This window comes from Rhineura floridana, chromosome 4, assembly GCF_030035675.1.
Source record: "Rhineura floridana isolate rRhiFlo1 chromosome 4, rRhiFlo1.hap2, whole genome shotgun sequence".
NCBI classification, from domain to species: Eukaryota; Metazoa; Chordata; class Lepidosauria; order Squamata; family Rhineuridae; genus Rhineura; species Rhineura floridana.
In genome coordinates, this window is record NC_084483.1 from 42,174,796 (window position 1) to 42,246,884 (window position 72,089).

The window sequence follows — 72,089 nt, forward strand, 5'->3', positions numbered from 1 at the left end:
TGTCCACTGGCTCTGCTGCCTGATGACATTACTGAATGTCAACAGTGAAGTCAACAACTCACAGCCGTTAAAATCAGTGAGGATCCCCCCCACTAACGTCAGCAGTCTGTGGATTGCATCCAGTAACTATTGTTTCTATTCCAGGGTGATAAACGATGCTTTATAGATGTTTGCCAGTAAAACGAAACAAATCACCTTTATACAACACCCAAGACACAGTCAAACTAAGCCATCTCATTTGGAATAAGCTTCATCTACTCTGAACAAACGTGCAGTCCATAAAGAGGCAAAAGTTACAATTAACTTCATAAAAAATCTTTTCCCCCATATATTTGCTTTGATAAAAACTCCCTTAAGTTAACATCTGTTCAGTGCTTAATGGCTACTGAAATGGGAACAGAAGTACTACAGCCCATGTCCAACAAATACAGATCATTCTCTTCCTCTCCCAGTGGGTGAACAGAATGTTGTTGCAAAGGATAAGGGGTAGACAAGAACATTTGCTGTTAAGCTGGGCATCCCATCTGCCCACTCTTACTTTAATTACATAGGATGCCTTTCCATTTCCTGAGGAAATTCACCCCCTCTTCCCCACCCCCCAATTTCACTTTCTGTATAAATTGCTTGGGCTCATTTTTTTATTTACTGGGCTTTGGGGTCTCGTACTGTGACCATATATGTGAACAATGTAATATGAAAGTGTACTTTACCCGCTATCCTACTGAAGGATGGTCTTTATCAGATGTATCATCACGCAGAGTGATTGCTTTGATTCCAGCCTCCTTGTGCCACAGGTTGGGAAGGCAAATGTGCTCTTCCATACCTGCACCATCTGGCTGAGCCCTACGGAACTTTTTAACAACACTGCCGTCCCCTTAATAAGATAAAACTAACTATTAGGTGTAATCCAATAGAGAGGAAGTAATGCGTATGAGACAAGCAGTGGGCAGTACAACTGTGCACTTCACAATAGCACCATTGTATTCTTTGCAATTAAGTGCCTCAGTATGAAAGACTCTGGCACAATCAACAGGTCATATGTGTAATTTGCTTCGAATAACAGTGTTAATACTTAGCTTTTGTTCTTCTCTAACAACTACTGTAAGGAACTAGCCCTCTTCAGACAGCATTCTTTAAATGCATGAGGGAAACTATGGGCATGCTCTGATCAGCCTTCAGCTGCTGGAAGGCAATCTCCTGAAGTAGAGAGCCTCCTGTACTCATGGATACTCCCCACACATTTAAGAACCCTGATTTTCCAGGCTTCTAAAATGTACAGGGAGTCTGTCCAGTCTAAGATCAGCCAATCAGATCCTACTGATGAGAGATGAGATGAGCAGCTGTAACACCTCTCCTCCATGTGGTACATCCCACCTCAACTCTGTATCTTTTAGGAGGACGATGTAGACATAGCTCTTTCACCAGGCTTTTGGAGGTGAAGAGGTGCAATCTGTCTGGGGTACGTTTTCTATTGCATCCTCTGCTATTTTACTTTATTTTAGCCATTGTCCATTTTGTACTGATGTTTGAATTATCTTTAGAATATATGTTGATGTGTTTTAATATGCTGTACACTATCCCGTGACCATACAGTGAAGAGTGATATTTGAAATACTTTACTCAGGGGTGGAGAATTGTAGCCCTCCAGATGTTGCAAGACTACAATTCCCATCATTCCTAGCCATTGGCCATGCTGGCAGGGACTGATGGGAATTGCACACCAACAGCATCTGGAGGACCAAATGTTTTCCAACCCTGACCTAAATATTTAGAAGCTGCTGCACAATCTAGCACATAGCACAACTGTTGCTTTTTTATCAATGCTTTGATGTGCAATGGTCATTGAAATGAAAGAGAGGAGCACTAGGGTTCACCTTCATGTATTTTGTACACGATCTCCTAAACTTTCTTCTTTAATATTACTACACATTTTTAGCACTAAAACAGCTAAACTAATATAACCTCTTTCACATGTTAGAAGTTATATTAGTTTAGCTGTTTTTTTAGTGCTAAAAATGTGTAGTCATATTAAAGAAGAAAGCTTATGAGATCATGTTCAAAGTACATGAAAGTGAATCCCAGTGCTCCAGAGCCAGTGTGGTGGTTAGAGTGTTGGACTATGACCTGGGAGACCAGGGTTCAAATCCACACACAGCCATGAAGCTCACTGGGTGACCATGGGCCAGTCACTGTTTCTCAGCCTCAGAGGAAGGCAATGGTAAAACCACCTCTGAATATCCTATTCACAGGGTCGCCATAAGTCGGGATCGACTTGAAGGCAGTCCATTTCCATTTTTCACATGTTAAGCCCTGCTTTAAGCATCATTTGGACCAATTCCTACATGGCTATTACTTGAGGCTGAATGTATGAATTGTCTCCATGTTTGGGCGATATATATTGATTTGTAGTATTTAGGTCTTTAATGACTTATTCACACATGAATTCACTACTTGATCCTGCATTTAGTCATCTAGTGACAAACATGCATACATGAAACAGCCCTTAGCATCCGTTTACCTGAAACTACCAATGATTATTAATGATATTTGAATACCACCAATCCTTCCAAGGAGCTCTGGAGCAACCAATGTGGGATATCCTGTATTTTATCCACACAAACCCCCTGTGAGATAGGTTAGCATATAGTGACTGGCCCAAGATTACCCAATGAGCTTCCAGCAAAGCATAAATCTGAACCCATGTCTTTCTACTCCAGGTGTAGGGAAGCTGTAGACTTCTAGATGTTGTTGGACTAAAAATTCCCATCATACATGACAATTGGTCCTGCTAGCTGGGGCTGATGGAAGCTAGTGTCCAACATGTTTCCCATCCCTGCCCTAGTCCAACTCCTGACAGTATATTAATCATCCCAGAAAACTATTATTAAATGTCAGTTCTATTGGGGGGGGGAGCAAAACAGACTGAATGTTGTTTTTATGTGTTACTATCACATTACTTGAAGATGAAGAAAGCAGAAGTCAAGTTTTTTACAGTCTCTTCTCTTCTTGACAAAGGCCTAAACAAACCAATAGGCTTTAATAGCAGAAGGACAGGGGAACTCTTCCATACTTGCATCATCTAAGATGCTCCACTGAAGCCTCCCAAGCAATGTCAGCATGAGAGCTTTGAATGCTTACATTTTCTGTTGAATCTGATTGATCAGTAAGATCTTTAATAAACTTCACAAAGTTGTGTCTCTAAATTTTAATCCTCACTCAAATGTAGAAATGGACATTTCCACTTTGTCTATTTCAGGTTCTAGGTTCTGGGCTTTTGTTTTTTTTACTTTAGGTGTATTTGTTTTAGGCATTTGAATGCCTGTGTCCCTGCTGCCTTCAGCTTTGCTCATATTCAGAGATAGGCTCTCCTTGATCAACTTATTGTTATCACTGTGGTTATCTGTCTTTTGCATTTGCCCTCTCAATGTTTTGTTAGATGGCTGCGTGATCATAGAATCTCTGAAATACTTGTGAATCTGAAACATCTCTCTTAAATGATCCAGAAATATTATCATGGGGGGGAATCACCTTACCTTCTGTATGAACATAACATTCTCAGTAAAAAAATGTATTTGTGTGTTGCCAATTATTTCAACTTGCATTACTACTATTACTACTACTACCAATAACAATAATAACAACAAACAATAACAATAATAACAACAATAATAAATTGTCTGTTGTCATTGTACAACACTTCCTCCATGGAGTATTGTTTTCCCCATCTTTTATCCTCACAATAAGGAGTTAACTTAGGCTGAGAGACAGCAATTTTATTTATTTATCAATATTAGTATACCGAACTATAGCAAAAAGACATCTTCTTGATTGGCTATGTAAGCCTGGTGGAACAGAAAGGTTTCAGAAGGTGTTTAAAAGTTACAGCCTGCTGAATCTCTGTTGGCAGAGCATTCCAGAGAATGGGGCCAATGTCACTGAAGGCTCAATTTTGTGCCGATGTTAAATGAGCCTCACCAACTCAGGGGACACCAAAGCTGCTCCTGCAGATGATCTCACTGATTGAGCTGGGATACAAGGGTTCAGGTGGTCCCTAAGATACCCTGGACCTAAGTTGTTCAGGGCTTTGTAAATTAATACAAGTACCTTGAACCTGGCTTGGTAGCAGATGGGCAGCCAGTGCAGACATTTTAAGAGTAGTGTCACATGTTGTTGGCCTGCCATGTGCTCCCATCAGCAATCTGGCTGCCACATTTTGCATTAGCTGGAGCTTCTGAACCAGGGCCAAGGGCAGACCCACATAGAGCACACTGTAGTAATCCAGCCTCGAGGTTACCAACGTATAGACTACAAAGATCAGTACAGGAACAGCCATAGCTGACAAACTAGACAAAGCTAGTAAAAGGCCTAGCCACAGAGGATACTTGGGCCTTTAGTGACAAAAATGAATCCAAGACTACCCTAGGCTACAGACCTGGTGCTTCAGAGGGACTGTGACCCCATCCAGAAGAGATAACTTGCCTATCTCTTGGACATGGAAACAGTACCGCCCCTAGGCATCTGCTTGGAGCAGAAAGATGCTAAAGTGCAGAGGAGGGTTTTTTTAAGAGCATAGAAAAAACATGACAGAATTGATCTGGCAGAAAACATCTCAATCATATGGCGTCTTAGCAGGGTTGGCCCTACCATTAGATGGAGTGGGATGTTATGATTTGATGTTGGAAGAACAGAAATGTGTTTAACACACAAACACATGGAAAAGCTCAAAAATAACTTCAGTTTTTATGCAAACGTTGAGATTTAATTAACATGGTTTATTTCATAATCACAATGTTATCATCTGCTTTGTGCAAAAAATAACTTAAAGCAACAATTAATAAAGAAAAGAAAAACCCTCATAATTATAGGGCAGAGGACAAAAATCTTTTGTCTATTTTACACAAGGGACAAAGCACTATATGGAAAAATATTGTATATCACTGTATCATTCCAGAATTGAATGAACAAAGTCCATTTCTCAATAAATTTGTCGTATTGATTACTATGTGTCGTGCCCGGGTTGGGACTCAAGAACAGAATCACTTGATGAAAGCAAATCAGTTTTTATTAGAGTATCAAACATTCCCTGTCCCTTATCAAGGGGGCTTTCGGGCCCAGATTCTTTCGCTCCGCCTCAAACTGCCCACATCTACGCCCCTTCCCTCCTCTTTTCTTTGGCACCTTTTTAATTGTCTTCGGGTGCGGGGCGATGGGGGGGCGGCTGCCTCCTCCCCTTCTGATTTGGAAAGGATGGCAGGGAGTGGGGGGGTTGGCCCAACACTTCAGGCGATTTCTCTCTGCCCTTCTCTGCAACCGAAGGGCCTTGGTCTCCCTCCTCCTCCCCCTCTGTCTGTAACTGCCTCACATTCCTAGGGGGGGAGTGCGTGGGAAACGAGTCTGTTGCCTGTTCAAGGTTTTTCCCCTCTATCTGGGAAGCCTCCTCCTCCCCTCCAGATGACTCAGCCCAACTGCCCCCCTCTCCTAGTTCATTCTCAGAAGCATCAGAATCCCAACCATACATCCTGACACTATGTTGTGCTTTTCTTTTGTATGTCAGTTTGGTCATTGATGCTATTTCCCACATTTTGCCTAGCCATTCTATTATATTATTTTTCATATTTTGAGCAATACAAATTTTAGCATCAGTTAGCAAATTTGCTACCAATTGATTATCTATATTTCTTATTTCCAATTGTATCATACAAAGGAGAATTGTTTTGGCATTTGTAGATAACGTATACCCAGTCATGTCTTGTACTGCATTCAATACTGTAATCCATTTTTTATTTACATTTGTAAAATCTTTTGGAGTTGTACTAATACAACTCTGTGTACTACGCTAGCCTTCTGGTGTCAGATGCAGCAGAGAAGGCTGCACCATCACCAGTGTTGAAGTAAGATCCAACTACTTGTCCAGTTGACTCCTGTATATGGAATTGGAAGGTGATGGTGGGTTCCATCTTGTCCTTTGCTTCAGACAGCAAAATGTCTTGAGCCAGCCCTGTGCCTTAGTGGACCCAGAATAAATGGCAGTGGGTTCCAGTTAGACCTGCATATTCAGAAGGCATCATTTACCATGAGCTCTGCAACCTTCACATTTTCCACAAGACATATGGCTATCATAGACCCCATTGTGCACTTCAAGTCAATCTTGCTAAACAACAATTGCCAATAAATTACTGTGGTGTGGTGTGTGAGGAGAGACCAGACATACAAATCCTTGAGTGAGTTACCATAAAGTAGGTAATGGTTACAGAGACTATAGCCGTTAAAACTGTGGAAACGAAAGTCTCTTAAATTCAGGCAAAAGAGGCTATCTTTTAACATATATAAATGAGCAATCCAGTGTGTTTCCTTAGCACTGATCAAGACTATTGTATCATTTTGCCATTTTAAATTCACAGATTTGTACACATCCTGTGAGTATCTGACATACTAATTACCCTCTAAAACTGAGTGGATTGATTTTTAAGTGATTTAGCAGCGGGCTACAACTACTCTGTATTTTCTATTTTTAAAAAAAATATCAAGCTCCCTGCCACTTAAACCAAGCCTGCTTTGTTTTGATTCTTATGAAACAGGCATAAATAGATCTGATACTGAATGATTAACAACCACTTCATTTTTGATCCATCCAACATGTGGTGCTTTTATTAGGTTTGGGTAGCTGAGGGAAATCAAACCTAACTTTACCCTCTACTCAGTCTCAAAAATCTAAAAAGCTAAGTTCAAGCAGCCATTAAAGGATCATGTCTAATTTAAGGAGAGCATTTCATGTTATTTTTTCTCAATCTATAAAGGTCCTTCTTCACAAATTACTTCACCCCCACATAGCTACACTTCTAGCAAGTGTATAACCACCCAAATACATGTGTGTGGACACTGGATGCTCCTTATACAGAGTCAGATCACTGTTCTATTTAGTTCAGTATTCATTACATTGACTGGCAGACAGGAGCCTTTCCCATTCTTATCAGGAGATGTTGGGGATTGAACCTGGGTCCTCTTGCATGCGAAGCAAGTGCTCTCCCACTGAGATATGGCCCTTCTATCTGTGATCAACACAAATGATGGTGTACATTAGGGGTCGGGAACTTCAGACCGACAGTCTAAATGTCTGGCCCTTGGAACTCTCTGTTTGGCTCTCAGAACTCTCCGCAGACCACACCCCTCGACCACACTTCTTTGTACTCCAAGTGTTTCTGCCTGGTCAGAATATGACCTTGAACTCTGATAATACCTCTTGTAAGTATGTGTAGAACTAGCCTACCATACAAAGGTATGCGAGAGGGACCACAACAGGGTGCTGGTTGTTGCACTGTGTGTATTTGTGTGCGCTTAATTTCGCTTAAAGCATCACCACAGCAGCAGAGTAACAGCAGATGTTGAAATGCAAGTGTGCTAGCATGTGCGTGCGTTTACCTAAGAAAGCAGGCTTTTACCCTGCATCAGCATCACTGAGACTTGAGACTTAGTAAAATAAGAAAAGCTACTTTATTTATAGAAATACATTGTAGAGAGAAAAGCAAACCTAGTTCTAACTAACTAAGTTGGAGGCATAACGCCCAGGTGTAGGGGTTAGCCTCATGGCTTGCAGAGAGCAGAGACAAAGGAATGTCTCCTCTTTCCCGGACAGTTAGAGAACAAAGGAGTGGAAAGGGCGGAAGGAGGAGGGGCAGGTAAGTTTCCCTAAAGACGTAACAGTCTAGCGACAGAAGGAAGTCAGTCAGAGCATCACAGGTAAAGGTAAACAAGCCTATCCATCTGGAGGACCCTAGCTCTATCTCCCTCCTGGAACACAAACAAAAGAACAAAACAGGAGTTGCTCTTGCCCCACTTCCAACACTGGTTGCCCCTAAATTGTCCCCTGGTTCAAATAACCTGGATAACCTAGGTTGAAAATGCTGCTGCTGAATGCCAGGTCAGTGAATGGTAGAACAACGGCTATCCAGGACTTGATCCTGGATGAGCATGCCAACCTGGTTTATATCAGAGTCCTGGTTGGATGAAGCTGATGGGGGGGAATCTCTCTCAGCTTTGCCCACCAGGGTTTTCTATAGAGCAGCAAGTAAGACTTGGGGCATGGGAAGGCAGAATTGCAGTGGTCTATCATGATTCATTTTCCTTACCAGGTGTCCTATACCACAGATTACTGGGTTCAAGTGTGTATATATATGAAGCTGGATGACCGGGACAGAATAGGGATTCTGTTGGTGTCCCACTCACCCCGCTGGTCAACAGTCTCCCTTCCTGAGCTACCCGGGGTGGCCTCGGAGATGGTGTTGCAGTCTCCTTGGCTGGTTGTGCTGGGGGACTTCACCATCCATGCTGAATTGTCCTGTCGGGAGTGTCTCAGGACTTCATGTCCACCATGACAACCATGGGTCTGTCCCAAGGGGTATCTGGCTGCATTCATGCTGCTGGACCTCATTTTCCGTACTGGATGGGATGATGGTGATCCTGGAGCGGAGGAGCTTTCTACAGTTCTGTTGTCATGGACAGTTCACTACCTAGTGAGGTTCAGATTCTCTGGGAGTCTGAGCCTCTGCAGGGGTGGACCTATTGACTGATGGATCCGGAGGGTTTCCTGAGGGCTCTTGGGGATTTTCCTGTTGCCTTGGCAGCTGATTCTGTTAAAGCCCTAGTTGATCTCTGGAATGAGGAAATGGCTAGGGCAGTGTACATGATCACTCCTGAGCATCCCTTCTTGCAAAATGGAGCCAAACCAGCCCCCTTGTATTCTAAGAAGCTGGTGATGATGAAAAAAGTGAGATGGTGGATAGGTTCTTGGAGTGAGTCTGACCAAACGTGGGCCAGAGCCTATCTGAAGGCCTACTCTGTGGCAGTGTGGGCAGCAAAAATATTTTTTTTTCTCTGTCACCATTGCATCTGCAAAGAGCCATCCAGGGGACCTGTTTTAATGGGTTAGGTCTCTTACAACCTGGCCCCTGAGAACAGAATTCAGACCATTTGACAGCCTGGTATGAACAATTTGCCCAGCACTTTGCAGATAAAATTGTTTGGATTCATTCTGACTTGAATGCTATAGTTGATACATGCTCAGTGGATATAACTTGGACCCTGGTTGTCCAATGTTAATGGATATTTTTCAGTTTGTACAGCCCGAGGATGTGGACAGGATCCTTGGAGAGGATCCTTATCCTCCTGGCTCATTAAAAAGGCCTGGGGTGGGGGAAACTGGCCAGGTGCATAAGGAGAGTGGTTAATGCCTCATTACAGCAGGGCAGCATCCCAACATGCCTAAAAGGGGTAGTTGTAAGACCCCTACTGAAAAAGCCCTCTCTGAAAACAGGGTAATTATCAGCCAGTCTCCAATATTCCATTTCTGGGCAAGGTACTGGAGCGTGTGGTAGCGTCTTAGCTCCAGGGGTTTCTGGATGAGACACATTATCTAGATCCATTCTATCTAGTTTCAGGCCTGGTTATGGGACAGAGACAGCTTTCGTTGCCTTCGTGGACAATTTACACCAGGTACTGGACAGGGGAGTGTGTCCCTGTTGGTTTTGCTAGATCTCTCAGTGGCTTTTGATACCATTGACCATGGTATCATTCTAGACCACTTGGCTGGGATGGGACTTGGAGATATTATTTTACAGTGGCTCTGTGTCTTTCTGGAGGAGTGAGCCCAGAAGGTGGGGGATTCCTGTTTGACTCCTTGGCCATTGGTCTGTGCCCCCTCAGTGTTCTATCCTGTCCCCATGCTATTGAACATATACATGAAAGCGCAGGGAGAGATTGTCCAGAGTTTTGGGATCCAGTGCCACCAGTATGCTTATGACACCCAACTCTGTTTCTCCTTTCCACCTAAATCCAAGGAAGCTGTTTTGGTTCTACACCAGTGCCTGTTGTCAGTAATGGATCAGATGAGGGGAAAGGCAGGGGTGCTCCTGATCAACTGAAAGGCAGATCAGGGAATAACAATTCAGCCTTTGCTGGATGAGGTTACCCTCATTCTGAAGACACAGGTTCACAATTTTGGTGTACTCCTAGACTCAGCCCTGAGCCTGGGTGCTCAGGTTTCAGCAGCAGCTAGGAGTGCCCTTGGCATAGTTAAAACTAGTTCACCAACTGTGCCTGTTCCTGGAGATGTCTGATCTGGCCATGGTGACACATTTATTTATTTATTATTTGATTTACATCCCGCTCTTCCTCCCAGCCCAGGGCAGCACATACCTTAGTTACATCCCATTTAGACTACTGGAACATGCTCTACATGGGGCTGCCTTTGAAGAATGTTCAGAAACTTCAGATTGTTAATTGGGGCTGATTACAAGGCGCATGTAACCTTGTTACAACATCTCCACTGGCTACTGGTTTGTTTCAGAGCACAAAGTGCTGCTTATGATTTATAAAGCCCTACATGGCTTGGGTCCAGGCTAGCTAAAGGACCGTATATTCACATATGAGCTTGTCCAAGCTCTAAGATTTTCAGGGGAGTTCCTACCGCCCTCACAAGCACATCTGGTGGGAACATGGGAGAAGGCCTTCTTGGTGGCTGTCCCAAGGCTCTGGAACTCTCTTATTTGGGAGGTTAGACTGGCTCCCTCCTTGCTATCCTTCTGCCAGCAATTTAACACTTTTCTATTCCAACAGGCTTTTGGTAACTGACTGCAAGGACTTTTAACAGTGTGCTGTTCTACTTATGTATTGTCAAAGGAATTGTGTTGTGAGGATAATGTATAGATCCAGCAATTGTCCCTTTCAATCCCTCATTTATTGCCTCTTTTGAGGGTCTGAAAGTACACAGCTATAGAGCTATATTATTTAGATTACTTTATTTATTCATTAATTTATTCATTTATTATACAGCCACAAGAGTGGCTGTATACTATAGCCAGCATGGATTTTTCACATTCCACAATGTTAAATTGAAAATACCCCCCATGTCATTCTGATGCTTCCCATAAGCTCATTTCAAAACAAAATCTTACAAAACTTATAATCCTGAACTCGGAAACGCTTGCTTAACAACCCTCTCAATTTTTATGGCGATACACAAAACAGTCAGAAAGAATTGAGAGTTCAAAGTCTAAAGAGAGAGAGAAAAAACCCAGACGCCTTTTGGATTTTCTCTCTCTGAGTTCTCATAATCTGTTGAAATTCATTAAAAATCAGCCATGTTCACAGAGTACCTGTAATCCTGTTACTGATGTTGCCCCATACTCTGACCTTCATCTTCTGCAGTTTAAAAATTTCAAAAATGCCTAGCTGATTTTTAGTTAAATTAAGAAATTTCAACTGGAACCCTATGATAGTGTCGGGCATGCACAGTAAGAACCAACTGTCAGTGTTCTAAAAGCCAGACTCACAGCTGCTGGGCTTGCCTAATCAGGGGGCCACACCCACGCCTGACCTTTATTTCACTTGAGACAGTCATGGCTTCCCCCAAAGAATCCTGGAAAGTGTAGTTTGTGAAGGGTGCTGAGAGGAGATTCCTATTCCACTGACAGAGCTCCAGTGGACAGACTGGTTTAACAGTCAGCCACTCTGATTGAAGCTCTGTGAGGGGGACAGGGCATCTCCTAGCAACTCTCAGCACCCTTCACTAACTACACTTCCCAGGATTCTTTGAGAGAAGCCATACTATCCACAGTGAAATAAAGGCCTGGTGTGGATGTGGCCAGGGACAGCTTTAGTTTAAATTTGGGTGGGAGGCTACATGTACCTGAATAAAAAGGTGGGGGAAACGCTGAAAAGCAATGATACTGTTCACAATGTTTTCCTTTTGGAAAAGAAAGGGCTTCCCCTCTGCTCAGTGCCCACTGACCCACCCAATCTCCTACCCTCCCTCTCCTCCTACCCTCCCTGCCCCTCTCCCAGGTCAGTGTTGGACTATGTCCTGGGAGACATTTGAATGCCCACACAGCCATGAAGCTCACAGGGTGACCTTGGGCCAGTCACTGCCTCTCAGCCTCAGAGGGAGGCAATAGTAAAACCACATCTGAATACTGTTTACCATGAAAAGCCTATTCATAGGATCGCCATAAGATGGGGTCGACTGGAAGGCAGTCCATTTCCAAACATGATTGCACAGAAATAAATCCCACTGAACTAAAAAAGTATGCAACTGTCCAAACCCACCCTCCCTTCTCCTCCCACCTATCCCCTCCCTCTTGCCCCTCCCCCAATGCTCTCATTCCCCCTCCCCTCTTCCTCCCCATGGTCAGTTTTACCTATCTTAAGCAATAATCATGCAAATGATCAGACCTGCCCTTCCCCTCTCCTCTCCCTTCCTCCTACCCTTCCCTCTTCCTTCTTCCTCCTTCTCTGCCCACTCCAGCCATCACTCCCTCCCTCCCGGTCAGTTTTACTTATCCTAAGCATGATTGCACAGAAGTAAATCCCACTGAGCTCAATAAACATGCAAATGATCAAACCTGCTTTTCTCCTCCCCTTCCCTTCCTGCCTGCTCCCATCCCAGTCCTCTGCTATGACTTTCCATCCCCCTCCTCCTCCTCCCTTTCCCATCCCCTGTGGTCAGTTTCACCTATCCTAAGCATGATTTCAGGGGATTAAATCCCACTGAACTCAATAAGCATGCAAATGATCAATCCATTCTCAGCAATCCATTTCTTACCTCCTGGACTAAAAAGCAGAGAAATTCACTAATAGGCAAAAAACCTTGTGGTTTAAGAATGTACCTATAGCCCACAGATATTTCTATCAAACTTTAAAAAGCAGGGAAACTGGGCAGCTATAGTGAATGCACCAGGAGAGCAGGAGACCTGACCTCCTCTCTGAGATACTGTACTGCCCTACAAATTTGTCAAAATGCAAACACAATTTGGGTTGGTCTTTCACAGTCCAATCCACTTCCTGTGTAGCTTGGAAGAATTTGGTAGCATGTGCCTGTGAGCATATGGTGTGTGTATCATGTTTGGAAAGTTCTGTGGATTTGATAGGAGATGCCTCAAGTTGAACATGTTTTCTGAACATAGGAGGCTGCTTTATACTGAATCAGAGTAGTGGCTCATCTAGCCCAGTATTACTGCCTCTGACTGGCAGCCGCTCAGGCCAAGGGCTTTTGCTAGCTTTGTCATCTGAGATCCTCTGAACTGTCAGGGATTGAATTTAGGACCTCAGCACATGAAACACACATCCTCTGCTACTGAGATATGAGCTCTCTGTCTGGAGGCTCCTAGCTTACTGAAAGTGTTGAGGTAGTAGACGGACTCTGAAAGAGGTGGTTGGGCTATGTATCTGGAGTTGCCTTCGCATATGTGTGTTTGTGGTGATATTGGGGTATCCGGCAATAATGCTTCATTAATATAGCAGATTTCAAATGACTTATCGAGGACCATTAAGTGAGCCTGGAACTGGGGATTCTGCAGCCAGCTTTTATCTGGATGTTTGGTGCTTTTGTGAACTGACGTTAAATCAAACTGTCAAACTTACAAATCAAAGCCTCAGATCTAGGGGCCTAGGGGGAGTGCTGGCATTCAGACTATTTATTTGCAATAATAGCTCCAGGAAGTCACTTGGTTATAATGGTTGTCTTTTTTGCAGTCCATGGTATGCCCAAAGCTCTCCTCCAACACCACATTTCAAATGAATTGATTTTTCTCTTATCAGTTTTTTCCACTGTCCAACTCTCACATCCATACATACAGATTGGGAATACCATGGCCTGAATGATCCTGACTTTAGTGTTCAGTGATACATCTTTGCATTTGAGGACCTTTTCTAGTTCTCTCATAGCTGCCCTCCCAAATCCTAGGCTTCTTCTGATTCCTTGACTATTGTCTCCAGTTTGGTTAATGACTGTGCCAAGGTATTGATAGTCCTTGACAAGTTCAATGTCCTCATTGTCAACTTTAAAGTTACATAAATCTTCTGTTGTCATTTAGTCTTCTTGACATTCAGCTGTAGTCCTGCTTTTGTGCTTTCCTCCTTAGCTTTTATTATCATCATGATCTGTGGGTGGGTAGGAGACAACAAGGGAGGAGGTGGAGAGCGAGACAGGGTGGAGTGGAGAAAACAATTGTTTAAAAAAATGGAGTGGAGGGAAAAAGGAGTCGGAGGGCAAGAACATGGATAAAGGAGGAGAAGGAGGCAGCAGCAGCAGAATGGAGATAAAGAACTGTGGAGGTGAAAGATGACAACATGTTTTGGCACTCAAAGTGGCCTCCACCACCCTCTCTGGCTACTGTGCCGCATTTGGAGTATTGTAACTTTTTTGCATCTCAGGCGAAAATGTTTGCTTGGGTGAGTGTCCCTTAGTTGGTGGCAGGGCAGAGTCTGGGAGGTGGTTAAGTGAGAGAGATTATGCTTGCTGGCTGAGTGGTGGGGTTGCACTTGGTTTGACATGCAAAGATCTGAGTAGTGGCCTCTGCCTCCCTCCCCACCTCCCTTACCAGCAGAGAAACCATCACTGCTATCTTATGGATAAAAAGAATTATTCTACTACTTCTGTATGTGTGTGTTTATTTTTAATGTTGTTTTAGGCTACTTAGATGCGCAGCAGCCAAGGCCAGCACCTTGTAGGTGTTTTTTTAAAAAAGTAACTGAAATGTAATTGTAATGATTACTTTTGAGAAAAAGTAATCCGTTACTTTCAGAGCAATTGTAACGGTAATTACTACTTTTGGGACCATGTAATTGTAACTGTAATTTATTACTTTTTAAAAGTAATCTTCCCAGCTCTGGAGCTGCCTGAATCAGCTCTCAGGCACTGTGCTTTTAGGTTCAGTTCTGCATTATAAGCAGCACTCCATTGCATGGCTTTTCCCTGCATAAACAATTTTGTCTGAAAGTTGCTTTGTTTATGCAACTGCTGTGTGAGCTCTTCATGATCAACTGCACAAGTAGAATGACTTCTGCTTGCGCAGTGGGACCTCTCTCCTCGTGTGCATCCCACACCATCCCCAGATCTGATTTAGAGAGATGGGGTAACCCCCAGAACAGATTTAGGAGACATGTGGGAGGGGAAAGAACATTCCTTTGCGCAAAATGGAATCCTTGCACTGACATAACGGTCACTTAATTTCTACACACACATGCACCCGGCACATAGAGGTCAAGGAGAATGGTTTAAACCTCTTCCCTGACATCCATTTTTCTTTATGCAGGCAGGGTTTTTTTCCGTATGGAGGAGCCGTCAATTATATGAGCCCCCTTCTGTAATCTGAAGCACTACAGACCAGGCACAGGTCTACCACTAGCCTTTGCTTATTAGGCTGCTGATGTGGTGCACTCTCTTTTGCTAGAGTTTTGGGGATATGCACTCACTGGAGACCACAGCATGTGAAGTAAGCCAATGTGCTTATGGTTGTTAAAGCCCAAAGAGACAGTGCCTGCTACCAACACCAGGTACTGGCTTCCATTTCCTTTGAGTTCAGTTCCACTTTATAAAGCCATGACAGAACAAGGTAAACTGAGTTGTACTGAGGGGCAGGAGGGCACTTTTTCTTCCCAGTGGAACCCAGACTCTTTTTCTCCCTTTAGGGACAGATTGGGCTGAACCAAAAAAGGGCACCTTCTCTCAGCATCATGTGTTGTTTATAAACAGGAAGAGCCAATGACACAAAGCAATGTTTATGCACTGCCACTTGGCCCCAGCCCTGCCACCATAAAAGAGAGAAGCAGTACTGAGGTGGATTCTCATGAAAGGAAGGCCCAGCTGCTCTCCTCTTTGCTCTATATACAGAGACAATTTCTTCCTAAATAAAATCTATGTTCCGCAAGGGACACATACTAATAGTACTACCTGGATTGGATTTTGGGCATAAATATTTATTGCAGTTTAATCTTTTCCTCTGAGGATATCACTCATAAAACCAGAGATGAAGAAAAGCCAAAGTGACAGGAGACAGATGAATGCTAACATATTTGAACTTTAAAACAGGAGAAGGCAGTTTTGATATTAACAAAGTCTCTGCCTTTGTCATGTTCAGTATATTGAACAGTTATTTTAACTGACTTGATGTGTTATAGTATCATAAGCCACCAGAAAACACGTAGGGGTGAAATAAAAGGGGGTTTTTTGTTTCAGTTTTTTAAATTTTCAGCACAAGCTGATCTTCAAACAAACCAAATAGTTTGATTCACATGTTTGGCTAATATTGATCTAGAAAAGAAGCAGCCACTCCCTGAATTTTCAGCTCTGTTTTAGCTGTGCTAAGACTGGTGGGTCAGGGGAAATGGAGGCCAAGTACTTTTCCTTTGCTCTCCTGCATTAAGCACGGGGTTGGACTAGATGGCCTTATAGGCCCCTTCCAATGCTTCAATTCTGTGATTCTGTTCAGTCACAGGGGGGAAAGAGCCAGATGTAACATTTCAAAAGCAGTTGTTGCCAAACAGCACCAACTGTCTTCTATTTTGTGCGTCCCGTCAAGAGCACGCTGGTTCAAAAGGTTTCATTTTGTTTGGAACAGGAGCCTGAAGAGATCTAGCAAAAATGTGTGAGGTTTCTTACCATACCCTCAATGAAATGGATAAAGGAGCATCTTTCTCCTCCCCCCCCCAAAAAAAAACCACACTGGTGTTGAGTCTCCTGAAATTGGTTTCTTTCATTCCTAAAATATTCAGAGCAACACTGTATCACCTACTGATTCGCTGTGATGAGCCCAGAGACTGAATGTCCATTACAAGCCCTGAGAGTTTAAACTCCACTTAAAGCCTTGACCAGCCTTCACCAACCTGCTGTCCTCCAGCTGTACTACAACCCCCATCAGCCCCAACCAGCACAGCCATAATCCAAATGAGAGTTGTAGTCCAAAACAGCTGGAAGGGGCCAGATTGGCGAAGGTTGGTCTAAACTGTCCTCCCTTGTTAAACAGGAAAATACCATTGTGTTTTTTTTATGCACCTGAACACAAAATCACAATTTCAGATTGACCTTTTCTTTTGTGAGTCTTTGTAAATACAGGCTACAACTATCTTAGAAAAAGGGGGTCAAAGACCAGAATGCTGAAGTATTTTATAGAAAACTGGTTTTATTGCGAGATTTTTTTCAAAGAAGCCCAAACTGGTTTTATTGCAGAATATTTTTCAAAGAAGCCCAACGCGTTTCAGCCTGTAATCACAGGCCTTCATCAGGGGCTATAATATATTAAAACAGTGGGGACAAATGTCATTTCATAACTGTACACTGTATAGGCATGTATTTACATGTTTTTTAAAAAAATTAAACACAATTTTCTTAAAAAGTTTGTTTGAAACAATTTTTCTAAAAACAACAACCAAAACCCATACTTACATAATGAACTTTTACAATGGTTAACCAAACAATTTTGGTCCTCTATTGTACTGATAACAATCCTCTTATACAATGCTAGGAGGGATCGCCTGTACATATATATCTGCATGCATGAAAAAATATCACCAATCCCATGTTTAGGAGGAGATAAATTATTTGACCTTTTCTTAATGGAAATACTAGCCTCAACCCCTCATTAAGGAGGGGATAAATTATTTGACCTTTTTCTTGATGGAAACATTAGCACCTGGATAGAAGTGTCTCCTTAAGGGGCCAATGTAAATTCTGAAAGTTTTATATTAAGGGAAGAAGTTCAAAATCTTCATTTAAGCTACTAGGTGTCATCGTTTTTAACTCCAGTATCCAGAATAACAAAAAAAATTGTCCAGGGAGAATCCGAGGATTCCGGTATTTTATACCTTACCTAAAATTCATAAAGGGACCCCCCCCTCAGCCATCTGATTGTTTCAGGATGCAGATCCATCTTAGAGCCCCTATCACAATTTGTGGATCACTTCTTAAAACCCTTCATACTTTCTATTCCCTCCTACATCAGAGACTCTACTGATTTTATAAACAAGACACACTCCATGTGTATAGAACCCACAGACATCCTGGCCACCATGGATGTCAGGTCTCTATATACAAGCATACCTCCAGAGCAGGCCCTTGAAATCATCCGTACTACTTTAGACAGACGTACTGCTGCCCACCCTCCCACACATTTTCTTTGTGATTTGGCTGATATAGTGATGTGCTAGAATTACTTCAGATTCGACCACCTATATTATTGGCAGATTAAGGGAGTTGCCATGGGATGTCCCATGGCTCCTGACATAGCTAATCTATTTATGGAGTCCTTTGAAAAAGATATTAACGTGACACCCGGGATTTTCTCCACACACCTGATAGGATGGTGGAGGTACATAGATGACGTCTTTTGCATCTGGAGGGGTCCGTCTGACATTTTGAAAAGCTTTTTTGAATGGGTTAATAACAAAAATGTGCACATTCAATTTGATTTCCAATACAGTATGGATAAGATTAACTTTTTGGATCTACTAATTAAGAAAGAAGGAAATCGCTTATGCGTAACAATATATAAAAAACCCACGGACAAGAATACCTATCTTAAATATGATAGCTCCCATCCAAAATCCCTCAGACAAAATTTACCTCACGGGCAATTTTTAAGAATTAGATGAAACTGTTCCTTAGAAACAGATTTTTTGACACAATCTCTAACTCTGAAAAATCAATTACTAAAGAGAGGATATCCATCCTCGATAGCTGAAAACAACTTTAAGAAAGCTGATCGCAGAGAACGTGGCGACCTTTTGCAGAAGGAGACACAAAAAACATCTGTCCGGATAAATTGCAATTTAACGTTCGATCACATCACCAATAGATTACAAAGTAGTATAAAAAAATACTGGCACATAGTACAACACGTCCCCGGCTGCCAAGAGCCACCTTTGATCTCCTATAAAAGGACTAAAAATCTAAAAGACATCTTAGTCATAAGAACATAAGAACATAAGAAGAGCCTGCTGGATCAGGCCAGTGGCCCATCTAGTCCAGCATCCTGTTCTCACAGTGGCCAACCAGGTGCCTGGGGGAAGCCCGCAAGCAGGACCCGAGTGCAAGAACACTCTCCCCTCCTGAGGCTTCCGGCAACTGGTTTTCAGAAGCATGCTGCCTCTGACTAGGGTGGCAGAGCACAGCCATCATGGCTAGTAGCCATTGATAGCCCTGTCCTCCATGAATTTGTCTAATCTTCTTTTAAAGCCGTCCAAGCTGGTGGCCATTACTGCATCTTGTGGGAGCAAATTCCATAGTTTAACTATGCGCTGAGTAAAGAAGTACTTCCTTTTGTCTGTCCTGAATCTTCCAACATTCAGCTTCTTTGAATGTCCACGAGTTCTAGTATTATGAGAGAGGGAGAAGAACTTTTCTCTATCCACTTTCTCAGTGCCATGCATAATTTTATACACTTCTATCATGTCTCCTCTGACCCGCCTTTTCTCTAAACTAAAAAGCCCCAAATGCTGCAACCTTTCCTCGTAAGGGAGTCGCTCCATCCCCTTGATCATTCTGGTTGCCCTCTTCTGAACCTTTTCCAACTCTAGAATATCCTTTTTGAGATGAGGCGACCAGAGCTGTACACAGTATTCCAAATGCGGCCGCACCATAGATTTATACAACGGCATTATGATATCGGCTGTTTTATTTTCAATACCTTTCCTAATTATTGCTAGCATGGAATTTGCCTTTTTCACAGCTGCCGCACACTGGGTCGACATTTTCATCATGCTGTCCACTACAACCCCGAGGTCTCTCTCCTGGTCGGTCACCGCCAGTTCAGACCCCATGAGCGTATATGTGAAATTCAGATTTTTTGCTCCAATATGCATAATTTTACACTTGTTTATATTGAATTGCATTTGCCATTTTTCCGCCCATTCACTCAGTTTGGAGAGATCTTTTTGGAGCTCTTCGCAATCCCTTTTTGTTTTAACAACCCTGAACAATTTAGTGTCGTCAGCAAACTTGGCCACTTCACTGCTCACTCCTAATTCTAGGTCATTAATGAACAAGTTGAAAAGTACAGGTCCCAATACCGATCCTTGAGGGACTCCACTTTCTACAGCCCTCCATTGGGAGAACTGTCCGTTTATTCCTACTCTTTGCTTTCTGCTTCTTAACCAATTCCTTATCCACAAGAGGACCTCTCCTCTTATTCCATGACTGCTAAGCTTCCTCAGAAGTCTTTGGTGAGGTACCTTGTCAAACGCTTTTTGAAAGTCTAAGTACACTATGTCCACTGGATCACCTCTATCTATATGCTTGTTGACACTCTCAAAGAATTCTAATAGGTTACTGAGACAGGACTTTCCCTTGCAGAAGCCATGCTGGCTCTGCTTCAGCAAGGCTTGTTCTTCTATGTGCTTGGTTAATCTAGCTTTAATAATACTTTCTACCAGTTTTCCAGGGACAGAAGTTAAGCTAACTGGCCTGTAATTTCCGGGATCCCCTCTGGATCCCTTTTTGAAGATTGGTGTTACATTTGCCACTTTCCAGTCCTCAGGCACGGAGGAGGACCCGAGGGACAAGTTACATATTTTAGTTAGCAGATCAGCAATTTCACCTTTGAGTTCTTTGAGAACTCTCGGGTGGATGCCATCCGGGCCCGGTGATTTGTCAGTTTTTATATTGTCCATTAAGCTTAGAACTTCCTCTCTCGTTACCACTATTTGTCTTAGTTCCTCAGAATCCCTTCCTGCAAATGTTAGTTCAGGTTCAGGGATCTGCCCTATATCTTCCACTGTGAAGACAGATGCGAAGAATTCATTTAGCTTCTCTGCAATCTCCTTATCGTTCTTTAGTACACCTTTGACTCCCTTATCATCCAAGGGTCCAATTGTCTCCCTAGATGGTCTCCTGCTTTGAATGTATTTATAGAATTTTTTGTTGTTGGTTTTTATGTTCTTAGCTATGAGAACTATGTTCTTAGTCAGGAGTGATTTCAGCGGTAACCCGCATTCCAACATAAATGTCCTTCCAGGCACCAACCCACCAAAAGGACATTATCCATGTGGACGATGCATCTTTTGTAAATATACTCAGAAAACAACAGAATTTATCAATTCGGTCAACAACAAAAAATATACTCTGTGCCACTTCTCCACTTGCAATACTGCAAGGGATGTTTATGTCATACAGTGTAGCTGCTCGAAAATGTATGTGGGACAGACATCTAGGATAATCAAAAATGCATAGGGGAACATTTAAGTAACCTAAGGAACAACAGAACAGGGGCCCCTCTAGTTGGACATTTTAACCAGTGCTCACATTCCATAAAGGATTTAAAATTTTGGACCAAAATTGTTCGGTTAACCATTGTAAAAGTTCATTATGTAAGTATGGATTTTGGTTGTTTCAAACAAACGTTTTAAAAAAATTGTGTTTAATTTTTTTTAAAAAACATGTAAATACATGCCTATACAGTGTATAGTTATGAAATGACATTTGTCCCCACTGTTTTAATATATTATAGCCCCTGATGAAGGCCTGTGATTACAGGCTGAAACGCATTGGGCTTCTTTGAAAATAAAACCAGTTTGGGCTTCTTTGAAAAAAAATCTCGCAATAAAACCAGTTTTCTATAAAATACTTCAGCATTCTGGTCTTTGACACCCTTTTTCTACATATCGAATTGGATGCTCTGTTGGCATCAGCCCAACATGCTCACCACTCTTTATCTGCTGTACAACTATCTTAGAACTTGTACATTAGATTAACCTGCAGTGCACAAGTTCGCTGTGTTTGTGGATTGGTCTTGTTTGCTATAAATTTCTGCAGCTTTTCTTGATATCAGATTTTTTTTAAAAAATGCAATGAATATAACAATATTGTTATTGATGACACTTTTAATCTGAACTGCTGAAATGTGTATTCACTTTAACTTCTGTGTCATTGAGGTGATGATGGCAGCCATAAACATTCATTGTTGGATTCTTAACCTGACTCCCCCTTGTATTTTTTTTTTTAAATATCTGTGAATTTAGTAAACAACTGTGAATTTGGTTAGTCTGTTGCCTCAGGCAGGCAAAGAGTATCTCGCCACCAGCACACTGAAAAACTGACCAAAGTGTGTGGAGGGAAAATAAGTTGGTTAACTTCAAACAGGCTAACTGTAAGTACAAGACCTGAGCAGACAGTAGCACTCAATGCTCAAAGATAAAAAAGATTCAGTTTTCAACTTTTAAAATTATACCACACAGCTGGGCTGGAAAAAACTCAACTGCACAAGCCTCATTTAATTGCTGGGTGTGTGTGAAGAGACTTTAATCTCCTCTCCTTGAACAGACATTAGCCCTAAGGCAAGATGCCTACTTGGTAGGCAATTAACTGGTTCATTTACTTCTGAGTTTAAAAAAATTGCAGGCTATCATTACAAAAAACAATAACATTATGTTTTGGCAATGTAAAAGGTCAAAATGGGAAAAGCAGAAGAAAAAAAGTGCTAATTACAATGGACTGTAACCAGCTGCCAGTTCGTTGAAATGACAGTCAAACTGGCACCCTGATAGTCCCTACCCCAATAGTCTCCTGATATGTCCAGATGAGCTTCCAAGGGTGAGGCACTTTACCCAATTACATTTTTGGAGCTCTCGGCTGGATGTCTGTTCTGCCAACCACAGAAACCTTGAAGTCCAAGTGATTACTGAAAAGGAACTTCCTCTGATAAATGCAACTTGATTAAGTGCAATCCTAACCATGTCTGCTCAGAATAAAGTGATGTTGAATTCAATGAGGCTTACTCCCAGGCAGGGATGGGAGAATCTGTCGATTTCATTTTCTCCCATTTCCTCATTTTTCCAATCTCAAATTCAGTTTCCCACATCAGTTTGCAATTAAAACAAAGTCCTCATGAAAAGTCATCAGCATTTTAGAGTGAATTTCTCCTTTTATACATTTTTGTAAGCAACATTGCCTAATATCAACATTTTTGCAAAGCTGTTTTCCCTAATAATAATCCATTATGCATACTTTACCCTCGCACATTCATTTTTTTTACACATTACTTGGCTGGAGAACTGCACTGCAAAATTCAGAGAAGTGCAAATTTCAAAGAAGCATTTCTGTTTGCATGTTTTGGGAAATGTGAATTAAATAGGTTTGCCTTTAAATGTGAACGGATCCAAATTTCTCTTCCATCCAAGCCACAGGTAAGTGGGAGTTTGGAAGGGCCACCATCCCCCCAAACACTGAGAACAGTGGAACAACAAGAGGGCCCCACTGAAAAATGGTGTATGCGGTCTTGATGCCACCTCTCTATCTCCATGTGATAGAATTTAATGTATATTATTATTAATAATAATAATAATAATATTTAATTTGTTTGTCGCCTATCTGGCAAATAGCCACTCTAGGCGACGTACATTAAAATAAGATAAAATACAATAATATCAGATGCAGTCACATTAATAACAATAGATAAAAATACTGGACAGTCATCAATACATATAAAAACAATTATATTAGCAGCATACGATAGATGACAAAATCATGGAGATTTACCCCTCCCAAGGACCTCAAAGGCCTGTTGAAATAGCCACGTCTTCAGGGCCTTGCGGAATACCTCTAGGGAAGGGACATGTCGAAGATCACATGGGAGGGAGTTCCAGAGAGTGGGGGCCACCACAGAAAAGGCTCTCTCCCTAGTACCCACCAACCTAACTGTTTTGGTTGGCGGGATTGAGAGAAGGCCTTGTGTGGCTGATCTAGTTGGGTGGCATAGGTGGTGGCGGTGGAGGCGCTCTTTCAGGGAAGCTGGGCCGAAACCGTATAGGGTTTTAAAGGTTAATACCAACACCTTGAATCGGGCCCGGAAAACAACCGGCAGCCAGTGTAGATCAAATAATACTGGCATAATGTGGTCCCGGCGGCGGCTGTTGGTAAGTAAGTGCGCCGCTGCATTCTGTACAAGTTGTAATTTCCGGGTCGTTTTCAAGGGTAACCCCACGTAGAGCGCATTACAGTAGTCCAATCGAGAGGTGACCAGGGCATGTACCATGAGCGGGAGCTGTTGAACAGGGAGGTAGGGTTGCAGCCTACGTATAAGGTGTAATTGATACCAAGCTGCCCGACTCACAGCCAAAATCTGAGCCTCCATGGACAGCCTGGAATCAAGAACAACCCCGAGGCTGCGGACCTGGTCCTGTAGGGGCAACTTCACCCCATCAAACACCAGGTCAACATCTCCTAACCCTCCCTTGTCTCCCACAAGTAGTACCTCGGTCTTATCAGGGTTCAACTTCAACCTGTTCCTGCCCATCCATCCACTCATGGATTCCAGGCACTTGGACATGGTCTCCACAGCCCTCTCCAGTGAAGATTTAAATGAGAGATAGAGCTGAGTGTCATCCGCATATTGGTGACACTGCAGCCCAAATCTCCTGATGATCTCTCCCAGCGGCTTTACATAGATGTTAAATAGCATGGGAGAGAGGATAGAGCCCTGTGGCACACCACAATTGAGAGGCCAAGGGTCTGAAACCTCATCACCCAATGCTACCTGTTGGCACCTATCAGAGAGAAAGGAGTGGAACCACCGTAAAACCGTGCCTCCCAATCCCAAACTCTCCAGGCGATCTAAAAGGATACCATGGTCTACGGTATCGAAAGCCGCTGAGAGATCCAGGAGGACAAGGAAGGTGAATTCTCCCCTATCCAGTGCCCTCCTCATATCATCGACCAGAGCGACCAAGGCTGTTTCAGTTCCATGTCCAGTCCTGAAACCCAATTGGTATGGATCTAGATAATCCGTTTCATCCAAGTGTGTCTGCAACTGAAAAAAAGCACAGATGTACTTATGCATAATGGAGATCAGTACCACATGCACAAGACACTATTTTAAATGAAGCCCCTCCCTCCCGTTCCTTCTTTGATACTTAATTTTCATGTACCAGAATCCCTGCTCCATCCACAAAGCATGCACTGAAATATTTTATTATTGCAATTCCCTTAATTACTAAAATAATGCACAGAAGGTAGAAGAAATTGACAAACCCCCAAATGTCAAGACAGCACTGAGCAAAAGAACGAATACCTATTTAGAAAAGTGGCAAATGATCAGTCCCTGATGTTACTGCTAGGTCCCCGATTCGGCCTATCCACTTATCTGTAATCTGTCCAGCAGAGTCGTCCTACATACTGCCTTGCCATCAGTGTTGTGACTCCAAGCCTGTGGAATTCCTTCCCAACTGACATGAGACAGGCATCTTCTTTGCTGAACGTTGAGCACATGACTAAGACTTTCTTGTTCCAGCAGGCATTTTAAGGTAGTGTTTGGCTGGCACTTCCCAATAACAAGCCAATCTGTATGCTGTTTGAAAGCCTAAGCATCGATTATTCCTTGGTTCTTCTCCCAGTGAGTATATATCTGTTTCACCCTAGAAACAAATTTTGCATTCGGCATTTCAACTGTTTCTCATGCATCCCATGGAATCACACTTCATGGCATTTTTTCCTTTGGCATTTCTCCATCTGGAAGGCAAAGAAAAACAGAATTTTAGCTGAATAAGAGCAATAGTAATGAACTGCCATTTGACACCATCTCCAGGAAGCATCAGAGAAAGCAGAAGCCACAGGCCTATACAAGCTTGGGGGGGGGGAAGGAAACTTTAAAATGATACCATTGCAAAAGAATAATCGGGTAAGTGAAATGAACTCTTACAGGGATCACCCTCCTCCTTTCCGCCTTCCTGCATATTTCTTACATGAGTTTAATCATTAATATGCAAAGCATTTTTTTTCTAAATGGCAAAGTGAATGGAATATAATTGTAAGGCAGAAATACATTTGCTACATACTAATTTACTTCAATTACTTTCTTCCAAAGAGCAGTGCTTTTTATTTGCATGAGGGAAACGAAGGAGTTGGTCCTATCAAAAGAGCTCCAAAAAGGTGGATAATGATTAAGCACCCTTACCTCAAATATAAACAGGAATATTGTGTTTTGTAGATTACATTTGCTTTCTTTTTATTTTCTATTTTCCTAATTATTAAGAGACTGATGGCAACATCAATACCACAAATAATGGGGTGACTGCATTAGTTTCAGTGAATGATTGCCACTTTTTACTTTTGCATGATTATGGAAACCATTATCATTTGCTTTCATAGTTCCTTTCTCAAAGTAGATGTGACTCAGCAGGAAAGAATGAGTTGCTAATGCTTTCCCATATAAAAATCCTGTACATTGTGCCAATCAAGAACACTAAAAATGAATTCATAATGGTTGGTAATATTCAGAGCTATAATATTGGGTGCCATTATTGAGCCTTAAATAAGCTTTCTGGAGGCTTTAAAAACCATTGCCTTTCAGTCATGCAGCTGCTGATGCAGAAGCTTCCCACAATACGAATATTCATGAAAGGCTCAGCTTATAAACATTGCAACATTTTGAAAAGTGCTTCCATAGCCTATGGTCTCTATTGAAATTAATCACACCCATACTTCTTAATAATCATCTGTTCTGGATGAACTCCATTCTAGGGTTCAAATCTGAACGGGAGAAGAAAACCCATACTGGAAAATTGGTTCTGAGGTCTGCCCCACCTACCTTCTGATTTAACAACAACTATCATCATCTAGGAGAAAGCCAGTGTGGTGTAGTGGTTAGGGTGTTGAACTATGACATTCAAATCCCCACATAGCCATGAAGCTCACTAGGTGACCTTGGGCCGGTCACTGCCTCTCAGCCTTGTGAAAACCCTCTTCATAGGGTCGCCATAAGTCGGAATCTACTTGAAGGCTGTACATTTACATTTACATTTTACATCTTCATCTAAATCTAAAATTTCTCAGCAGCCTTGAACATGACCAGGAGGTAAGCTTTCCTCTAGGGGGGAGAACCTCAGGTCTGGGGGCCAAATGCAGCCATCCAGACCTCTCTATCTGGCCCTCTGAACTTTCCACAGGCCACACCCCTCACTGGCTCTGCTTCATACCTCAAATGTTTTTGCCTGGCTGTAAAGTGACCTTAAACTGTAATAATGTATTTTCTTTGAGTGGGGGATACAGAGTGGTCAGTGTGTTTAGAAACTGACCTACTGTACAAAGGTAAAAAATACATTCAGTGCTCCACCCACCTTTGACTCTGGCCCACCACTGGCATGGGAAGGTTCCCCACCCCTGCTCTAAGCGAAGGCATGAAGGATCCTCTGCCTCCCATAATCTCATAAATGGTACATAATTAGATGTGAAGGAGATTCTTTGGGAATGATGGGTTGTAGCCATTGACTTCCATTCATGCTACAGGATCATTTTATACACACACACATGTGCACCTGCAGCTTCCTAATCTGCTCTGGACGGGGGGGGGGACCAGAGCAGATTTAGGGGAGTGTGGGGTCTGTAAGGGGGAGAAGAGGAAAATGAAGGCCTCTTGTGTGATTAGATGTCCACTTGATGAAGGTCAGTCCTATTGTATAGCTATTTAAGACAGACAGAGTTCTGAGGCAACTGGGAGTATTCTTAGGTGAACATATTTCTTGCTTGGTCTCAGGTAGTTTTGGGGGGATGATGCATGGAACATGTATCGTGAAGAAGGTATTCGCTCTGCTCCAGCTCTCAAGAGACCAGCAGAAAGGTGAAATTTCCAAGGAATGATCAGAAGACAAAAGGAAACAAAATAGGAGACAGGATTGTGGGGTTTGTAGTTCTTCTGCCTATGATGAAGTTGTCCAGATAAAAGCTAGCCTACACAGACTCTAGCCTGGTTTCCAGCAATGAGGCCTCTAATATAGCATGGGGGACAAAGCTCAGCCTGTGCTACCTCCCAACAATATAATTGATCTAAAACTGTGTGTGCTGTTTTAACTATACAAGTCAACATGGAAACACCATTTTTTTTCTTGACTGAAATTGATTCTGTTCCCATAACAGTCGTGTTCTTTTTAAAAACGAATTCTCCACCACTAGGATGGAAGATCTGTCAATTTTGGTTACTCATTTTTCCAATCTTAAATTCAATTCTCCACATTTCGGGAGACATTTATGATTTAAAAAATCCTTATGAAAATCATTTAGCACTTAGTGCTTATTTCTCCTAAAAACACATTTTGTCTGTAGTTTTAACTAATGTACACATTTTTGCAAGCAATTTCTCCTAACATACTGCATTGTGGTATGTTATTTTCACTAATATATGCATTTTATGCACACTTTCCCCTTTTTGTAAACATTGTTTGGAAAACTGCATTGCAAAATTCAGATAAGTGTGAATTTTGAAGGATGGCTGCATTTCAGTTTGCATATTGTTTCAGAAAGTGTGAATTTAATAGATTTGGCTTTAAATGCAAAGTGAATTGAATTTCTCCCCTATCCCTACCCACCACCCAACAAACGATGATCACATGAAAAATTTAAAAGAGGAAATAAAAATGGGTGGCTGTGAGGACGAGTGTGCTAGTTTCACCCCTATTATTGTTCTAATAGCCTTCCATGAGATGGAGAGTGATGCATGGGGAGCCTCCATGAGTACAGGGTGCTCCCTGCTTCAGAAATTCACTCTCCAACTTCTCCGACTTCCGGGAAGGGTGACTTAGCCTGTGCCTGCTTTTGAGACGGGCTCCTGCCTCAAAAGAAGCTTATTCAGATATATCAGTCAGATTTTTTCTTTTTTTTGACTGATTAAACTTCTCCCGGGTAGGGAGAAACGAAGAGATTAACCTCAAAGCCTATTTTTGTTGGGACGACCAGATCTCATTAATTTATGGGACGAGGTCCAGCCGACGAAGGTGGGACGGATTTTTAACAACAAGCTCTATCTGGAAAAGCGAACGTTCATCTTATCTTCTAAGAGAGAACGCACTAACAGGCAAGCACCCTTCTTTCTATATTTTTCTTTTACTTGACTTAAATTGTTGCTGTTTAAAAGAGATTTGCCAGATTGATCGGTTTTTGACATCTCACTGGGGAGCCATAACTTCTCTCTGCTACTCACTAATTAATAGCTTATCTCTGTTTTTGTTGCAAAAAGCTGTCCTGGATTTGCATTCTAAAGATATACACTGAAGAGGGATTTCTATTCCAGATTTTTATTTTGAAGAATATTATATTGCCTGAGACTACTCTCTTTTTGGTCTATTTTATTTTGACGAATCTGTTTTCTGACGACCGCCATTAATTGTTTCGATCCTGGGAACTGCATTTTGTTTACTTAAACATGGAGAGATAAGGCTGTCTGCTCTGTTTATACTGTGATGTCACCAAGTTTGGAGTATTAACCCAATTGTTGCTGAAATAAGAAGTGGTTTTCCTATATTTTTCTTTTAAAATGGCAATTAAGAAAGTGGCTGAGAAGCTGGAAATAACTATGTTTCAGAAAATAATGGATGAGATTGAGATAACGAAACAAAACCTGCGACAGGGTTGTAAGGAGCTGAAAATTGAATTGAGTAAAATGAAGCAGGAGATTAAAGATATAGGGGTCCCTGTGAGAGAGGTGACCCTGGAAGGGGTCCCTGTGAGAGAGGAGACCCCGGAGATTGGAACAAACGTGGAACAGGAAAAAGATTTGGAGTCTATGGACTTTAGAAACAAAATTTATTGTTTGGAGACACAGGAGATTAAAGACATAGGGGTTCTTGTGAGAGAGGAGACCCTGGAGACTGGAACAGGGGTCCCTGTGAGAGAGGAGACCCTGGAGACTGGAACAGGGGTCCCTGTGAGAGAGGAGATCCCGGAGATTGGAACAAACGTGGAACAGGAACAAGACTTGGAGTCTATGGACTTTAGAAATAAAATCTATTGTTTGGAACTCAATGTTATCTCTGAAGAAATTAATGAAGATTCTAGAGATAAAGTTATCAATGGCATGGATAATCTTCTGGACTGGAATGATGTGATGGAGCCCAATATAGAGAAAATCTATGGAATTAACTGCAGCCATGTGACAATGGAAAAACTTTCAAGAGATGACCCAGTGTATTTTGAAAAAAAGAACAGAGATATGATTTTACAGCAGTATTTCAGCAACCTATTCAGAATGGATGGCAAGAAAATATTTGGGATAGAGGTAATTCCCATCAGACTCTTACTATATGACTATGGCTTTGACAGCAAGATTATTATGGAATACTGATAATGGAAGATTGGATACTGAAATTACTGGACTTAACAAGACTACTGAAGATGGAAGATGGAAAATGGAACTAATAGGGATAATAGAACAATGGCTACTGAAATTACTGAACTTAACAGATTCTGATGTGATGGATTAATTGAAATGTTTATTTTGACTATGGTTATGACAATAAGATTATCATAATTAGTAATGAGATGGATTAATCGATATGCTTATCTGGAAAAAAAATTGATAGATATATTTCTTAAAGAATTGAAACCTCTCTTTGACTTTTTGTGGAAAGAATAAAGTAATGTTTATGAGATTTGATGATTAAGTAAGATAACTACTGGAGGAAAGTGATTTTATAATATGACTTAAGAGACAGGATTGTTATATATTATAGACTTATAACTGATTTGATCTTTGACAAATGGGAAGTCAATATTTTACTCTTTATTTTTTATTTTTGTTTTTTTTTTCTTTTTTTCTTTTTGTTTAACTATTTTTGATTTTGTTTTTTGTCTTTGAATGTTTTATGATTTTGTCTTGTATGTTTTATGAAAATCTGAATAAAAATTATTGAAAAAAAAAAAAAAAAAAAGAAATTCACTCTCCAACTCATGGAGGACAATCAGAATGGCAACCACAGATGGAGCTAACATGCTCATCCCATGGTCTTCACTCTCACATTTTGACATGTACAGGGAACACCTGAAGAGGGCTAAAGCCGTAAGTCACTTATGGCTAATGCAGACCTAAATGTTGTCTGCAACGAACTTTGGACTTGAATTTTTGGACCATCGTGGGGGGGGTAAGAGAGAGAGACTGGGTTTCCATGTTTTTTGGGACCATTGCCAGTTTTGCAGACATCATCTTTTTCTAGAAGAGCCCCTGTGACATGACTGTATATGATAATGTAATGTTATACAGGGGCATTAGGGGGTATGGTAAACCCCAACATAGTCAGTCAGTTTTCATAGTCTGAAATTATGTATATGATTCCTCAACAGATACCGCTTGTTTCATCCATATACCTCATAACATAATTATAACTGAAACAGCCTTGGTCGCCCTGGTGGATGATATGAGGAGGGCATTGGATAGAGGAGAATATACCTTCCTCGTCCTCCTCGATCTCTCAGCAGCCTTCGATACCGTTGACCACGGTATCCTCAGAGCTTGGAAGATTACTTTTAAAAAGTAGTAAATTACAGTTACAATTACTTGGCCAAAAAAGTAGTAATTACAGTTACAATTGCTCTGAAAGTAACTGATTACTTTACTTTTTCTCAAAAGTAATCACTACAATTACATTTCAGTTACTTTTTTAAAAAAATGCCTACAAGGTGCTGGCCTTGGCTGCTTCACATCTAAGTAGCCTAAAACAATATTAAAACTAAACACACACACAGGGGGTAGTAGAAGGGTTCGAATCCCCACATAGCCATTAAGCTCACTGGGTGACCTTGGGCCAGTCACTGCCTCTCATGAAAACCCTATTCATAGGGTCACCATAAGTCGGAATCAACTTGAAGGCAGTACATTTATTTTTTTATTTTGAAGAAGATGATTATGATAATGCATCATTTCAAATTAAGAAGCATTCCATGCCAAGCTTGGAAAACCAAGGAGGAGGTATAAAATGTAGGCAAAAATACTTTTGACAAAATGCCATTTATCCTTTATATCTATATCTATAATTAACAATACAGCTGAATGATGTATGTAAAGTATTTTTTCTCTTTCCCTTTTTTATTAGTATTTTAGTACTACTGCTAAAGTTCTGATGAAAGAATAAAGCATTCATTAGCCACATTCAAATGGTTAGAAATCACATAAATTCCACTGAAGTTGGAGTTTTTGCCATAGAAAAGGCAAAAAATACATACCCTATGATAGCCCAATAGACAATCAGAACTAATATAAAACCCTATTGCTTCTCATTTGCAAATGTTGCAAGATCTAAGGTAACTCTAGATCATGTGAGTTCAGGTGATGTATGTTATGTAAATTTGTATAGATATTAGCAGACATTGTCAACAGTCTGAGATGTGTGTGTGCCAATGTGTGTGTTTACCTAAGTGGCAGGCTTTTACCCTGCACTGAGATCAGAGACTTAAGACTTAGTAAAATAAGAAAAGCTATTTTATTTATAGAAATACATAGTAGATAGGAAAGGCATACCTAGTTCTAACTAACTTGGAGGCGCAACACTCAGGTTTGGGAGTTGCCCTCCTGGCTCAGGAGGGAGAGAGCAGAGACAAAGGTGTCTCCTCTCTCTTGGATTACTTTATTGCTTAACTGCATTCTGTGTTTGCCTCTGTAATTTTCACTTTTTTTTACCCACTGTTTGAATGTCTTTTGGGAATGCCTACTGATTATTTGTTATCATTTTGCGCTGATTACCTTCAGCTATTATCTCACCAAATTTGCATACACATGACAGATTTAAAGCACATTTCCACCACCACCCCAAAAAAGAATCCTGGGAACTGTAGTTTGTTATGGGTGCTGGGAATTGTAGCTCTGTGAGGAGTAAACTACAGTCCCCAAGATTCTTGGGAAAAAGCCATGTGCTTACATGTATGGTGTCTACTGGAAGACCCTTACGGATTGATTCTATACTCCCAGAAGTAAATCCTATTTACTGCTATGGGAATTACTTCCAAGTAAGTATGCTTGGAATTGCAGCTTTTAGGTCATGCTTAATAGCCACCTTGTATCAAACTGAACAGTTTCCAATCAGATTTAAATACTAACCACTTAAACTGGTCAGAGTGTCATTCCCTCTATTTCTGAAGCTCAGGCTGGAAGTGTTGTTGCTTATGTAGCCATGGTATCACCATCCATACCACACATAATAAGGAGTATTAGTGGGCAAGAGGGAACCCCAAGTGTTGCAGTATACAAAAAAGTGAGAGAGAAAACAGAAAGGGGATGACTCCCAAAACAGCCCAAATGAGTACTGAGCATGCTCTGTTATGAAATGCTCAGTGGCTGTGTGAGTGAGTGAGTGAGTGAGTGAGTGAGTGAGTGAGAGAGAGAGAGAGAGAGAGAGAGAGAGAGAGAGAGAGAGATCTCAGCTAACAGAAAATTATAGAATAGTAGAGTTGGAAGGAACTAAGGTCACCGAGTCCACACCCCTGCTCAATGCAGGAATCCAAGTTAAAGCACACCTGACAGGCCAATCCCCCCCACAGAACTCCAGTCACAGAATTGTCTGAGAAGAGGGGCTGACTGTTAAACCACTCTGGACATTGGAGCTCTGTCAGGAGAATAGGAGTCTCCTAATAACACTCAGCACCCGTCACAAACTACACTTGCCAGGATTCTTTGGGGGAAGTCATGACTGTTTAAAGTGGCATAAATGTCTGGCGTGGGTGTGGCCAGAAGATCATCCAGCAAGTTTATGGCTGTGGTAAGATATGAACTCAGAACGTCCCAGCTGCACCCAGCATGGAACTACACTTTCAGCAGCAAATACCAGAAAACCAACTAAATGTGTGCTGTCAATGTGCAAAGCATTTGCTGGGGTGCATTTGGGTAGGTGAAGCAGGAGATAGATGGAAGGGGCTGTTTTCCATGCCTGCCACTTTACCAGTGCAATGCCCCATGTTTTACCTTATTGACCTCCATCAGCTAGGGAAAAGTGGCCAGGGAAGGGGTTGCAGATAAAAAGTTTCAGCAGCAAATTACCCCCTCTCATCACTTCTCCCTAACAAAATGCCCCCCACATCAGTAGCAGACACCAGCAGGAAAGATCTTTTTTGAGTTGTAATTCAGCTCTCATTCTGTTAATTTCCAAACTACACCAGTTGCCATTTTGACCTACATGCATAGGGAGAAAGACAGTGTAAAGGGTGTGCACAAGGGGGAGGGGATGACAAAGGATTTAGGACTTAAAGATTTAATATTCCATGAGTAGAAAAAAATACCCTATGCAAATGTCTATATTATTGCAGAAAAGTTCAGTTCTACATATGTTTGCCATCTTTTCCTCAAGCACAACTGTTTTTGAGATAACAGTCTTATTCTCTCTTGCCCTTCACCAAAAAGCCATGTTAGTTGTCCAGTATGTGAAATGATTGCAAGCAGGTGCAGCCCAAGACATTTTGCTACTTGAAGCAGAAGAGCAAATGGTGCCCTTCCCCCAAGTCAAGGTCATAGTACCATAGCTTGAAAAGTTATGTTGGCATTTGAGGCAGAAAATCTCACAAGTACCTCTTCCTGACAGTAAATATACAACAACCAAAAATTAAAATAGCTAATAATTTGTTGCATGGTGCCCCAAATTAGTTGCTTGGGGTAGTCATCTCTTGCTGCCTAGTGAGAGTCGCTCTATGAGAGGCACAAAACTGAAGCAAAACACACAAACAGAAGTATGAGACTGCACCTACCTCCTATGCTCTTGCCAGTTCCCAATTTTCACCCTCTCTGGAGGGGTGCTGGTAAATGAGCAGCTTGAGTTTGAAGTTGAGGAGATCTTAGATTCCAGGATCAGACGCCACAAGCTGCAGTACTTGATTCACTGGAAAGGCTATGGGGTGGCTGACAGATCATGGGAAGATGCAGCTGATGTGCATGCTCCAGAATTGGTAAAACTTTTCCATCAACATTTTCCCCACTGTCCCAAGCCAGACAAGGGGAGGGGGGCACAGCCTGGGAGGGGGGATGGTGTCGGAAGGCAGAGCTGGGGTCCCAATCCCGGGGAGCTGGATCCCAGAGAGTTGGGAGAAGAGTATTCGGATGGATGGCAGAGGGAAGGGGGAGGAACTTCCCCCCTTTGGAGCGAAGACGAAACAGAGGAACTGCCAGTGATAAGGTCGCTTAGCAACGGGGAGCCTGAGCCCTCCCTGGACATTCTCACGCCTCCCCCTCTTTCAGGCTCAGAGCAAGAGGGGGAAGAGGGAGGGCTGCTCACAGCCGAAAAGCGGGGAGGCAGTTTACCATCAGCCCCTCCCCTATCCCCCATCCTGGAATCGGAAACTTCAGAAGAGGAGGGGGTGATGCTTCCCACCTCACCGCGCACATGCAGACAGCTGAAAAGACAGGAGAGAAGGGGGGGAAGGCGGGCAGTACCTGAGGGGCAGTTAAGGAGGAGCGAAAGATTGCGCGCCCGTTTGGCCCCTTCTTATAGAACAGGCGGGAAGAAGTCCCTTGTTCTGTCAACTTTCTCCCAATGCCGCAGGACCTGTATCCCTGTATTGCTTCATGAGAAAACGCAGTCTTTGTTTGGACATTACCCTAATAAAACACGAATTAAATACAACCGCTGGTCTAGTTCCTGAGTCACATCCTGGGCCTGACAGGATCTATCCTCTCCCCCATGCTATTCAACATCTATGTAAAGCCGCTGGGAGCCATCATCAGGAGACTTGGGCTGCAGTGTCACCAATATGCAGATGACACTCAGCTCTATCTCTCGTTTAAGTCCTCACCAGAGTTGGCTGTGGATACCATGTCCAAGTGCCTGGATTCCATAAGTGAATGGATGGGAAGGAATAGGCTGAAACTGAACCCCGACAAGACTGAGGTGTTGCTCGTGGGGGACAAGAGAAGGTTGGGGGATATAGACCTGATGTTTAATGGGGTAAGATTACCCCTGAAAGACCAGGTCCGCAGCCTTGGGGTCATTCTTGACTCCCAGCTGTCTATGGAGGCTCAGGTGTTAGCAGTGAGCCGGGCAGCTTGGTATCAATTACAGCTGATACGGAGGCTGCAACCCTGCCTTCCTGTCCCTCTCCCACGGGTGATACATGCCCTGGTCTCCTCTCGCTTAGACTACTGTAATGCGCTCTACGTGGGGTTACCCTTGAAAATGGTCCGGAAATTACAGCTGGTACAGAATGCGGCGGCGTGCTTGATTAAGAACAGCCGTCACTGTGATCATATCATCCCGGTGTTAGTGGATCTACACTGGTTAGCAGTTGTTTACCGGGCCCAATTCAAGGTGTTGGTATTGACCTTTAAAACCCTATACGGTTCCAACCCAGTTTATCTGAAGGAGTGCCTCCAGCATCACCAATTATGCTGCATGACAAGATCAGCCACACAAGACCTTCTCTTGGTCCCATCAGTTAAAACAGCTAGGCTGGTGCGGACCAGAGAGAGGGCATTTTTGATTGTGGCCCCCACCCTCTGGAACTCCCTTCCTTACAATCTTCGCCACACCCCCTCCCTGACAGGTTTCCACCGGGCCTTAAAGACCTGGCTATGGGGATAGGTCAGTTTTTAATGTTGTTTAGTGCTGTTTAATTTTAATTATTATATTTCTGGTTATATTGTATTTTATCATGATATTGTACATCGCCTAGAGTGGCCGTTTATTCGGCCAGATAGGCAACTCACAAATAAAATATTATTATTATTATTATTATTATTATTATTATTATTATTATTATTGGCCCTGAAAAGAAGTTTTGGTGTGGGGCTGTCACCCCCTAAATGCTCCAGCAGTCATTCACAAGAATGGCAGTTTCAGAAATGCCACACCTTGTGATAAGATGGCAAGATGTCCAGACATTTGTACCTTATGACATGCATTTTTTGACACTAGCTGTTGGACTACAAGATGCATCTGTCTGGATCAGACAATACTGTTGAGATTATATCACTGAAAATTGGTGCCTGAATTTGCTTCCTTTCCCCATTTCTTTTCCCTCTTGTATTATATTTATTAGATTATGACCTGCAGACGGGCTGTCTTATGTTTTAATTTTTATACAGCACTTAGAGAAAATTTCAGGTGTTTTATTTCTCCTTCCCCTCTCCAGAAAACGGTAGCCATCATCAATTTATTTAAATACTGAATTTTCCACAACTGCATTTTTGGTCAAATCACCTCTCATAGATAACAGTCTAAATACACTAGTACAGTAATCATAATACATAATTAAAATTATAATATCACTACAATGTAACCCTAATAACTGAACAATTAACAGTTCACTTATCTAATTTTATAAAAAGTTAAAGTGAACATAAAGCTCACTTGAGCATAAATAGGTCAAGTAGTAATGTCCAATTAACATCACATCCAAAAGCAACGCCAAACAATAAAATTCTTTTATCCAGTGTAGTGCAACCCACTCCTCCCTGTTTCTTTATGGCATCATATAATAGGGGTGATACTACAGTATCAATCTACCAGTGGTTATAAAGCCATGACAGAAGGAGTACTCCTCTAATTACCAGATGCTGTGGACAAACACAACAGGGAATGGCTGTGCCCTCTTTGCTCTGGTAGTGAGCTTTATAGAAGCATCTGGCTCAACACAGTTGGAGACAAAGCACAGGAATAGTGGCCGTTTTGTCACTTCCAGAAAGGCCTTTCAAATGCTCTTATATTTAACAGACGAATCAACATAAGAGCATTTGAAAGGCCTTTCTTTCAATGTGTATCAAGCTTGGAAACAAACAATGCTGACTTTCTAAAAAGTGTTGATTAGACTACCTTCTCTGAATCAAGCTCCACAATTTTTAAAAACAACAACAACAACCAGGAGCTTTGAGTTTCAATCAAGGATACAAAAGAACAGAGGCATTAAATGACCAGCATCTGAAAATTGTAGCCATAGATCTTCCTATTTGCTCTTAAAAAAAAAATGAAGGTGATGATGAGTGAAGGTTTTAAAACTTCAGGAACCCTGAACTTTAAATAACTTATTAAAACCCAACTGGTAAAAAAAAGACTCTAAATGAAACATAATATAGTGATTGACCTTAGTACAAAAAGAAATGGTACACTGAATATTCCTCCCCTCCTCCCTTGGGATGATGAACGTTGCATTTAAACACAAAGTTGGCATTCTTAGCAAGTCAGTGAGACAAGATACACACAGCAAAACTGAGGCAGTATAACAGGAATATTAATACTTTATGCTAAATAGATCAGCTTTGCTCCCTGATCCATGGCTAACAGAAATGGGCCTGCACAGATCTACAAGGCTTGAACATAGTAATTTATTGTGGGACACTTACAGTTGGCTGCAGCTTTGCTAATGCCCCTTCAGTGTAGCTGCTATTAAAAAAATCTGACACCTAAGATAAGTCACTATTATTATCCCGCATTGGTGATGGTGGCAGCCGTGGCTGAGACAGCAGCTGACCTGAGGGCCCCCAGTGAATGCATGAAGCATGCAGCTGAGCTCAAAGCTTACACACTAAAGCCCCATTCAAGCATAACTACTAGAACTGCAGGAGCTGTTTCCCTATGGAAACTTACCACACTGCTGCCTGTAGTAAGCATATGAATACCAAAGCCACATGGGCAAGGATTGTGCTGGAGCGGGGTAAAGAGATCAGGTGTGAAAGAGGCATAAAATTGACTGTACTCATGTGGTTCCAGTGTTTCACTGCTTACTGCAGCAGTACAGGACCACCACACTCAGGGGAAGTGGTTCCCATACAATGGTGGCTAGTGGAACCTAGACCTGGGCACCTAGGAGGTTATGTGGGTACAGCCTAGGAGGTTACTCTTTCTGAGGTCCCCATTTTCCTCCTTTGCAAAGAAACAGTGGACTCTTAAGCAGTACAGTTGTACAACTACTTAGTACCTAAAAGTGTCTCACCTTGGTTCAGAAGAGACAAAAAATGGTGTGTGGCCTCCACCTCTTCCAGTTCTCTCCCTATCCTCCTCCCTTGCAAAAATAAAAACAGTAGACACTTAGGTAATGCAATAGTTCAATTGCTTAGCATCAAACTAAACTAAAAAGTATTTTACCTGAGTTCAGAAAGAGTTCAGAACTGTAGTGCCACAGTTGCTTCTCTTCCACCTCTTCTGGTTGTCTCCTTATCCTCCTCCTCTTCCCTTGTAAAGAAACAGTGGACATTTAAGCAGTACAGCTGTACAAATACTTAGCACCTAAAGGTGTCTTAAGCTGCAACTCTATACACACTTACCTGGGAGTAAGTTCCACTGAACCCAATGAAGTTTCAGAGCTTGGAAGATTACTTTTAAAAAGTAATAAATTACAGTTACAATTACTTGGCCAAAAAGTAGTAATTACCGTTACAATTACAATTGCTCTGAAAGCAACTGATTACTTTACTTTTTCTCAAAAGTAATCACTACAATTACATTTCAGTTACTTTTTTAAAAAAAACTCCTACAAGGTGCTGGCCTTGGCTGCTGCACATCTAAGAAGCCTAAAACAATACTAAAAATAAACACACACACAGGGGGTAGTAGAATAAAATTTTTTATCTGTAAGATTAACATAATGGCATAACAGAATCTCACATCCCCCCAAGCAATGAAGATACCGCAACACTTGAAGATTAACATAACGGCATAACAGAATCTCACATCCTCCCAAGCAATGATGATACCCCAACTCTTGAAATCAAATTTTACACTTGAAATGCTTTTATAATATGTTTCTGTTATGTCTCAAAAGAACAAGATGCTCAAAGAGCATGTCAGACAAGGAATGTCTTTTTACAGTCATTACGTTGCCACCAGTACTGAACAGGCGTTCTACTGCGGCGCTTGAAGGCATGCCTGTGTTGTGCTGCAAAAAACACCGCAGCACACGTGGAAAGCCATGGAGTGATGACACTTCCCTGCTGGGAGACCTCAGGTACCTCACCAGTTCCTCCTCAGCAGTGTCCACTGCTGACTTCTTGCCCTGGGGCAGAAAGTTAAAGAAGTCATCTTCTAAGTCATCTCCTTCCTGGTCTTTATCTGAAGACTGATCACTGTCCTCATTAAGTACACCCATCTTTATTTCAGCTTTCAACAAGGTTTCCATTGTGTATCTAACAAAGAGAGAGGATATGTTAACACATATATGTTAGGAAACCATCATCTGCTCTTCATTTCCTGATGCTTGTCATGTCCCCTGGTTCAGGGTCCAGCCTGAGCCTGTGGAGGATGACATGGAAGGTAGAAAGGTGACCAAGTCACCACACTCATGGGGCAGCACAGCAGACCCTTAAGGATGACCTGCAGCAACCCAAGGTTGTGATGAGGAGCCCCAGGAAGAAAAGGCCCAGCCCCTGCCTACCACCTTAAGCCCTCTGATGCCTCCCTTGAGACAACATTTCCCTTGGAGTAATCCACCCAAAGGGCTTCCCTAATGTTCTTGCTTGTTGGTATGGGTGGTGGCCTGACACGATTCCAGCCAATCTAGTTTGAAGTGAGGGTGTAGGCAGGCTGCCAGAAGAAGCCTCTTGTCCTCCCAGATAGCTGCAAACCGCTTTCTTAGGGCTTCGCGCACACCTCTCAGCAGCTGAAAACAGTATGTGTACCTCTCAGGTTTGTTTTCCAGTCCTTCTAACTTGCGGTCCAGATTGCAGAGCGTTGGTAGCAAATACCCCATGAACATGCCGTTCTCCCGTTGCAGGATATCTAGGGACTGGGCTAGTGGCTCCATAATCTCTGTGTATTCCTGTACCACTTCAATCTCAGCAGCTGTGATCCTGGACAAGGAGCAGCGGTCCATTATGGCGTGCATTTTTAGTGGCACAGTTGACAGGAGCTCATGTAGTTGCTTCAACGCATCAAAGGTGGAATTCCACCTGGTCTTATTCGGTACCTTCAGATACACACCACATTGCGCATGGATATACTCAGCAATCTGTGCTGACTGGTTCTGCTTGGACCACAACTTGCTGCACTTTCCCATCAAGGAATGAAACTGTTTCTTGAAAGGACCAAGAAGACTACTTTTGGAGGAGTCAGAAAGCATGGCCTCTATGTCTTGTGTTGCCACAAGGTTGAGGGTGTGGCTAGCACATCTCTGGTGTGGTGGTAAAACAAAATCCTCTCCTGAGTCTGCAGCTTCTTCCTCTGCCTCAGGTCCTGTGTCCAGGATCTCACAGATAGGCACAAACTCCACCTCAGCCTCCTCCTTCTCCTGGTTATCACCATCATCGTCACTGGTGCCTGCAGCTTCCACTGGTTCTTTGGCCATGAAAACTCTGAACGCTTTCACAAAGTTGGAGCCATTGTCTGTAGTAGTGCACATAACTTTGTTGTGGATCCTGTACTGCACATGTACATCATGCAGTGCTTTTGGAAGGACATTGTATGTATGGCGCCCCTTTAGACGCTTACAAGCCAAGGCCCTGACCTCACGTTTCAGGGTAGTTGGGTTGATCCAGTGGGCTGTTACCCCAAAGTAACTCTTCTTACCATTGGTCCAACAATCTGCAGTGGTTGCTATATATGCCACAGCACCCATTCGGTTTGCAAGAGTTTCTCTCATGTGGCATGCTCTCTTCTCAATTCTGTCTCTCAGAGTCTTGGCACATATGATGGTGAGATCTTTGGGGAGTCCAATGCGAACCAGATTAATGAATGATGGTTTGTCCACAGTCTGAAGTGGTAATGTCTCCTCTACAATGAAATCAATGATTCTCCTGTCGAGATTGGTCTGGGTGACAGGCTCCCTGCCAGATCCCCACCTCTCAGGGGTTGTCTGCTGCTGCTTCAGCATTTTGGGAGGAGGGGTGTCATGCATTGGTTCAGGAAGGCCACGTCTCCTTGCCTTTATTGCTTCTTCAATTGCTCTCAGCTTCTCAGGGTGTGCCCTCTGAGGAAGAACAAAGCATGAATCCAAGAAAAAATGGAAGAGGAACTTCACAGTTTAAACATAAATAGACAATGGACACTCTTGGAGGACCAGCATGACAAAGGCTTACCTCAAAATGTTTCTTCACATTGAATGAGGAGGAAACAGCTGATCTCAGATTTTTGATCCTTGGAAGGCAGTAATTGCATCGTACAACAACATTTTTCCCACTCTGGCTCACAAATGTACAAGCTTTCTCAAAGCCAAACCATGGTACTTCTGCAGATGTGGCTGTGGGCAACTGGCACTGCTTCATGCCCTCCTCCTCCTCGTGCACAGGGCCTCCTTTCTGAACCTCACTTTCTAGTTTTGCCTCCTCAGGATCAACAAGCTGTGACTCAAGTGGCCGCACTAACTGACTGCTGCTCTCAGCAGCAAAACCTGCAACAGGCGTCTCTGTAATAAACAAGAGATAATGCTCCTATATGGGTGAACTTCAGCTGTGATGTGTCCCCATCTCTTCCCCATGCTGCAAGATGCCCCAGTCAGAGTGGAAGTAAGCAGGTCGATAGCACAATTAAAAGAGATCCTATTTGCATCATTTTTGCTGACTGAATAACCCTGCCTGGGCCAGTCTAACCTACTATCTCACAGGGTTGTTGTGAGAACAAAATGAGACTAGGGTTCAAATCCCCACATAGCCATGAAGCTCACTGGGTGACCTTGGGCCAGTCACTTCCTCTCAGCCTCATGAAAACCCTATTCATAGGGTCACCATAAGTTGGAATCAACTTGAAGGTGGTACATATATTTTTTATTTTGAATATGATGATTATGATAATAAATATGCAGCATTTCAAATTAATTCTGTATGAGAAGCATTCCATGCCAAGCTTGGAAAACCAAGGATGAGGTATAAAATGTAGACAAAAATACTTTTGACAAAATGCCATTTATCTTTTATATCTATATCTATAATTAGCAATACAGCTGAATGATGTATGTAAAGTATTTTTTCTTTCCCTTTTCTTTTTTATTAATATTTTACTACTACTGCTAAAGTTCTGATGAAAGAATAAAGCATTCATTAGCCAAATTCAAATGATTAGAACACATCACATAAATTCCACTGAAGTTGGAGTTTTTGCCATAGAAAATGAAAAAACATATAACCTATGATAGCCCAATAGACAATCAGAACTAATATAAAACCCTATTGCTTCTCATTTGCAAATCTTGCAAGATCTAAGGTAACTCTAGATCATGTGAGTTCAGGTGATGCATGTTATGTACATTTGTATAGATATTAGCAGAGATTGTCAACAGTCTATGATGCTTGTGTGTGCCAATGTGTGTGTTTGTGGCAGGCTTTTACCCTGCACTGAGATCACTGAGACTTAAGACTTAGTAAAATAAGAAAAGCTATTTCATTTATAGAAATACATCGTAGATAGGAAAGGTATACCTAGTTCTAAGTAACTAACTTGGAGGTGCAACACCCAGCTTTGGGAGTTGCCCTCACTGCCCCTTCTTCATGTGTACTGGAGAGTGACAGAATAGGGCTAGAAGCAAATAGAAAGCAAAAATGGAAAGTAGGGTAACATCTAAAGAAATACTCCCCTTTACATCTCTCCTTTCTTTCTTTCTTTCTGTATATATATATATTTATTTATATTTATATATATCCCGCCCTTCCTCGCAGTAGGAGCCCAGGGCGGCACTGACAGTGGTTGACCTTCACTTCCTAAAAAGCAGTAATGATGAAACCCCTCAACATTGCCTATTGCAGCCTGTGCAGCTTTGGCACTGTTCATCTTATTGAAGCTTACTTGAGCTTCTGCTTTTTGCACCTCCACATTCTTTTCTAGGCAGCAATTGTGTTGCAGCGACTGCACCACACAGCCTGAGACTTCTCTCCTCCTTGCTTTGGTCACCACATGGCAATGTCATCAAGAAAGGGCTTGCACATAAATACACAAGCCTGGACTGTGATGAGAACAGATTAATCTCAACTCTGAAATTCACTGTATGCGAACTGAACGGTACTTGTCTTCCTGGTCAAATGATTTTTTTAAAAAAAAAAAACCAACTCTAGGGCTACAAGCTTTAATTTTCAGCAGATTCATTAACTAAAAGGAGAGTTGATTAATCAGTGGGGCCTATTTTTATTGGTAAGAATGAGTTTTAATATGAGACACTTTATTGTTTTTAGAGTAATTTTGTGTGTTACTGTACCGGGGAATGCATGAAACAATAACAAAGATCAGCCTTGATTTTTTTTAACTGTGTGCCCTAGAGCTTCTGTATTGAATTCTTCATTGTCTTGCACTCCTTTTAATTATTATATTCTGAAAATTCTCATAGATTTGAAGTCTTGGTGATAAGCAAATCAATTGAAATGTAATTGATCAGTTTATTGAAAGGGAGAGGATTAATCAGTTAAACATTTTAATTTTACATTGCCCAGATATTCAGCTGCAATAAATGGATTATTTTCAACAAGAGGTGATCTTCACAGGTACCCCGCCTGGGGATGCTGTTGGAGAGAATGGGGTTTACAGGAGTTGTCTCTCTCTGGGACTGGGAATCTCTCTCTTTCTCACAGAACATGAGTTTGAGAGCTGGGGGACTGAGAGGAGGAGCTGCAAGGACCCTACTTCTCACCTCATCTCTGCCAAGAACAAAAAATCAGCCTTAAGCCATTTATTATACGCCTAATGATTTATTATTATTATTATTATTATTATTACTGAGACAGTTTTTGTCCCACATACAATTCAGTCTTCTGATTAAACAGGACAAAAATACAAATAAAAAGAAAGATGGAGTTCAAATAAATATACAATAAAAAGCTAGCTGGCATTTTCAAAGGCAGGAGTGCTCTGTCTGGATAAATACAGCATACAGGTATGCATGGAAACAAGGGGGAGAGTTCAAAAAGGGGGGGAAGGAAGAGAAGTAGGCCGTGGGGGGGCAGAAGGTGCCGCAGAGGCAGCAGTGAGGTAAGGAGAGGCACACGCACACACACACACACACACACAAATCAACACACACACACACACACACACAAATCATCACACACACACACACACAAATCATCGTCACTCACCTCCACAGCTCTTCGCCATTCTGCTGCTGCCTTCTCCTCCGTTGTCCTTGCCCTGGCTTTTTCCTCCAGCGTCCATTTTTTCCTCTCAGATGCTAGCAGGCCCTGCCTATTCACCTCTTCCAGAGCTTGGAAAAGTTACTTTTTTGAACTACAACACCCATCAGCCCAATCCAGTGGCCATGCTGGCTGGGGCTGATGGGAGTTGTAGTTCAAAAAAGTAACTTTTCCAAGCTCTGTGAGATCACGAGGGAAGAGAGAGTCTGCGCAGAGGTCCAATCAGTGTGAGGCACATGTCTTGTGTTAACCAATCACAGCCAGGAGCTGACTTCCCCTTGTTCCCACCCTCAAGTAATGTCCAACCTAACATGGAAACGTTAAAGTCGCAGCTGAAAAGTAGGGAAATTACTAGTCGTTCCGTTACTTGCCAAATGTAATGGAATTACCCACTCGTTATTTAAAATTGTAACGAATTACAAGTAACTCGTTAAAAATAACGAGTTACTTCCAAGCTCTGTGAAGTTTATATATTGGATTACAGCCTTACCTTAATTCAGAAGGGGTCTCTGCTGTCACAGTTGCTTTTCTACTGGAAGAAAAAGTGTGTGGCTTCCACCTTCTCTAGTTCTCTCTCTACCTGTCTTTCCCCTCATAAAGAAACAGTGGACACTTAAGCAGTGCAATAGCAGGGATTTGAATACTGGTCTCTCAGTCCTAGTCCAACCAGAGCTTGGAAAAGTTACTTTTTTAAACTACAATTCCCACCAGCCCCAGCCATCATAGCCACTGGATTGGTCTGATGGGAGTTATAGTTCAAAAAAATAACTTTTTGAAGCTCTGAGTCCAACACACTAACTGTTACACTCCTCTAACATGAGACATGGTTAGGATTGTTGTTGTTATGTGCCTTCTAGTCGATTACGACTTATGGTGACCCTATGAATCAGCAACCTCCAATAGCATCTGTCATGAACCACCTTGTTCAGATCTTGTAAGTTCAGGTCTGTGGCTTCCTTGATGGAATCAATCCATCTCTTGTTTGGCCTTCCTCTTTTTCCACTCCTGTCTGTTTTTCCCAGCATTATTGTCTTTTCTATTGAATCATGTCTTTTCATTGTGTGCCCAAAGTATGATAACCTCAGTTTCATCATTTTAGCTTCTAGTGATAGTTCTGGTTTAATTTGTTCTAACACTCAATTACTTGTCTTTTTCACAGTCCATGGTATGCGCAAAGCTCTCCTCCAACACCACATTTCAAATGAGTTGATTTTTCTCTTATCTACTTTTTTCACTGTCCAACTTTCACATCCATACATAGAGATCAGGAATACCATCGTCTGAATGATATCATTAGGATTACATTATATTATTGTATGCTCTCCCACCTCTAACCTGTTTTAAATGGAACACTGTGATGCCCCTGTAAATGTAATTACTGTAAATATGGTAAGTGTGGGTTTATTAGAGTATATGTGGTAAGGAGACTGAGTGAGAGGGGGAGTACATGGGTTGGAATGTTGAAGAATGCTGTGTGATGATTGGCTGAGCATCTGGGTGTTTGAAAGTATGGGTTGGAGTTCTGAGAGAGGTTTTTGGAGAGGATTGTTGGGTGGATTAGATTTAGATGGGTAGTGAGGCAGGTTACTTATGACTACGAAATATAAAGGGTAACATATCTTATGAAACCACACGCATGTTGACTAAACCTTTAAGTAATCTTGTTATTCTGTCCTGTCCAGAGCCAGAAGGACGAGGGAGAGGGCTTTTTCAATCATGGCACCCACTCTGTGGAATTCCCTCCCAAATGACATCCACCATGCCCCTTCCATGATGAGCTTCTGCTGGACCCTGAAAACCTGGCTCTTCAGGCTTCATAGAAAACCCTGTGCTAACTCACTAGAATCCCTAACTACACTCTAGGCATGCTCTGTGGCATATGAAGAAAGTTGACTCAGCAACTCCCCACTGCAAGCAGCAAGCTTAAGTAGGGAATGTTTTCTATCGTAATCTCTGACTCCTTCGCAAGTCCTGTCTCTGCCCCGTCCATTTCTCGTGGCGGCAAGAGCGAGACAAAGGGGGCCGTGTTTCCAATGGCTCATCAGAAGATACCTGCTCCTGAGCAACGGGCTCGAGGTCAGGGGGCTGCGCCATGCTGGTAGCATCCTGGGAACGGCTGGGCAAGGGAGGAGTTGGCACTGCCTCTGGAACTTCCCCTGACAGGTCCTGTGCAGGAGCTGGGGGCGGTGTGCTCTGTTCCTCAGAGATCGTGCCTTTTGTGGGAACTGGCTGGAGATCAGACTCACCCCCACCCCCAAGGTCCTGCTCAGACTCAACAACTTCCAATTCTTCTGCGTCTTCTGGCAGCGGAGGTGCTTGAAACTCATGCCTCCCCCCTCCCTGTTCCTTCTGGGATAGCTGAGGCTCAACATATTCCCTGTGTAAATAAATAAATAGTTCTTGGTTTACCAAAATGCCTGATCCTTGGCTGGGTTTCATAGACCAGAAAGGTGGGCAGGGCATATACCAAGTATCAATGGTGGTAGCGGTGAAGAGATAAGGGGTGTTCTCATGTTACTCTGTACCCAGGTACAAGTTGCCTGTACCTGGGTACAGCTGCTCGTGAGAAAGATTCTACATGTGGTGATTTGGAAAATCACCACGTGTACAGGTACCCTGAATAAACTTGAGTTCTGCTCACGTGTTCATGTCTCTCTGCATTCTGTCCACGGATCTGGAACGTGTGTAGCTTTCTCCCCAGGGAGAGCCTCTCTTGCTCAGCTATTGGCTCCTGCAATCAACCGGAAGTGAGATAAACGAGAAGTGTCAATCTGTGGAGAGGGAACTTTCAGCAGAGCTAGGGATAAAGCCCATTGACGGAGTTGTGGAATGGCTCAAACTGACTTGTTAGTTTCAGGGGAAGTCGGAGGTGGTGAGAAGGGGAAAGGAAATGAAAGGAATGGAATTCAGCCCCATAGTAAAAAAAAAAGACAAAAAGTTTGAGGGAAAGCTCAGCAAAGAGGGAAAGGGGAGGGGAGTTCAGACACGGAGGGATGGCAATGTAATCCTAAAGAGGCTTACTCTGAAGTAAGTCCCCAGAGTTCAATGGGGCTTACTCCCAGGTAAATGAGGAAGAGCACAGCAAATGAGAGAAGGAGGGGAAAGAGAGAGTACAGCAGCTGAAGGATCACAGTGCAACCCCAAAGAAGCCTACGCTGAAGTAAGTCCCATAGAGTTTAATGGAACTTACTCTCAGGTAAGTAGAATTAGCACTCCAGACCTACAGAGAAAAAGTGAAACAGTTGAGGGAAAGGGAGAAAGAGAATTGAGAATCTGAAGGGTCGCAGTGCACACTCAAAGAGGCCTACTCTATGGAAGTGAGTTCCATAGAGTTCAATGGGATTTACTCTCAGGTAAGTGAGGGAAAACACAGCAAATGAGGGAAGGGGGGAGAAAGAGAGTTCAGCATCTGAAGGATCACAGTGCCATCCTAAACATGTCTTGCATCTCATGGCCTTCTGGTTTCCTTTATTAAATTTTTTTGGATATATATGCATGTGTGTGACTATCAACTGGTGGGAAAGGCATTGGTCCACATGAGTATTTATGCCACAATAATTCTGCTGATCTGTATTTTACTACAAGACTGAATGGATCAAAATATATTTTGAAGGTAAATCTCCCATCCCAAAATATTATGCTGTTCTGTTGCATGCAAAATGCACACACCCATTTCCTCAATTTTGTTCACATCAGAATGAGAAACAATTGTACTGGATGATGTGTTCTTTTAAAGATGGCAAATACATCTGTGTGGTATGTGAGTGTCTCAACTGTGTAGTTAGGGCTGAAGGGAGGGAGGGGCAAATGATAATTCAGAGAGTGGCAGATGACAAAAGAATCAGTAAAGAGGAGAATCACTGCCAACACATGAGTGATGGGGCCTGCTAGGGATGTTAATGGTTGCTGCAGCATCCTTTCATATTTCTTATTTTATAAAATGTTATATAAAATATCTTGAAGTCCAAGGGCAGCTGGGCAGGCATGTCCATGGCTATAGATGCTCACTTTATTAATTTTAGTGTAAAAAATGTATTGTTCATTTCTATGACAAATTGGTGCTTATTCCCAAGTAAATGTGTTAACATCAGAAGAAGCAAATACTACTTCATCCTGTAGTCACAATGGCGCTATGATTTAAGTAAGCATCTAAAATGAGAAACTGCATATGTTGAGTGTATTTCAAATAGTAAAATCAGGGTTAACACACTGCTTTTGCTTGTTGTTTACTGTAGCTGGGGAGAGGGGAACCTGTGGCCTCCAGATGTTGTTAGATTTCAGTTCCCATTAACCCCAACTAGCACAGCCAATGGTAAAGGATGATGGGAGTTCAACTCCAACAACATCTGGAGGGCCATAGGTTGCCCTTCTCCACTCTAGCATAGCAGTAATATGGAATGCAGTTGTAAAGCACAGAATAGTGGGGGGGTGAGGCAGGACATGGCGCACAGGGGAGAGGAGGAATGTTGACAGTGTGCTACACAACTGAAGTTCATGTAATACCCATGACCCACTTGGGGGGTGGGGAGACTATAAGACCACTACGTTCAGGGTCTAAAATGAACTAGCTATATTGGTGGAGAGATAAAATACAATAATCAGACTGGGGAATCTTCAAACACCCTTACCTACAGTCCTGAACTGGGTAGAATTCTTCATGGTTATTTTTGTAGATAAAAACATGTGGGGAGTTGTAGTCATGGGAGACCACTACACTATTAAACAAAGTCTAGTTTGACCCTTAAGGAGCCACCTCTAGCTTCTTTGGAGGATGTTGCTGGATATAAATTTAATATATACATGCATATATACATAATTAGATGTTATTGCTGTGCCAACAGCCTCCTTGTCCGAGGCATTCCTGAGAGTACAGAAATGGAATGGCCCAATCAGCACCATTTGCCATCCATTATCAAATTGGGAATTGTTATCGATGATAAGGGCCAGCTCAAACATTTTTCCCAATTCTGAACAACTAAACTGACTAATAGCACTCCCATTGTTACTGCTTAGGTATGGCTAAGGTAGCACCTTCTGTAGCTAACTACTTGTCCTATAAAGTAAGCTGAAAGTCTGCTGGTGTGTTATCATACATAGGAACACTTTTGTATTATGTCAAGAAGTTTTATTTTTATTTATTTTTTGTGCCTCTTCTAGATTTACTTCTATATTAAAGTTATGGATAAACCTTCTGGTGTTCCTTCTGAGAGGGATATAGCAGATACTGCAAATTCTACTCGCATCCCCATTCCAAAGCCCCATCGAGAACGTGGTCGGCCATGGGATACAACAGAAACAAAAGCTTTTATTCAACTGTGGGGCTCCACAGCTGTTCAACAGTCATTAGGAGAAAGTTATAGGAATGGATATGCATTCCAGTGGGTAGCAGACCGCACGAAAGAACGAGGTTTTAACCGAGATGTAAAGCAGTGTCAGGACCGGGCAAAGGAACTCAGAAGGGGGTACAAAAATATAAAAACCAATAACAAAACTTCTGGTGCTGCAAGGAGAACTATGATGTATTTTGATTTATTAGATTCATTCTTGTGCATACACAGGGACCTTGTAATTAGCAAGGTCCAGGGCTCTGGCCTTGCTCCTGTAGGGAGTGGAGTTCGCAAGTCACAGGAGAGAAATGCCGCCAATGTAGTTCCACAGTATGATTCCTCAGAGAAGCTTATGCCAGAGAATAACGAAGAGGCAGAAACTTGTATTGATTCTCAAATGACTCAGATTTCTTTTGAAATAATTCCTGAAGAATATGTAAATAATGAAGTACCTGATCAAGTCCATGTAAATAAAAAAAAACCAGTTGCATGGTGCTGTAGTAAATGAACCTGATGAGTATTTAAGAAACAATTGCCAGGGGAACTCCCCAAGCATATTACAATGTAGTGTGAGATCAGATAATGCAGGAGCAGGCAGTGGCAGAAAGGACACTGATGAAAGCCACATTTCACCTAGGGATGGTAAGTGCTTTATATGTTTTAAACAAGTTACAAAAGGAATCTTTTACTAGTTAAAAAAAACTTCCAGCTGGCATGCTTCACTTCAGCACAAAGGGCACCTAAAGGCCCCTCCTTAGGTTGGGCAGGTAGTGCTCCCGTTCTGTGATCCACGGCAGCATCAACTCCCAACCCTGCTGCAGATCACAGAGGGAGATATCCTGGGCACCCCCCTACAACTGCGCAGGCCCACAACGCCTGCCTGCACAACCCAGCTACCTCTCCTATTGTGGTGAATGCTGGCTGTGCTGCGCATCCATGCCTACCATCAACCAAGATGGTGGCTGAGGCTTCCTAAGGGGCTGATGCCCCTGCCACCATCTTTGTTGATGGCAGGCAAGGACCCAGTCATGCCTGGTGCTGGCCCTGGATTTGCTCCATGATGTTTGTATGTCTTCTGAGTTCTGACATGCATTGTTGGGAATCTTAAAGAGCTTGTAAAAGGCAGAATGTTTAAATTGTTGGTCTAAGACCTCAGCTATGCAACATACTGGGTGGCCTTAGGAAAGCCACAGTCTCATACCTCACTAGGTTGTTGTAAGCATAAGATAGGAGAATTATACTTCTTTAAGCTCTTTGACAAAACTGAAACATGAGATAAATTATTGCTTAAAGTCTACCTTATAGGGTTGCCAGGCTGAGGGCCCGAGAATGATTCTGTATCTTTAAGATAAGAGAAAATTCAGCCAAGTGTAGGTGCTCTTGCAACACTGTAATGGGAAAAACCACAAGGTGGAATTCTCCCTTCCCCTTGCACAACTTTTAAAGATACAGAAGACCTCTTGGAGCCTGGGCAACCAAGAGGTCTTTTGTATCTTTAAAAGGAGTGCAGGGAGCATTCCACCTTGTGGTTTTTCTCATTACAGTGTTGCAAGAACACCTGCACTTGGCTGAATTTTCTCGTCTCTTAAAGATACAGAATCATTCTCAGGCCCTGAGTCTGGCAACCCTAATCCTGCGTAAGGAAAGCTGGCATAATTTAAATTAAGCCAGCGTAAAGTACATCAGTTCCTAATGCTGTTCAGAATGGGGATACTGTTAGCTCAGCCAGCCCAAGCCTGGAAGAGGGAAAACAAGGCTGTAAAATAATGGTTGATTTACACTGGTGTACATTCAGTCCAGTTTCCAGGTCACATGGCTGAGCTGAACAAAGTTAGGATCCAGCATAAGTCTCCCCCACCATGGGTCTTGCCCCCGCCACCCCTGGAACACCCATTTTTTGTGGCTTACACTGGCATAAATTACACCATTCTCAGTTTAACCTGCTAAACTGGGATGAGCAAATTAAGACATCTTATCTCCAGCTGAGCTAGGATGATTAAGTTACACCAGTGTAGCCTGGCTGAGCTGGAGATCAAACAAATCCTAACTTGCTCATCCCAGTGAATCTTGGGTTTGGTTTGCACCTAAATATATATGGAATTGCTTGCTTTGAGTTTACTCTAAAGTTGCCCTGCAGTCTTATACAAATGTACCTGTGAGTAAGACCCATTGAACTCAACTGGACTTACTTCTGAGTAGATATGTATAGGATTGTGCAGTGAATTACAAATCAATTTATACATCTAAAATGTGTTTTCAGTAGGTGAACAACTGCTGCTACATTAAAATACCTTTATTTAGAAAGTTAAGGCTTCCTGTCAGCCTAAGAAAAAGTACCACTCTGCTTTCATTTCTATCCATTTAACCTCTTATTTCTCTGACCACAGGTGAAATTGATCCCCCTTCGAATATTCCTGAGGCAAGACCAGAGCTCCTCTCTAATGCAGAGAGGATGGCAAACTATCGTAATAAGAGAAAGGAAGACAGATTAAAATTAACAAAAAAATTAATTGAAATCAGCCAGCGTAATTCAGAGGCACTAATGGAGAAACTTGATGAAATGGACCATAGAGAAACTGAGAGACGTGCCCAAGTTAGGCAGGTATTCATAACACAGACAGACAAACTTGTTGATGCAATGCGAGAGTGCTCAGAAACAGCTTGCATGGCTCTTAAAGAATCTGATGAAGCATTTGAAACTACAATGCTTAGAACTATGGATAAATTTACTGGAGCCTTGGAAAGCGTTGCTCAAGGATTAAAACAAAGATTTCAAGAAGCAATGGCCTCGGCAGTGCCGCAGCAGTAGGGTTGCCAGGTCCATGGCCTGAGACTGATCCTGTATCTTTAGGAGAAGAGAAGGTCAGCCAAGTGCAGGTGTTCTTGCAACTCTGTAATGGGAAAAAACACAAGGTGGAATTCTCCCTTCTCCCTCCACAACTTTTAAAGATACAGAAGACCTCTTGGAGGCCGGGCCTGACAACCAAGAGGTCTTCTGTGTCTTTAAAAGTTGTGGAGGGGGGAGGGAGAATTCCACCTTGTGGTTTTTACCATTATAGGGTTGCAAGAACACCTGCATTTGGCTGGCCTTCTCTTCTCCTAAAGATACAGGATCAGTCTCAGGCCAAGAGCCTGGCAACCCTACGCAGCAGCAAGGGTTCTACTCAGCAGCCACACCCCCACAAGTTTCTTTTTGTCATCACCCAACTTTAGATAGCAGGGTGGAGAGTCCTTATTGTGGACAAAGACATGCCACAAATCAAACAACAAGAGCAGAATCTCATTTTAAACCTTTCACAACATCTGTGTCCAACCATGCAAGGCAAAGAACCTGCAGAAGAAACAGGCAGAGGGAAGAGACAAAAAAAACCTAAGAAATTATCCTAGGGAAGACTGTAAACTGTGTTTCAGAAGGCAAAATAACAATTCTAATGAGTTTTTTTAAAATAAAATAAAAAGTTCTATATTCCTCAAATAATATATTGACAGATAGACAAGAGTTCTTTTGGGATAGTTAGCCAAGTCTTTGGCGCTGCCCTGAGCTCCCTTTGAGATATAAATTTAATAATAAATAAAGTCTATTTTTTTTATCCCCTGCTAACATTTGGCTTCCCAATCAAGGTTGTGTAGAAGGGGGCTTTGAAGACTGAGATTTCTCTCATTTTTTGGTCTAATACAGAGAAGGGAAAAGTCAACAAGAGTTTCCCCTCCTGTTTCTTCCCTTCCCCAAACATGAGAAGAATCTCTATTTCAGGCTGAAGACTTGGATGACACAGCAAGTCTCATTTCAGTTGCTCCAGCATTTAACCGTGAAGGTATGAACAAAACTATTCTTAACACTTTTTCACATTAGAGAAAACCTTGTTCAGATTTTTTAGTAGTAAAATAGCAATAACTATTTACAAATAGATAGATTCTCAAATTATTTTATATAAATAAGGAATATTATTTTACATAAATTTAGTGGTAAACTTGGAAAAAACTTGCAAGTTTATGTGGTACTTATCCAATATGTAGTTAGTAAGCACTGATGTTCTTATTTCTGGCAATAAAAATATTTTAGGAAATGCAATTTTTTTTTTTAAAAAAAGTTTTACTTATTTAATCTATTGAAATTTTAAAAAATGTCTGTAATAAAAAAATCATATCTAATATCCATGATTTTGTCATATTTTCGAGTCCTGGATGACATAATAATTGTGTCACCGATTATAGTCTCCGTTACACAAAACATGACATTCGTAGCAAGTAGAATTCTGATGAACATAATTTTTTTTTTACAAAAGGATTGGAGCAAACAATTTGGTTTCAACACAGAGCATTCAAAGGGGACCTCCCGTGTGTCTGATTGTTTATTTTATAAAAATATTTCTATACTGCCATATTATAAAATATCAAGACAGTGTACAATGTTATAGAGTTATATTAATAACTACCTGAAAGTATTACACTTATTTCTTAGCTCTGCACTTATTGTAGAGCTTATTTCTTAGTAGTACTACTGCTAGTTTATAATACAGGCAGAACGCTTCTACTGCAGGCTCAGGGTATGTGGGTGAATGCTAGTTGCCACTCATTCAATGTTGTCCATTGTTAATACTGCAGGTTAGAAGCAAGGTGAAGGCTGATTTAGGATTCCAGCCCCAAATTCCCTATTTAGAACTCCCTAAATGTGCAGCAAAGATCAATTTCAGTAAAGTGTCACCCTGACCTCCCCTTAGCCTACGTTTGGTACACAATTGTATACCAAAGCTTTGTGTTTGACTTACTAGCATGCAGATGTGTTGTGCAATTGTATACCCAGTTTCTAAGTGCGGGTTTTGAGTTTTGCCCTAGAGAAGGATTAAAGATGGCTACCAAAGTGAGCCTGAAGGCATGCCTTGTATGTAAGTCTGCCCTTATAGATCTATGGTTACAATATATTGTCACATGTTCTTCCAGGTTAAAAGTAGAATTCCACTGCTTCCTAGCATTGTATAAGGAAGTATTACTTTCACCTTAGACTCAGAGGGTCAATCTATTCCTACAATGGATGCTGTATGTGATCTGGAATTACTAATACAAATACTAAATGCACATGAGCAGTTCCAGAATCTGGCATAGTTGCATGTGAAACATAGGCATCATTATTTGGAGGCTACTGCATATTTGTTTGATGCTGAAACACTGCATTTATCTGAAGTCATTTTGAATAACTATGAAGAAAAGATAGAAGGCATATTCCATAGACAGAAAGCAGCAATATCTCTGGTTTCTTTTCTGCTGCAAAGAAGCTTAATAACAGATTATGAGATATGTAATGGATTGGAGGAGCAGGACAGACTAGTGTGGGAAGTTGAACGTACCAAATTGTGGTTCAACACTGTCATGACTAAGCTGTGGACTAAGGAAAGATGGAGAAAGCATTTTAGGATGAGTAGAGCAACCTTTCAAGCTATTGTTGAGGATCTAAAGCCAATTCTTATTAGATCAGACACAGAGATGTGAAGGGCAGTTTCTGTTGAAAAAAGGGTTGCAGTAACCATCTGGAAGCTTGCTCATAACAGCACATATAATACCCTGAGTAAGTTGTTTGGACTAGGAGTATCAACTGCTTGCTCAGTTTTTCATGAAGTTGTTAAAGCCATAGTAGAACTCCCGCTCCGCAAGATACTTACCGTCGCAGTGTGAGATTTGCGGCCCGGGAGTGAAGCCCTAGCCGCCATGGTGAGGAAGGGCAGGCGCGCCAAGGATGACATGATGTCATCAAGACTCGCCGCGGATGATGGGCGGCCGAGCTTATTTAAGCCCGTGCCGGCCCCTCAGCCACCTCTTCTTGCTTTGGCAGCCTGAGCATCGTAGGAGGGAGCATCAGGCTGCAGATCGCAGACGCCATTTTGAAACGGCGCAATCGTGGCGGGCGCCATTTTGGTTTGGTTTTTTGTACCAGGTTTCCCTTGCGAGGTCTGGCCGTTAGCCGGGCAGAGGCGGCTGCCTTGGCCTTCCTCGGGGCCCGGCCCGAGTAGGCCGGTGCCCATTATTTCTCCTCATCAGGGAGCACTTTACAGGGCCCGGAGCACTTTACGCGGCCCGGCCCGAGTAGGCCTCTTTACTAGGCCTCCCAGTTATTTTCATTGCGTGACAGCCCAGCCCGAGTAGCCCCCCCATTTTACTAGGCCTCCCAGTCATTTCTCATTGCGTGACTGCTTCGGTTTGACAGGGCATTTTATAGCAATGCCACCCAAAAAGGGGCAAGGGGGGCCGAAAGGAAAGGTCAGGGCCCCTAGAAGGGATGTTGCCCCCCCCAGGGCTGACAGTGTGGGGGGTGGAGAGCCACCTTGGGCTGCCATCCTGGCACGCCTGGAGGCATTGGGGGTCCCTCACGGAGTCTTGCCACAACTCATGTTCCCCCTGCAAAGCGAGCTAGGGGGAGGGGTCCACAGCGGGCTAGGGGGGGAGGGCCACAAAGGTGCAACATGGATCTTAATGCCCATCCCCCCTCGGCTTCTTCCTCTCATCAAACTACTTCCATTAGGGTGGCTACTGCCGGGGCTCACAACCCATATGCCAAACAATTTACCAACAGATGGCAGCAGAATGTGACCCCCGCAGCTGCTGCTGGTCAGGCTACCCCCATCACCAAGCGTGTTAGGGAGCAGGGTCAACAGCAGCCGAGCTTAGGAGTCACTGACCATTCGGCTTCTGCAGAGGATGCCACTAACCAGGCTTTGAATTTGATTCTAGCCCGTTTGGATGCCCTCGAGGTGGGACCCAGCTGGCTGGCTGGGGTGGCGGCTCATGCTAACCAAGCTGGGGCTGCAGCTCAGCAGTCGTCACGGGATGCTGGATCTGGGGACAGTTCGGGTGAGTACGCCACGACTAGCTCACAAGGCCCAAGTTCCGCGTGGGGTTGGCCTACATGGGGCTACCCATATTGGGGGCCAGGGCAAGCTTGGCCCTTTGCAGCACCAGTTTGGGGTGTAGATGAGAGCCAACAACCCACCCCTATGCAGGCTTGTGAACAGGTGTGGGGATCCTCACCTGTTGAACTGGTGACAGAGGAATTAAATCCTTCGCGTCCCACGCCCCTGCCTGGAGTCAGCCCTATGGCGGCTTCAACCGACCCCCTGGGGCACATTAGCGAAGGAGCCCTTCCTTTTGGAGAGACTTCTGTCCCCTTAGGATTTCACTTACTGCCAGCAACCAGGGAAAAGATATGGGCAGGAGACTACATCGATTTGTTTTCCCTGCTGTACAGGGAGCCTATAAAGAAGGAAAAGGAGAAAGGGGATGAAGAAGGGGACAAGCCAAAAAGGCGCAGAGTAGAGTGTAACTGGGCCAACTGGCTGCCTGCTTTCTTAACTTATCTGGGAGTAGTATTACAAAAACAGCCCCAGAAGTGCTCTGTCATGATTAAATATCTTGACATCATTTATAGAACATACACAGAGTTCCAGGGTACGGCCTGGCTTTCGTACGATGAAGCTTTTCCTATGAGGGCCGCATATGACACTTCCCTCCCCTGGGACAGGAAGGAGGCTGACCTGTGGCTGCAGTTCATGTCTCATGCGAGGCCATCACCCGGTGACAGATCAGATAGTGGCCACCTTCTGACCAGACAATCATCTTTCCCCCCTGCCCGCGGGACCGCGGGCCAGGGGGTTCAATCCCGCCTACTCTGCTGGGAATTCAGCTCCCGTGGTTCCTGCAGTCGCAGCTCATGCCATTTTAGACACGAATGTTCTATGTGTGGCAGACAGCATGCCTGCACGGCCTGCCCCAGGAGACGTTCCTTTAGGGGTGGGAATAGAGATCCCCCCGGCCCCAGGAGACAAGGGCATCAAGGGGCAACTCAAGGAAAAGGGCCCCAGCCCAGTTAAGTTAGCAGAGTTACGACGCTTGTTAACGTTTTACCCCTTAGTTAAAGATGTTCGGTTTCTTTTAGAGGGTTTTACTTCAGGGTTTCAGATCCCTTACACTGGACCTAGGCGTGCATTCCGGTCCAGGAATCTTAAGTCTGTCTTAGGCATGGAACAAGTAGTCCAAGAAAAGATAGATAAAGAAAGGAAGGCGGGCAGGGTTTTAGGCCCCTTCCTTTTACCACCCACTGCCTCCCTACGTGTCTCTCCTCTGGGCATCGTTCCAAAGAAAATGCCTGGTGAGTTCTGTCTAATCCATCATCTTTCCTATCCCCACAGCCAGTCCGTAAATGATTTTATCCCACACCACCTCTGTTCGGTGCAATACACCCCATTTGACTGTGCAGTTACCATGGTCAGGGGCTGTGGCATCTGGGCCTTGATGGGAAAGTGTGATATAAAATCAGCTTTCCGACTCCTCCCTGTCCATCCTGAGGACTTCGAATTGTTAGGTTTTGCTTTTGCAAACAAATTTTATGTAGACCGAGCATTGCCCATGGGCTGTTCGATTTCTTGCTCAGTATTTGAGCGTTTCAGTTCTTTCCTGGAATGGGCGGTCAAGAGGCGGTCTGGTTCTGAATCAGTGATTCATTATTTAGATGATTTTCTGTTTGCTGGCCGTGCATACACTGGCGATTGTAAGGATCTTATGGATCATTTCGCTGGGTTATCTGATGACTTAGGAGTCCCATTGGCGGAAGAGAAAACCGAGGGCCCATCCCCTATTATTACCTTTTTAGGTATTGAAATAGATACCTTAGCTCAATGCTGCAGGCTCCCATTGGAGAAGTTAGACTTATTAAAAAGAAAGGTGGCACAAGTTATTACATGCAAAAAGGCAACTCTACTTTCTCTGCAGGAGCTTGCAGGTTCATTGAATTTCGCTTGCAGAGTGGTAGCGCCTGGTCGCGCCTTCCTTCGAAGGGTGTATGAGGCCATGTCAGGGCTTTCTCACCCCCGCCACCACGTTAGGGTCTCAGCAGCCCTAAAAGCAGACCTTACAATCTGGTCTACGTTTTTACACGAGTTTAACGGGGTTTCTTTTTGGAGACAGGACCTCCTCCTGGAGGCCGAATTACAGGTACATTCGGATGCCTCTGGGTCTTTTGGATTTGGGGTTATTTTCAATGAATTATGGTGCCATGGAAGCTGGCCACAGACCTGGGTACAAGAGGGTTTGGTTAGGGATCTGACCCTCCTGGAATTCTTCCCAATAGTGGCGGCAGTGTATCTTTGGCCGGATAGGTTTCAGAATACCACAGTCCACTTTTGGTGTGATAACTTGGCCACGGTACACGTTATCAATTCACTGTCATCAAAGAATCCAAGGGTCATGCACCTAGTACGCGCTTTTGTTTTACACTGTCTCCGATTTAATATATTGTTCCTGGCACGCCACGTCCCCGGTATTGATAATAGTATTGCTGATGCTCTGTCACGGAACCAGATGGAGAGATTTCGACAGCTGGCACCGTGGGCCAGGGCTCAGCCAGACGTGGTACCGCCGGAACTATGGGAGATTGGCGTCTCGAATCTGAACAGGCAATAAGCCTATCCATTGCGCCCAGCACTATGGCCAGCTACCAAAGATCAGGTAGGGAGTTATTGTCTTTCCGGGCTGAAAGGGGATATATACAGCAATGGCCTATCCCCGTGGAACACCTCATTGAGTTTTGTGTGGAAGGTAAGAGGAAGGGCCTTGCAATCAAGACTATTAGAGGTAAGCTTTCCGGCCTTTCCTTTTTAGCCAAGTCACAGGGGTTTCAGGATTTCTCGAACGACTTTCGCATATGCAGGATGTTGGAAGGTTGGGCACGGGAGCACACAGTGGCTCCAGATGCCCGTTCACCCATTCACCCGGAAGTCCTTCAAGGACTTCGGCTACAGAGGGAGGTACTATGTGCTTCCACTTATGAAGCACGGTTATTTCACGCTGCCACACTTACCCTTTTCTTTGGAGCATTCCGGATCAGCGAGGTAGTGGCCGGGTCCAAGGCTGATTCGTCCTTCAGGGCTCTGTTGATAGCTGACCTCAGCTGCAGTAATGAGCAAGCCCTAATACGACTACGATGGTCAAAAACTGACCAGCGTAAAAAGGTACGGGTGGTTTTGCTTTCTCCAACACGGGATCGTGGTATTTGTCCAGTGGCTGCCTTACGGAATTTTGTGGCCATGAGGGGCCAACACCATGGATATCTGTTCGTTCATCAGGATGGCACACCTCTCTCTAAATTCCAATTCTGGACACTAACCAGGAGGGCCCTTGCTATTTTGGGGCTTGACCCTAGGTTATTTGGGACTCACTCCTTCCGTATTGGCGTGGCTTCCACAGCCGCATGCCTGGGCTTTTCACAAGAGCAACTGCAGACACTGGGAGGTGGCGTTCCAATTCTTACAGATCTTACGTTAGGCCATTCCAAGGGATTCGACACACCCAGCCTTAAAAAATTTGTTGTTGTTTACATGTTCTGCTGTTTGTTTTGGCAGGCCACTGGAGGGGAGATGGAAGAGCACGCATCCTTCTTTGTGGCCATAGTATGGTCTTTTGGGCAGGCCGTCGGGCAGCGAACTCACGTGTTGGCACACAGCTGGGGCTGAGCCAGTGGGCCACAGTGCAGTGGCTGGGCCGCCGAGGGATGCGATGGGACGGGCTCCTCCCTACGCTTTTCCATTCTGCAGTGGTTCATGAGGTACCACACTTTTTGGTCATTCACCTGGGGGGCAATGACCTGGGGATGCTGAGAGGCAGGGCTCTTATTGAGCAGGTGTGCGCTGACCTCCGGGCCATCGAAGGACGCTGGCCGGGAGTGCGCTTGGTGTGGTCTGATATTATACCCCGTAGGCAATGGAATTGCATAGGTGACCCTAGGGGCATAAATAGGACCCGCAAGAAAGTCAATAGGCAGCTCAGGCTGGCTCTTTTGGGCTCTGGTGGGTCAGTCATACACCATCCAGAGATGAGACACACTAGGTTGGAACTATATAGGTCAGATGGAGTCCATATGACAGATATGGGTAATGACATCCTTTTGGAGGACCTGCAGGGGGGTTTACGTGAGTTGCTCGGCTGTGGGTAAGTGGGGACTAAACCGAGGTTTGTCCCCTCTTTGGTGGCAGGGAAGTGCGGGAAAGGTTAAAGGTGAAGGGCAGCTAGATGACACCTTTAGGCACCTTTGGAGGTGATTGGCGGTCCCGGAGGCCTGCAGCTCTGGGTTTCACGGCCTGAGGGCAGGATATGGGTCGCCTTTGGGGCCAACGTGTCTCATCCACTCGGAGTTTCAGGGCACCGAGGGCAGGCGATGACGCAGGTTGGCCTTCCTACACACCCTATGGGTGTGGTCAGGGCAAGTGGTTGGCAGATTGGCAGCCCCTTGCCTGGCAGGGGTTGAATCTCCCCAACAGCTGCAAGCAGGCTTTGCCTGACTCACCAGAGAATCCCGCACTTGTGTCCCCCTCTGCAGGTTCATTATACAATGTGAATTTGGTTAATAAAGTGGCCCGTTATTTAACCCAAATATATATTGTGTCTGTGTCTTATTTCACCCCTTGGGCCGCAAATCTACACCGATGACATTATCAAACTTGGGAATGAAGAAATAATCATAAAAGAATTTCTTGCTCTGGGAATCCCTCAGTGCGTGGGTGCTTTGGATAGTTCGCATATTTGCATACGCTTACCACCACAATCAGGCAAAGAGTTTAGATGCAGAAAAGGTTTTCATTCTGTAGTGCTTCAAGCATTAGTGGATAGTAAAGGCCTTTTTCTCGATGTCTATGCAGGGATGTCTGGCCGCATGCATGATGCAGCTATTTTCAGAACATCCCCACTGTTCAAAAAAATGGAAGAAGGAACTTTCACCTCTGGCCATCAGGTATTAATAGAAGGTACACCGGTGAAGCCAGTTATCATAGCAGACCAAGCTTTCCCACTGAAACCTTGGCTTCAGTCTGGCATCAGTGATGGACTGGATGAGGGCAAACAAGTTGAGATTAAATCCTGACAAAACAGAGGTACTCCTGGTCAGTCAGAGGGCAGATCAGGGAATAGGGATTCAACCGGTGCTGGATGGGGTCGCACTCCCACTGAAGTCTCAGGTTCGCAGTTTGGGTGTACTCCTGGACTCAGCTTTGAATTTGGAGGCCCAGATTGTTGCTGTATCCAGGAGCGCATTTGCCCAATTAAAACTGGTGCGCCAGATGCACCCGTTCCTGGACCTGCCTGATCTGACTAGGGTGATGCATGCCTTGGTTACATCCTGCTTAGACTACTGTAACGCGCTCTACGTGGGGCTGCCTTTGAAGACTGTTCGGAAACTTAAATTGGTACAAAGAGCTGCAGCCAGAGTGCTAACCAGGGCTGGTTACAGGGACCATACAACTCCCCTGTTACAACAGCTCCACTGGCTGCCAATTTGTTTCCGGTCACAATTCAAAGTGCTGGTCTTGACCTACAAAGTCCTATACGGCTCAGGTCCAGATTATTTGACAAATCGTATCTCCCTACATGAACCTGTCTGGGATTTGAGATCTTCAGGTGAGGCCCTTCTTGTGTTCCCCACACCTTCGCAAGCACATATGATGCGGACACGAGATAGGGCCTTTTCGGTGGCCGCCCCTAGGCTGTGGAACTCTCTCCCGAGTGAGGTGCAATTAGCTCCCTCCTTGTCGTCTTTCCGGCGACAAGTAAAGACTTTTATTTCAACGGGCATTTGGGATAGAGAACGACCAGGATTAAGCATCTTAGGTTTGGTGTTTATATTATATGATTTTATTATATAAATTATAGAAATAAAGTTTATTATTATTATAATTATTATTATGCGAGCATATAAGGCTGCAAGAACTCCCCAGGAGAAAAAATTTAATCATTACATTAGCCATTGCAGGATGCCTGTTGAGCATGCTTTTGGCAGGCTCAAAGCCAGATGGCAATGTTTACAGTCAGTATTGAATGATTTTATGTCAGATGTTATTGTGGCATGCTGCATTCTCCACAATATTTGCCAAACCAAAGGTGAAATACTTGAGGTATACCCTGGAAGTGTTCAGTCCACCTATGAGGACTATAGTGATCTTCTACCCATTCTCAGAACAAAGGCAGCTATCGATCGTGAAACGCAAGGAATCCGTAGAGCATTTACAAGTTACTTTTGGAAGAACTTCCCCCATGTGTACTCCCACACACACCGTCATTCAAACTACCTTTGTTGATCAACTAGTTTATGGTTGAGCTAATGGTAAGTGAGAGAAAGAGGTGGTTTGGTTTCAGACTTTTACAAATGTGCCCAGATGTGTTTTGCTCATTTACATGAAGTATGTATAAGAGGTATGCACAACAATGAATTGACTCAGTCACATGAAGAACAAACAAATAGGAATACATTTGACCACACATCTTATATGTAGAACTGATGCCCAAATAAATAAATCCAAAATTATTTCAGCCCCCTGCTCACCCTATAGCTGGAGAGGCAAAGTCCATTGCACAATGAATGAAAGCCTTCTCTCTTTTTTTTCTTCTCATCACAGGTTGTGAAGATATCCAGCTACTATTCATATACATTGTCTGGGTTATGAAAACATGCATTTCAAATGATAACGTAAACAGCCACATGGAAGTTGTGTTTTGTACTACTGTTAATTCAGAATATTAATTGAATGTGAGCTGGAACATACTGATTTTGGTGTTTAAATAATATTGTTGCTTTCAAATCCTTTTCCTTTGTAGAAAACAAGACGTTGCTAGTTAACCTTTAAAAATGCAAATAAAAATAATAAAACAATAATTATTGTTTAAACAATTTAATAAGGCACGAAGCAAAATGAAAAATCATAGTAGGACAAACCAGAATATGGCTGCAATCTTATACACAATCAGTTGTAAGCAAATTTCATTGAACTCAACTCAGTGGTACTTTTGAATAAACTTGCATAGGATTAAGGTAAGAATGAACTGCACATTTCTTCCTGAAGACCAGGAGAAAGAAATACAGCCAGTGGTTGTCCAATGATAAGTAGCATAATCTTTGGGAAAACTTAGTAAAAATCTTGCTTCTTTCCACATATCTTCATTTTCTTTATGGTGCAATTTATAAACATATTTACTCAGATGTTAATCCCATAGACTACAATGCAATTTATTCCTTTGTGTGTACTGGTTTGAAAATGTACCTAACAATCCTGTGTTTACTTACCTAGGAGTAAAACACATTGAACACAGTGGGGCTTACATCTAAGTAGACATGCACAGAATTGTGCATTTAGCATAGGATTTTGTGGCTGGTCCTAACTGAAAGAGCTTAACAGGGGTTACTGATGCTTTTAATGTGCATTGCTAAAAACTCACTAAGGTTGCCGTCCTTAACCCTTCTTATCTGGGTATACCGTATAAGACCCATTTAATTCAATAGAATTTATTTGTGTAAGCCATTTGTGTGGATACTGTGCCCTACCTTACAGAAATATTGTAGCCTGGTTTGCAGGAGTGCTTACAATGAAATAACTGCCAAGGTGAAACCCTTTAAAAACAAATAATCCAAAAACAGCATACTCATAGGTGCAATGTCATACTTCTAATGTATGCTCAAAAATTTAGAAGATACCATTTATGAATATGTTCATCTCTCTGCTACCCTCACCCTTCCAGATCATCACATACATCCAAAGCCATATGATGGAGATGGAATGGAGAGCAGATTATAGAGGAGGGTTCCATTTTCTTGCATTTAATCTTGAGGCATGTCTCAGTTTGGTGCATGATGCCTTAGCAGGAAAAGTGAGGGCTGCAGGGAGATGAGCAAATCCATACATGATATCTAAGGCAGGGGTAAGGAACTTATGGTCCCCCAATGATAAGAGACAGCCAGTGTGGTGTAGTGGTCAGAATATCAAACTAGGACCTGGGAGACTAGAGTTCAAATTCCCACACAGCCATGAAGCTCACTGGCTCACCTTGGGCCAGTCAATGTCTCTCAGCATAACCTACCTCATAGGGCTGTTGTGAGGATAAAATGGGGAGGAGAATCATGTTTTCAAGCCACCTTGAGGTCCTTGGAGAAAAGATGGGATATAAACTTAATAAAATAATAATAATAAATGTAGTTGGACTACAGCTGCCATCACCCTGATTATTAGCCATGCTTGCTGGAGCTGTGGTAAGAATGCCATTTTAACATAAACCTACCTTGGATGGATTTCTATGAGTATGTTTGTAGTTCTTTGAATGCAATTTGTTTTGAGTACCAAAACTGAACTGATCCTCCATACATAAAGCAATTCACAAAACTCCCACCCACAATCTCTAATCATTCCCACACTATAAAATTTGGAAGGGGGAGCAATTCATGTTATTGTTGCCATTGCTAAACAATTTGAAGTCAAAAATTCTCACTGATCTAATTCAAACCACCCAGAGGTCTTCCAGTAGATCCCTATCTATTTTCTGCCCAGTCATACTGTAAGGTGTATCTAAAAGCTAAAGATTGTGACATAAATAATTAAAAGGGTTGTTACTGACAACTTTTTGCTACTGAGCTGCAAACATTTCCACTGAAAAATCATAAAAATAAAGTAAAATAATCCAATGCTACTTTCCACAGCAGCAGTTCTCTCCCACCCACTGTACCACAGCCCATAGCTTTCCTGGATGTTCCCTATCCTCAAGAAAGGTTTTCAAGAGATACAGTACATGAAAGTGGGAAGGAGTGTTGAAAATCCCTGTTGTACAAACACCCTTCCCCGTGTGTATTATTATTATTTACCTGCCCTTCACCTTTAGGTCCCAGGGCAGGTTACAAAATTTAAAATGCAGTATTAAAATATTTTAAAACTAATTACATGTCATGAGAACAACCTTGCATATTAGATTATTTCTGTATTTTCATACTGCTTAATATCCAGAATTCCAAATTAAAATCAGTACTATATAATATAATATAATATAATATAATATAATATAATATAATATAATATAATATTCTCAGAAGAAAGCAGGTGGCACAAGTTTGGAGAATCAGTTCAGTTCAAATAATATTTTAATCAGGTTACTTTTTGTTCCAGTTCCCCCCATACAACATGTATTTATTAACATGCAATACATTAAGGGCTGCAGTCATACAGATTTACCTAGGAGTAAGTGTCATTGAATGCAACAACACTTACTTCTGAGTAGACATGTATAGGTTCTGCTGTGAATGCCTACATCAAATAACCCTATCAATTCTGTTAGAAAAAAAGAGAGGCCATTATGTAATTACAATATTTTAACAACTATAATTAGAGTTATAGAAGCTGGTGTTTTGATTTCAAAAACTTAAGAATCTGCAGGAAAAATGAAAAGAGTAAAACTATATTCCTGTTTCTGCCAAAACTCTTTCTATTGAATGTACCCCTTGACAGGAAACAGTTTCAGGAAGTATAACAGACCCAGCATGCCTTGCCTTGTTGCCAGTAAAAGGGAATTGCTTCAATGGCGCATTTAAAAAGTGTCATTGAAGCCATTTTCTTTCCCTGGCAGCAAATGTGTATATAACAGACTGTACACTCGTTGAATGTTACATGTGAATAACTGTACGAGTGTACAGCCCAGCTACTTGTGTACCCAGGTACACAGACTGTACACTCATTGACTATCACATGTGAATAACTGTACGAGTGTACAGCCCAACTACTTCTGTACCCAGGTACACAGACTGTACACTCGTTGACTGTAACGTGTGAACAGGGCCATAGTGTAACATCGTCAGGTATCCAGAGCAACCCAGGGCTGTAATCCTTAGAGGCACAAAGATACAGGGGGGTTGTGGCTTGTAAGTGCACCCAGACACAACGTAGCAATAAGGAGACTAAGGCACAGTCTCAAGGCAATATTGTTTACAGGGTGTGTCAAGTGTTGCTGCCTAGCAGAGGGATCTTGAGAGATCTGGGTGAGAGAACCTTTAAGAGACCAGGACCCTGAGGTGGAACCGTGACAGGGTGGAAGATACAGGAGGGGTCCTGACAAACATCATATGCTGGCAAGCTTATCAAGGGCTGCAAATGGGTTAGCCAGCTGATTCCCAATAAGGAACACAATTCCTAACGGTGGAGATTTAATCCTGTGCACAATTATTATCAGTCACATAAATGTTTTACTTGTATGCATTAAGGCTACATTAACAATAATCATAGAGATCATTACTATCATCATTTTCACATGTATTTTGGCATATGGTTATCATCATGACCATTACATGTATTCAGGCATATATTTATCACCATTGTCGTTATCAACACATGTATTCTGGCAAAAGTGTGTATAGGATAGCAGCTGCCCGTCCTCGCATTTCAACAGAAGCTTCAAGAATTTCCCTTCTCCCCACCCCAAGCCCCACAAGCAAGTTTTTTTAAAATCTCCTCTCTCTAGGCAGTCCCCCACTCAAGTTTCAACAGAAGCCACTAGGCCCATAAGCAGTGAATAATTTTAAAAAATCATCTCGTCTTCTCTCCAGGAAAGAATCTATTGCAATGTTGGTGTGTCCTGTATGGGACAGAACAAAACAAATCCAGGTAATGTGGGGTACATCTGAGCAACAGAGGAATAGTTCACAGTCGTCCCCCCTGGTTTCAGAGCTCTCCAAAGAGAGGCTCGCCTGGCACCTCTGGCAATGTCTTTTCAGTGTCACAGAAAGACTTTATTGTTTTGCCAGCCTTTTAACATTACTTTAACCATTTTTGAAGGCCACTTAATATCTTGAAAAAAGCGTTTTAATGCTACTGGTGTGTTTTAAATTGCGATTTGTAGGTTTTCAGTTTTCATAAGGTTGTTCAACTCTTTTTATGTAATCAGGCTGTTTTGCTATGGTTGTTCCACCAGGTTCTGGATCTGCCTGTAATTTGCACGCAAAGAATACTCTCTGGAGTCTGCATGAAGTCCGGGATATTGATTATTCACTTCATAATGTTTATCACTGCAGAAACCTAATAAAGAACATCAGAAAAAAGAGGGCTGCAGATCAGAGATTGGGGAAAGATATAACAAATGCTTTCTTATTTCACGAATTTGAAAGGATGTCAATCAAGATAAGTATATCACGTGGCTCAGAACAAACAGCAAAGGAACACAGTTTTCCATATTCAAAGAGGTCCCCTCACAGTGCTTCCTGAATAACCTGACAGGTGGCTGTGATTTGCAAATGTCTTGTCGCCAAAGATTTGAGTAGATCATTGGATTCTTTCACTGTGCGGCATTGTTCGTGTTTTTCACCGAGAAGGAATACACTAGTGTTCAGGCATGTACAATGCATTTTAACTTTGAATAGTACTTCTTGGTTTCTCACGCTATTGTATCTAGGATCCAAATTTATTTATTTATTTTATTTGTTAGTCACTTTTCTTCACAAAAAGTGAACCTAAAGTGACTTACAATCAATAAACTAGCTGGATAAATTCCTATAAGACTTAATTTTTACTTGGAAGGAGGTGGAAAAGCTACCTCAACTGGAAGTTCAGGACAATATTATTTTTTAAGCCAGTGCTAATCAGACACAAAACAATGAGAAATGTATGTTAATAGTTTTGGTGTTACAGAAATTATCTGGTAAGGAAAATAATACGGAACATGAATGTCTGGTACAATTACAGAACTGAGGTGATGCTCAACAAATGCACTGCCTCCTTTTTGTTTTCTTTTTAAATAGGAATTTATATAAACATTTTTATAAAGCACACTTTGTTTACAATCTTTCTTTATAATGGTTGTAAAAAATTTTTTTAACAACCCCAAATGTGTTCCATATAAAGAAATGGCAAGTTATGTAGCTAACAAGATTTTACATGTAGTTTGCTTATTTTTTTTGTACAATTGCATAGATGTGTAAAATCTGCCATTGTTAAAACAATAACAGACTTGAGAAACTACTGAAATCTACAGTATGGTATCACTACCCTTCACAAAGATATAGATTTGTTTCCATGTAAACTCTTACAGTCTAATCCTTTTGTCATGTGAATATTATATAAATTGCAATAGCAGGCCATAGGATAGTGATTCTGGCAGTGGAGCTTTCTTGGGCAGTGATCTTGGGCAAAGCTGGGCATGAGTTCTGTGCCACTTGTGCCCAACATATGTGTGTGTGTGTGTCTTACATAAAAAGCAGCCTTAGCAGACTTTGGTCAGGAAAGGAGTGGTGGGGGTGGGAAGTGGCAGCTTAACCCTTTTCCTGTTTTGCACAGAATCATCCACCTAAGCTGCTTTCCCACTTTGAAGGAAGAAAGGATGCAGGGTCCCTGCAGCTGGAAAAGAAGCTTGAAGGGTCAGCAAGCTTTTGAACAGGAAAAAAAAGCAGGAGGGGAAGGGGATGAGCAGCATTTCCCTCCTGCTTCTTCTCTGCTCCCGATTCTAGCCTTCTAAGACTGCTTTCCATTAACAAAAAAAATTGGGCAAAAGTGATAAGGGACCTGATGGGACAAAACAGGAGGGGCATTGAAGATCTGTGACTGGATCTCACTCTAAAATAGAAAAAAGCAAAGCTGTTGTAGAGGGCTCCAAAATTGATTGGGGCTGTGTCACTGAGACAGGGAAATCCTTTTTCTTGTGTCATTTTCCTAACCTTAATTGCCATCCTGGAAGCTGCTACTAGATGTACACATACTTGTTTGTTGCTAACATTTTTCCCTAATGGGATAACAACAAGGGATTCAGATCAAGACAATGGTCTAGAGGATAAATAACCTCTCCCGTTGTGCCTGTTTTGATCTAAGTCACAGTCTCCTGCACCTGCTTTGAAGGAAAACACCTCAGAAACATTGGATCACCAGTAACAGATCCTTCGCATCTGTTTAAACCTCAAAGTTTGTTCTGTGTACAATGATGACTACAATCTATGCTCAGTGCAACTGGATAATATTTGGAGATTAACTGTCCTCTACCTCCCTCTGCTGCCATTTTCTAGGATTTTCTTAAAGCCTGTCACTGAGAAAGCTACCTATGGATATACAATAAGCAATGGAACCAAAGCAAGAAGCAATAGAACAGACATCTCTACTATTAATTTTGTTATGACCTAAGGCCCAAACAAACAGATGATTATCTGCTACTAATCTGAAGGAAGCCTCACTTTGAAGTAATATTTTGATCCCTTTTCACTTCCACAAGGTTGCTGTCTGCACAGCTGGAAGCTGTTGCATGGGCCTGAACAAGAGTTAGCTAAAATCGACAGGAGGGCTTCCATTAATTTGAAAGGATTCTGGATTAAGGTTGTTTGAGAACAATGAGTGTTATGAATAAGCTGAAAGAAACTCCTTGTTAAATGTTATTACTTGTTTTAGAGGGTATGATCCTACAATCATTACAATGCTCATACAATATTATTTATTATTTGATTTATGTCCCACCCTTCCACCCAGCAGGAGCCCAGTCACTATAAAATGAGTGCCAATCACAAGATTCATTTTCGTTCTATTTTTCTGTCTGTACTTGGTGTAACGGAGAGCTCAAAAAGCATGTGAAAGATTAATATAGGTTCTTGGACTTTATGGTGAAGGGAAGGTAAGTAATCAAATCAATAATTACTTTGATTTTTCAGAAGATCCTCTTCGTTATCTAAATACCAGTAGTGTAGCTCCCAAATAAATCAGGATTCAGAAATGGCAGATTGCAATTTAATCGATAGATACGCCCCAGTCTGCTGTATTAGTGATATGCAGAGTGAATGATGGGTTACGTTAATTGCCATGCAGTTTGTTTCACAACAAGCATCCCTTCCCCTCAATCTTTCTCTAGGTTCCTTTCCTTTATGCTCAAATCCTTATTCAGGAAAAAAATGTAATTTGTTCACCCGTAAGCCTCTTATAACAGCTCCATGCTCTGTAAATCTTTACCTAATGCTCCATTTCTGTTTCTCTCATAGAATAATAAGCCCTCCGCTGGAAAGGAGTTTTATAAACAGAGTTCCTTCAAAAGGAAACGTTAATGTTTTGCTTTGTGTTTCACATCCAGCTTAACAACAAAACTCAGAAATTGTAGTCCAGAGTACACTATGGAGGTTGGGAATGTGTAAATCATTAAGGCTGTAATCCTAAACATGCATTCCTGGGAATCAGCCCACATTAGTCAGCGGGGCTTATTTCTGAGCAGGGATGGAGGAGAAATTTGATTTTGTTTGTATTTTACTGAGAAACTACCCAATTCGCACATGTTGAACCAATATGCAAATCAAAACCCAGCTACTCTTTGAAATTTGCACTTATCAGAATTTTGCAATGCAGTTCTCCAACCAAAAAATATGTATAAAAATGCATATATCAGTGAATATAACATACAAAATGCATTCTATTAGGAAAAAGTATTTGCACAAATGTGTATATTAGTCAAAACTGTTCATAAGAAATTAACACTAAAACGCTGATGAATTTTCATGAGAATTTTGTAAAAAACCTGAAAATAGCTGCAGAAATGTGGAGAACTGAATTTGACTGGAAAAATGAGAACCTTAGAGAACTAAAATTGATAGATTTGCCCATCCATACTTGAGTAGACACTATAAAATACCCATTTCATTCCCCCCCCTTTTTTAAAAAAAACTTCATGTCCTACTTTTCTCTTGTGAATCCACCTTTACTTAACTGTGACTTATGTAGGGATGGTCGAGAAATTCAATTCAATTGGCTTTTGAAGACGAATCTATCAAATTCACACTTTCTAAAACAATGAGAACCGAAACACAGCCAACATTTGAAATTTGCACATATTCAAATTTTGCAACTCAGTTTGCCAGTCAACCAACCAATGTTGACAAAAATGCATGTTAGCAGAAAATGTGCATAAAATGAATATATGAGTGAAAATGAGTGCCAGGTAAGGGGAATGCAGCCCAGGCAGTTAACGACTATGCCTTGTTCCGGTCCTCCCCACACCCGCAGGTTTGTTGTTTGCCCTATCAGCCTGCTCTCAGACCTCCGGATGCTGCTCCTAAATGCCAGATCGGTGCATAATAAGATCTCCCTCATTCATGATTTAATTGTGGATGAGGCAGCCGATCTGGCATGTATAACCGAGACCTGGGTGGTGGAGCAGGGAGGAGTCAGTCTCTCCCAGCTATGTCTGCCAGGTACCTGGTTCAGCATCAGGGTAGACCTGAGGGTCAGGGAGGGGGGTTGCTGTGGTCTATAGGAGCTCCATCTCCCTCTGCAAGCACCCTGTCCATGTGACTACTGCTCTGGGGTGTTTGCAGCTTGTGTTGGGTCAGCGGGACAGACTGGGGATTCTGTTGGTGTACTGCCCACCCCGCTGCCCAACAGACTCCCTAGCTGAGCTGATGGAGGTGGTCTCAGGTGTAATGTTGAGATCCCCA

General features: G+C 42.5%; 1 long non-coding RNA gene across 1 annotated transcript; it reads right to left on the reverse strand.

Moving 5' to 3' along the window:
• Window positions 1-24,747: 24,747 nt before the first annotated feature.
• LOC133384318 (uncharacterized) lies at window positions 24,748-38,661 on the reverse strand. Its single transcript, XR_009762503.1, has 3 exons — window positions 38,578-38,661; window positions 38,426-38,494; window positions 24,748-25,267 (listed from the first exon to the last, which is right to left on the reverse strand). It is a non-coding gene; the product is annotated as an uncharacterized LOC133384318 (long non-coding RNA).
• Between the last annotated feature and the right edge of the window lie 33,428 nt (window positions 38,662-72,089).